This window comes from Euleptes europaea, chromosome 1 (genome assembly GCF_029931775.1).
Source record: "Euleptes europaea isolate rEulEur1 chromosome 1, rEulEur1.hap1, whole genome shotgun sequence".
Lineage (NCBI taxonomy): Eukaryota > Metazoa > Chordata > Lepidosauria > Squamata > Sphaerodactylidae > Euleptes > Euleptes europaea.
This window is the reverse complement of record NC_079312.1, coordinates 14,027,489-14,093,932: the sequence shown is the minus strand read 5'-3', so window position 1 is coordinate 14,093,932 and position 66,444 is coordinate 14,027,489. Positions and strand designations below refer to the sequence as shown.

Below are 66,444 nucleotides of genomic sequence, written 5' to 3'. Positions count from 1 at the left end.
CCATTTTCTCCAGGGAAACTGATAAGAACATAAGAATGTATGTAGCATGACTAGTATCCGTTCTAACTAATAGCCATGAATACCCCTTTCCTCCATGAATATGTCCACTCCCCTCTTAAAGCCCTCCAAGCTGGCAGCCATCACCACATCCTGGGGCAGGGAGTTCCACAGTTTAACTATGCGTTGTGTGAAAGAATACTTCCTTTTATCTGTTTTGAATCTCTCACCCTCCAGCTTTAGCAGGTGACCCCGTGTTCTAGTATTATGGGAGAGGGAGAAAAACGTCTCCCTGTCCACTGATCTCTGTCTCTCCTGGAGATCCATTGTAACAACAGGAGATCTCCAACCACCACCTGGAGGATGGCAACTCTAGGAAGACCCCGGGTTCTATTCCTGATGTCTTTAGCTAAAACAGAGCCACAACTAGCTAATTTTGTACCCGAGGCAAGAATACAAAACTTTGCCTCCCCTATACTTTCACGGTAGTTATTTTGGTAATCGCTTCCAAGGCAAGTGATTAATCAGAGGTGGCTTGCCATTGCCTTCCTCTGCAGAATCTTCTTTGGTGGTCTTCCTTCCAAGTACCGACCCTGCTTAGCTGTTTTTAAATAGACAATGTAGCTGTTTCTAAATAGGCAAGATGTGTTCCTGTCAGCTAGCCCATGATTAATATGGCTGCCACATTTTAAAATAATAGTATCTGGGTTGTCTTCAAGGACAGCCCCACAAACAGTGTGTTGCAGTAGTCCATCCATTCTGCACACGTATGTCAGGGGGCAAAGTAGAAAGGATATATGTGCAAGGGCCCTCTGCCATCCGCACTTTACCTCCCTTCAATTGGCCTGCTCCTGCTACTTTTCTCCCATTTCGCTGTGATACCTGGGGGAAAAATTGCCTGGAGTTATATGTGAAGGAGGGTAAGGTGTGTGTGTGTGCGTGGATTCAAAATCCCTTTTCCCTGGGCTCATTTTATTGTTCAGGTAAGATACCCCTCCCTTTCAATTCATATGGTAATAGGGGCAGGCACTCTTATGCCATAGTCCCATTTTGCTGGTAGATTTGTGAATAGACCTCAATAATGATTTTAAACTGCTTAATTTCAGCCATGTGGCCCCGACTCAGATGAGGGACACAGCACAACGGATTCTTTTGTAAACCTTCTCTCCCATGATGTTTTTCTAGCAAAAAATGATTCTTATTTGTTATGGATAAACATAATAGCAGCTATGGGGATATCATGGGTGGGGAAAATTTACCCCCTCTTTCCCTTTAACCTTTGTGGCCATGATCCAAATGGAGTGCCATTGTGGCTGCTTTTTACTAATAAAATACCCCCTCCCCCAATATCCATTCATAATTCTCCCAAGGTTGCATTGATTTTGACCACTAATTTGCAGATGTTATTGGGGGAAGACAAGCAGGTTACATCCTCCACAGCCAGGTTCTGTGCAGTAGCGCTTAAGATTTGCCAATTTAAGGGTATTCCTAAGGAGTGCAAGGATTAATCTTAAAAGGGCATACATTGTTTATGTATTTATGTATTTTGACTATTTAGGACTGAGTTTCCCAGAAAGAGGGAATTTGCTGTAACAGCATATAGTATGTATATGAGTATATTTGCCCGTTGATCTAACCGTATGTATTTTTCTGGCAAGGCCGTAATAAAATTGTTCATTTGTTTGGCCACTAATTTTCCTTTTCAAAATATTCCAGCATTTCTAATTTTCAAAGATGTGAAGGTAAGCATTGGGTAATGCTTGGTGTAAACCCCAGATTCTGTGTTCAAATCTTGTCTTGGCCAAACCTGCCATCCCTGGGCTCCAGCCTCAAATCTCCAGGAATTTCTCCACACAGTTGGCAACCCTATGACAGGGGAAGGAGAGGCTATTTGGTAGACTATTTACACAGGCCAAACAATGCACTTTCAATCCACTTTCAATGCACTTTGAAGGTGGATTTTATTGTATGAACTGGCAAAACCCACTTGCAAAGCATCGTTCAGTGAAAATGGATTGAAAGTGCATTATTTGGCCTGTGTAAATAAGCGTCAGTTCTTCTTCCTCTTCTTCCTCCTGTTCTAAACTTTTGTGTTTCACACTTGATTCTTTGTCTCTGTAGGTATTTTTTTTTTTGTTGGTAAAGTATTTTTTCCAGTTTTTTATATCATAATAGGAGTGTCAGCAACATACGTTTTGATATGTTATGGTTTTTGAGGGATCATACCCCTATCTTAGATTGTCTATATACCTTTAAAGTTAGTAAGCTGCTTTGAGTCCTTTGTTCCGGAAGATGTGGCATATAAACAGGCTAAAACAAACAAACAAACAAACAAATTTCAATTCTTCATCTCGAAACTTTATGCCATGAATCAGTGGATCAGTTCTGATATTGTTTGCTAGGATCCACTGATTCATGGCGTAAAGTTTCGAGCATATCAGAAACAAACAAATTTAAGGTGGCTTTCAGAATAAGAACAGCTAGATTCTGGTCCTGCAGCTCCTTAGAGATCAACAAGATTTTTGGTGTATAAACTTTTGAGAATCAAAGATCCTTTTATCAGCTTTGGCTCTCAAAAACATAAACCCAAAAATATCTTGTTGGTCTCTAAGGTGCTACTGGTCTCAGACCTAGGTGTTCTACTGTTACCCTCTGAAACTACCTTCAGCATGAGATGCTCTGCACATGCTCAGATGTACAGTGTTCATAAGCCCCACAGCTAGTTCACCCCAGAAAGAAAAGACACTTTGCACATTCTCAGAGACACTTGGCCTTCTTCTTTTTCGCAGAGAGCGTTTGCAAGCGGATGTTGAACCGAGAAGCCAGAAGGTTCACATGGAGTGCAGAAAAACTGAAGCTCGACCAATCAGCACCTTTCACAGCAACAAGAGTAGTGTTGAGGAGCCTGCAAAGGTTAAATCCACCAAGTGCCTCGGTGAGTCCTAGAGAGGCCAGGAAACATGAGAAAGGCTTGTAAAAATATGAGAGAAGTCATTTCCCCTCTTTTACAACTGGTGAGAAATCAGCCTTCTGCATTTCTTCCTTGTCCCCGGGTCTGGGAGAAATTGCATTGGAGAGGAACCAGCAGGGAGCGGGTGAGTGTGAAATAAAAGGAAAATAAAAGAGAACTAGGGGAATCTCTGGTCCCAAGTGAGACGCTGAGCCAGGATTTGCCAGGTAGGGCAATAGGGAAGGCGAAATCCGTCTTCCAAAAGATGCCCCCCCCCCCAATCTATGCTCTGTTCCAAACTAGCCACACACGGTTCATAATTCCTGCCCTAGTGCAAGTTGTTACCACTATTTTTGCTTTTGGGGGAGATGTTATTTTGGGGGGGGGGAGGGTGTTTTCCTTTTAAACACTTTATTAGTGTGCACATGTGGAGAGTTCCCATCTCTAGAAATGAAATCTCATTATATGGGTCAGGAGAAGGACCTACATTCTGTAATAAATTCCATTTAATTTCTGCACCTTTGTTTAAATGCCTATCCAGCTAGTAAATGTGTTATTTGCTTTGGTTACTATTTTATACGGGGGGAGGGCAAAAGAAAAAAAAGCTGAACTAATCTATTGTGAGGTTAAGGGTTCTTGTAAAAATCCTTAAGTTTTGAAAACTAAAGCATCGGTGTTGCATGCAGAAAGTGCCAAGTTCAGTCTCTGTTAGTTCTCTGTCAGTTCTCTGTTATCCCGGTGTGATGTAGCAGGACAAGTGTTGGACTAGGATCTGGGAGGCATGGGTTTGAATCCCCGCTCTGCCACAGAAGCTTGCTGGGTGACCTTGGGCCAGTCACACACTCGCAGGCCAATCTACCTAAAATGGAGACACGAGGGAAATGAGATAAATCCCTGTTAGGGAGTTAGGCTGGGTATAAATGAAGTAAATAAATCCCGAGTTTGGAAGATGAGATAGTAGGTGAGGTGCAAGACCTCCACCTGAAACTCTGGAGAGCTGCTTCCAGTTAGAGTAGACCGAGAGTCTGACTCAGTTGAAGGCAGCTTGTTATGCTATGGCCGTTTTGCAAATGCATGTTGCTCATGAGAAGGCAGCTCAAGAAAATCTTATCCAGAATAAAGGGCCAGTTCAGCATAGCCTTTGACATCATCTATATCACAGGTGTCAAACATAAGGCCCGTGGGCCGGATCCAACCCCCTGAGAGCTCTTATCCAGGCCACGAGCCCGCCAAGGCAACCACCCACCACCACAATCTGGGCTGGCAAGGCATGGCCCGGCCTGATCAAGTGACATTTATGTCATATCCGGTCCTTGTAACAATTGAGTTTGACATCCCTGATCTATATAGTATGGGGGTGGGGCACTTGTGGCTTAGGCAGTGATCTTTGGGGTGAGAACAGCAGGATCTCCACACATACCAGATTGTCTCTCTTTCCACAGGTGAAGCGATGGGAAGGTGACGATCCAATACTCTTTTCTCTGAAATATGTCCAACTGAATTCAATGGGACTGACTTCCTAGTAAAGTGTAGGTGCTAAGGATAGCAGCTTTGCATGTGGAGGCTCAGTGGCAGAGCATCTGCTTGGCATGCAGGAAATCCCAGGTTCAGTCCCTGGTATCTCTCATTAAAAGGACCAAGGAGTAGGTGATGTGGAAGACCACAGCCTGAGACCTGGAGAGCTGCTGCAAGTTTGAATAAACAGTTCTGATGTTGAGAGACCAGTTGTCTGATTCAGTGTAAGGTGGCTTCATGTGTTTCCTTGAGATTCTCCAAACAGCAACAAGCATAACATTTGGTATTGGTTGCTGAGTTGAAGCTTCCTTTAGAACAAGTGTGGTGTAGTGTTTAAGAGCTGTGGTTTGGAGCAGTGGAGTCTGATCTGGAGAACTGAGTTTGACCCCCCACTCCTCCACATGAGTGGCAGAGGCTAATCTGGTGAACTGGATTTGTTTCCCCACTCCTACGCACAAAGCCAGCTGGGTGACCTTGGGCTAGTCACAGTTCTCTCTGAACTCTCTCAGCCTCACCTACCTCACAGGGTTGTGGGGAAGGTGATTGTAAGCCGGTTTGATTCTCCCTTAAGTGGTAGAGAAAGTTGGCATATAAAAACCAACTCCTTTTAAGCACAGGTTGTTTCCATCACCGTCAAGCCTTGAGTAATTTGGGGCTTTGTTTTCATTATGCATGTATTTTCTGACCTTTAGAAGTCACTTCTCTCTCCCCTCGCATTTTCCCTGTGTTTTGTGGATGCTGTTTTACCCTGAGTTTAATGTCTGCCTTGATCCCAAATCGAAGGCTGGTCCTGTGCATACTTGTCAGTTTGGGGTTTTCTCCCCACTCCCATTCTTGTTTCTCCCTCCCACTTGTCTTTCCCCTCATCCAACCCCTCCCCTTAAAGCTGGAATACCATGAGGCTGCTTATTTGGTCAGTTTCACAGCAAGTGTGGTCAGTTTTTCAGACCTCAACCTGATTGAACAAATTTTTTTGTTTGCAACTAGCCAGAATGCTGAAATAATCACAAACTATGTGGCTGCTTATTTGGTCAGTTTCACAGCAAGCGAGTGGGGTCAGCATAATGAAACAGTGTTTTTTTGTTTGCAACTAGCGAGAACACTAGCGAGAAGTTCTGTCGTTCTGCATTTTCCATGGTGCATAAATTTAACCCCAAGTACTGTGGGAATTTCTTCGGGGGGGAAAGCCCCTGTGCATAGTGATTTGAGAATTCAAGTTCAAATACTGTGCATCAAGAGAGCAGCATATCCAATGGAAACTATCCATTCCTAAAAGTCCTTAGCCTCAACTTCGCTTATATCATCTAAGGTGGTTATTGTGGCATATTGGAAGAAAACAGACCTCCCCCCAATAAAAGATGGGTTGAATTGCATCTGGAATGTTGCAAAGAACTAATTTGTGATGTGCAGATAATTTTTTGGAACTTCGGCCAATTATTGTTATGTATGGGAATTGGGGAAGGGGGAACATACCCTTTTGCTTTGTATCAGTTGTTATAAGTACCCTTCTTTTTCTCATCTCATATGCATTAAGGCATTATGTAATATATGCAATGGGGAGTGAGGGAACCACAGCAGCACAGGAATAAAGCAAATTTCTGGTCCGTGAAAGTTGACAATGTTTTCTTGCGAGGGGAAATCCTAAAAAAAAAAATTGTGTGTCTGTTTAACTAACACAGCTTGCTTGAGAAGCTGGAGCAGGGCTGTCTCCCTGCCCTCACCTGATCCCTTCCCCCAGTCAATGAATATAGCATTACACAGAGGAGCCTTTGTCAGACTGTATAATGGTGGGGTGAAGTGATTGCCTTAGTCAGTGATCTTTGGTACAAGAATGGAGGTGGAATCATAGTTAGAAGGGGCCATACAAGCCATCTAGTCCAACCACCACAAGTCCACAAGAATATCTGTATGGAGGGGTGGGTTTGCCAACCTCCGGATGGACCTTGGAGAGCTCCCAGGATTATAGCGGATATCCCAATGACAGATCAGTTTCCCTGGAGAAAATAGCTGCTTTGGAGGGTGGACTCGACTGCATTGCACCCTGCAGAGGTTCCTCCCCTCCCTTAGCCCCATCATCCGTAGGCTCCACTCCCAAATCTCCCAGAATTTCCCAACCTAGGGCTGGCAACCCGAGGTGGAGATAACCTCAGGTGTATTTTCTCTTGATGCCAGCCAGTGGGGTTTAGTTCCTAATAAGTGAACACATAAAGCTGACGTGGACCATCAAGCTGCTGGTCCATCTAGTGTGGTCTTCTCTGACTGGAAGGGGCTCGCTAGAGACAGAGGAAAGTATTTCCAAAATCTACTGCCTGGAGATGCTGAGGATTGAAACTGGGACCTTCTGAGTGCAAAGCGGGGGCTGTACTGTTGGCAAGGTATGCTAAGTATGCAGTGAAGAGCAGTCTCACTGATTAGAGTTAAAGTTGCTTTTATTGAAGGAACTACATTTAGGATAGGAAAGCTGAGAGATAGAGCCTCTAGCTTGTTAACTAACCAAGGAGGGAGAGAGAGGGTAGAATAGCTTTCGAGAAGAAGGAGGAAATTTCCCTAAGAATATCAGTCTAAGGACAGACAAGAGGTGTGGAAAGAGAGGTAGAAAGGTGTCTAACCTTGCAGCCCTGTCTAGCTGACCGCTTGCCCGTCCCCTGCTGGGTCTTCTTCTCAGTTCCTTTGCACGCCAGACATTGCAACCCTTCCAACATGTACCTACTGAGCAACATAGCCCTTAAGAAGAGGTTTGGGATTTTGGCTTTGACTACAGAAGCTGGGCTTGCGTGTATTCTGAGATTTCAGGGTTACCACTTGTACCAAGCTGAGGCCTATTGAAGGATAGAATCCTTGTGTGTGTGTGTGTGTGTTAAGTGCCATCAAGTCGCTTCTGAGTCATGGTGACCCTATGAATCAGTGTCCTCCAAAACATCCTATCCTTAACAGCCTTGCTCAGGTCTTGCAAACCGAGGGCCATGGCTTCCTTTATAGAGTCAATCCAACTCTTATTGGCTCTTCCTCTTTTCCTGCAGCCTTCAACTTTTCCTAGCATTGTTGTCTTTTCCAGTGACTCTTGTCTTCTCATAATGTAACCAAAGTATGATAGCCTCAGTTTAGTTGTTTTAGCTTCTGGGGAGAGTTCAGGCTTTATTTGATCAAGAACCCACTGGTTTGTCTTTTTGGCGGTTCACAGTATTCATAAGACTATGCTCCAATGCCTCATTTCAAAGGAATCTACTTTATTCCTGTCAGCTTTCTTCATTGTCCAGCTTTCACTCCTATACATAGTAATGGAGAATACTATGGCATGAATTAACTTGATCTTGGTTGCTAGTGACACGTCCTTACACTTAAGACTCTTTTCTAGCTCCTTCATGGCTGCCCTTCACAGTCTCAATCTCCTCCTGATTTCTTGGTTGCAGTTTCTCTTTTGGTTGATGATGGAGCCAAGGAATGGGAAGTCTGAATCCTCTTATTAAAAGAAAGAAAGTGAGTTTCTAGCCTGTGAGGTGTGGAAAGGCCATACCTTGAAAGAGGGATCTGGTACAGTGGACTGAACCTGACTTCCAGTGGTCAGGGAGAATGGGTCCTCAGGGCCATGCGGAAATATTTGCTCATCCCCATATGTAAAAGAATCAGAGTAAACTTTGCAATGCAAACTCATTAATTTTATTTGCACAATTTCCAGAGGCCTAAGGGTTTGGGCTGCCTCCACATGACAAGGATTGTCCATTTTCCTGTCACTGTTGCAGCGAATGCAGAGTTTTGTGCATGTACTTGTGCAAGCAGCAGGTCATTACTGACCCATGGGGTGATGCCACATCACAATGTTTATTAGGCAGACTATGTTTACGAGCTGGTTTGCCGTTGCCTTTCCCAGTTGTCCACATGTTACCCCCCGCAAGCTGGGTACTCATTTTACCAACCTCGGAAGGATAGAAGGCTGGTCAACCTTGAGCCGGCTACCTGAAACCAACTTCCATTGGGATCGAACTCAGGTCGTGAGCAGAGCTTGAACTGCAGTACTGCAGCTTTACCACTCTGCACCACGGGGCCCTTGAAACTTTTGGGGGGGCTTTAAAAAAATCAGTAACTGCTGTAGTGCTACCGTGAAATATCTATTGCCACAATCTTCTAGCTTCCTTTTTTTGTTTGTTTGTTTTTAAGTAAGCAACAATGAAAAGGGCTAGAGACCTTTTTCTTTGGAAGGTGATATTTCAGAGGAACGAATTGATTGTGGGAGTATATCATTATAATGTTATTGGGCTGTAGCGCAATAACAATTACTGGTTGTTGGGGGGGGGTTTGCTTGAAAAGCCCCCTGGTGCTAGAGATAAATGGTGGCTGCGGGACGAGACTTTCTGAAATGTGCTCTTCCCCATCCAAATTTCTTGGACTGTGTTCTTTCCACAAATTTTGTAGCAGACCAGATCTGAGAAGGAACATATGGAGAACAGGGAAAAGCTGGACAACGGAGAGTTAGTGGATGACATGACATTGTCTGGTTGCTTCCTGCCTGCCTGCCCCCAAAACACTGCTGTTTAAGGCAGAGAAAAATCTCCATGCTGTGAAGCTGGCAACTTGCCAGGAGAAATCAGGGAGGGGGACAGGCTTGCTGGTGTCGTTCTGACTCGTGACATAACTTCTGGCACAAACTTATAGAGTTTTGGGCAAATCCTAGAATGTTACATTGACACAACGTCACTTCCAGTTTAGCGCTGGCATAACGCCAGTGAACTGCCCCCATTTCCCCCTGTAGCGATCAAGGTTTTTGCTCGCAACCTCAGAGAGCTGTGAACTGAAAATAACTCAAGGCTTTGCTCTTGGCTGCTATTCACAGTATCACAATTCTCCCCGTTTTATCAAATTAGAAAAGGCTTACATCAGGACATAGGTCCTTGGTTCTCTATTCAGGTAACCAGCAAATGAATTGACACCTGTGTAAATCTTTCTAACTTTTATTGTAAAGGGGAAAGATTCTTTTGATTAAACAAGACAGTATAAAATAGAATACTAATATTATTGAACTTGTACAGAATTTAATTAAGCAGGCAAGTATAATCAAATCTAACATTTTTTTAAATGCATATTAAAACTAGTTGTCTTTTAGAATATATCAGAATTCACTATGCCAATGAAGGTGTCTGAATCTGAATCAGAATTCAATCTCTTATTCATTGCTCTTAAGGAATATCAATTAAGCCAGAAGGATCCTAATACCTTACCAAGCAAGGGTCCTTCAATCTCTGAGCTTCAGTCCAAGGAAATCTGATTTGGTCCTTAGACTCATGCATAGTTATAGAGTAAACTTATCTATCTGATCAATCTCTGAAGTCACTTATCACAATCATGTGACTTATGCTAAGTACCTGGTTGGCTATCATAATAAGCAAGTCAGCATAAACACATCTGTTCACTTTATCACATGATCAATACGTATCTGAAATAGCTAGATAGAAGACAAGAAACTATCTCATCAAAATAACCTTTTCAAATTTTCCCTAAAACTTTCCCCGATTACATCAGCTAAAAACTAAAACTGCAAGCAAAGGATGACATGGTTAACAGGTGTCTCCTTGGACCGGGGATGAAATCATTGCTACTGTGACACCCCTCTGGCCTATGAAGTGGGAAACAGGGGAAGTCAGTGCCAAGTTTTTGCAGCCCAAACACTGGTTTTAGAATTGCCAGGCCATGACTGGCAACCTCAGGGAGCATTTAAGAGGCAGGGAGCTGGTACACCGGTGCTGATGCCATTTCTGGCAAAAACTGAAAATGACATTATGGGGTGCTCTAGGATTTGCAAAAATTCTATGGTAAAAACCATGGAGGTTTTTTTTTCTTCCAAATCCTAGAGCATCCCATGTCATCACTTCTGGCTGTGCCTTGAAGTGATGTTGGTGCCATACCAGTGTGTGACCCCCTCTCTCCCCCCAGTTTGGCCAGCTGGGACCTTCTGGCATTGAATTTCCTCTTAAGTCTGATGTTTCTGCCTTCTTTGATCTTCCACATTTGTGTGTGTCTTCATTAACTTGGACTTTCTCTTTTTGTAGAGAAACCTGCGTAGTCATTTGGAAACACCCGGATTGGCTGTAGCAGGCGGGTAACCTACAATAAGGGCTTGGCCCAAGGAAACAGCCCCAGAGGGTCCCCCAGAATTTCCCTTTCCTGGAGTTTTACGTCTTTGATGGAGAACTTGATTGTGGATTTGGAGGTGAACATGTCTGTGGAGGAACGGGCAGGAGCGCTCCCTCTGCTGGTGAAGGAGGAGGAGAATCTAGAGGCATTCAGGCTGTGTTCGGAGATGGAGGGAACCAAAGCCCCAAAGATCATACACGTAGGGAGCATTGGGGAGATGAAGACAATCCCCACACCATATATTAAAATGGAACCAGAAGAAGGGGAGCCACAGCTCTGGGAAGTCCAGTGGCAGGAATTCTTGGGATCGCTGCAGGTCCCTCACACAGGGTGGGGGACCCCACTGATGTCTGAAGAGCTCACCCCGTGGGACGATGCGAAAGCTTTCCTGGCCTCCTTTGAGCAAGTTGCGATGGCGTGCCGATGGCCTCAAGAAAAGTGGGTGACCTTTCTCCTGCCGGCCCTCAGCGGAGAAGCCGAGCAGGCCTTCAGCAACCTCAGCGTCCGAGACATAGAGGACTACGGGAAGGTGAAGGCAGCCATCTTGCAAGCAGCGGCCATCGCAAGGGAGAAGCGGCGTCAGCGCTTCAGACAGCTCTGCTACCAAGAATCAGAGGGGCCCAGAGCGGTTTATAGTAGACTTCAGCAACTTTGCCGTCAGTGGCTGAAAGCGGAGAGGCACTCAAAGGAGGAGATCTTGGAGCTGCTGATCCTTGAGCAGTTCCTGACTGTCCTGCCCCAGGAAATGCAGAGCTGGGTTAGGGGATGCGGCCCAGAGACCTGCATCCAGGCGGTGGCCCTGGCAGAAGAATTTCTGTTGAAGCAGAAAGAAGTTGTTAAGCTGAAAGAGGAGGTAAGAGGTTTTGATACTGATATTTCAAAGGGGTCCAAGTTTCCTTCAAAGAGACTGAAGCTGGAGTCAGACAATCTTTGATTCCCCAATTTTTACATCCTTGGAGTGATGAAAATCCAGGAGGTTATGTCTGGCATGCTGCGTTGCCACCACAGTATCTTCCATCAGGGTTTTTACAGCAAATCCGGGCAACAGTAGAGACAGAAAAGGAACAGTGGGGGACAAAAATGTCTGTGGGGAATCAGCTGATTGTAGGAATCCACCCCTCTAGGGAGGAAAACCAAAACTCGTTCCATCCCACTTAATTGGGATTTCCCACTACTGTTTTAGGTGCCGAATTCTTGGGAGGGGGTGGCTGTGAATCCTGCCGAGGGCGATGAGATTCCACCAACAGATACATGGATTGATGTGGATGCGACGCCGGACTGGGAAGGAGCTGAGAAGTCCACAGGTAAGGCTATGCTGTGGTATTTTTTAAAAAGAAAGAGATAGATAGACAAATAAATAAATAAATAAATAAGCAAGCCTCGTGTTGCCAGTTGGGTTAGAGGTGGGACATCAGTCTCCAAAGCTTGAAGATGATTGGCCAGGATCCACGACCATCAGTTTCTGTATTCTTGGAGTCTCTTGTATTCTCCTTATACTGTTGTATGGGGTGGGGTGCGTCCGTTTAGGCTCTTGAAAAGGTACAAGGGGGTTTAGATAAGAGCACCTCAGCCTGCCCCGCTGTGAGCCTGATCAGGTTCAGGCCCTTACATCATTTTTAAAATCACTTAAAAATGGTATTGTCTACAAGTTGGACCCGTGGACGGCCTGATATCTAGTTTGTCCCTTAGACTTCTACTTTACTTGGTGGGATTTATTGATTTGAAGAGGTATGGCATGCATATCCTAGGATGATCCAAGGTCATTGGTTGGGTAGGCTTCTTGAACATTTCCTCTCAAGAGGCAGATTGGTATATGAGTGCAACACAGTAGGGTTGCCATGTCGCTTAGATTGGTGGGCAGTTGCCCGCCAATCCAGTGCCCGGCTTGGAAGCAAGAATCGCGTGTGCGCGTGGCCGCACTGATGCAATCACATCACTTCTGGTTTACACTCAGAAGCGCCACATCGCAACAGGCCTTTTACCACTCAAACTCCCAGTTTTACCACTCAAACTCCCAGTTTTACCACTCAAACTCCCAGTTTTACCACTCAAACTCCCAGTTGAGTGGTAAAAGGCTCATTGCAATGCGGTGCTTCCAGGTGTAAATCAGAAGTGATGTGATCGCGTCGGTAGTGACAAGGCCCCAGGTCACTCGCTGAGCTTCATAATTAAGCATGCCTTGTATCTGTTCATGACCTGAACTTATTTCTGTGTACTTTCACCACAGAGATGACGTTTAGGTGATAGCCCATGTAATTACCAAGGTAATTTAGAAAAAAAGACAATCAAAAGAGGGAAATGATAGCGGTTTATAAAATTTCTTTTAGTGCAGGAAAAAGTGAACAGAGAGAGGGATTATTCACCCTCTCCTGTAATGCTAAACCTTGGGGGCACCAAATGAAATTTGTGAGCTGTAGATTCAGGAGAGAGAAAAGGAAGTACTTCTTCCCACAATGCATAATTAACTTGCGGAACTCCCTGCCACCGGTTGCCGTGACGGCCATTGGCATATATGGCTTTAAAAGGGGCTTAGTCAAACTCATAGTGTAGTAGTCCATTAAGGGCTGTGAGGCCTGAAAATTGAATGGAGCCTCCATGTTCTTAGGCAGTATATCTCTGAAGACAGGCTATGGAGGGGCACTTTGGTAAGTGAGCATTGCTAATGTCTATAAAATGGTTATACTGCACAGATGTTAAGGGAACATGAGTGAATTTCTAGGCAGTTTTATCTTAACTCCATCATTGGTTTGCTTTGGTGATCCAAGAATTCATGCTTTTGGGGTGGGAAAAGTACATGACAGCCATGACAGCTATGGAACCTCCAGCTTTAATAGCAGTCTACCTCTGAACCGCAGATTTCAGGGATGGAAGAAGACCGACAAAAAAGAGGCGGGAGGTGTTACCTCCATATCTTTCTTGTGCAGTCCCGCAGACACCTCCAGATGCAATCCAGTGCACTCTTACCTGGGAGTAAAACTCACTGAGTAGAGTGAATAAACATGCACGGGAGCTGGGACGTAGGAAGGCCACACAACTCAAAGCATAAAAACTGGGTTTGTTCGAGTACAAGCCGAGGGCAGCGAGTTTTCACAGCTTCTCCCGGCAATGCAGTCCTTCCCCCGTTGCTGTGGTTACCGCCATAAAATTTTATTCTCCCCATAAATACAGCCAGGCTGCAGGGCTTCAGCGTAACATCCACTGCAAATCCAAGTTGCCCTGCTCTTCAAGAGCAATGGCTGACTTTGGTCGAGGGTGTGTGTTTTTTTGGCCAAATTTCCCGGCGGAAGTAAATATTCATTGCGAGCATCCCCCCCCCCATTTTTCGAGGCTTCCAGTAAGCTGTGTGGAGTCTTGACTGAAGACTCTCGCAGTTGCTGTTAGTTAGCAGGCTCTGAACAACAATGAAAGCAGTGTGAAACGTGAATCAGCACTCTGGTGTATAATTAACAACAGAATTCTGCAATGAAGCACACAGCCCCTGCCTGTTTCTCACAGGTGGGGTGGGAATAGTTCAGGCTCCCACAAAGATGTGTTTTGGTTTGTTCGTTGTAGTTGTAGCCTGCTTTTCAGCCTAGCGTCGGCCAAAGCCAGTCTCGTCAATAAAGAGAGACGGGGTCCCTGCCTTCAGGCTTGTAAAATGAAAAGACGAAACGTGAGGGAAAGGGGAAGTGGAGGGAGAAGGCAGGGGAGGGAGATCTGTTTGAGACAATTTATGTCCAATTGGGCCAGGCTGATCTTCCCTCCTTGTTCATGTAGGTTGGGCAAAAAAGTGGCAGAACTGTGCTGGGACCTATTTTCTTGTGGTTGGTAACAGAGGCCTTCCCTTCCCTTTTGTGGTCTGATGGAAACTGGCAAGTGGGGAGAACTAGGCTCCGAATGCATACTTTTTTCTCTGGCCATTGTACACATTCATGCCCGCACCCACATTATGTCTCTTTATTTGTTCCCCCCTTCCTGGTCAAGGCACCTTTCCTGTACAGGTGAAGAAGATGGGCACCTCGCTAGGTGAGGGCTCGCTTCTAAAACGGTGTCCCCTCATTCCTGCGCTCTCTGGTTCACTTGGTGCAAGAGCCAGGTGTTCAAGAGGACTTCCTGTTCTCTGATTCCTGCGTTACGTGAAGACTGCTTACAAAATTCCTGTTGGTTCTGAGTGAACAAAGCAGTCATGAGATCTTGAGAGGAGAGAACCTGCAGAGAAAATGGAGGGTGTAGGGAGTAAAATTGTGATAGTGATGAAGAATCTGAGATAAACTGAATCCTGAAAGAGAAGAAGACTATGGGCATGAAAAAAAGGCACATATCTGTTAGTTTATAAAAATGCCAATTGCAGGCTGATGCAGCCTCAGTTTGCTTCTGGGCTCTGCAGAAAAGGGAGAGGGGTTTAGCTTTACAATCTGTGCTCAGTTTTTGGTTCAAAACTTGTTTCCTGGCTGTGCTGACAATATGTTAAAATACTATCAAAGTGGAGAGCCTGGTTCAGCACAACCTTTCAATTAGAGAAACTGAGTGAACACTGAAGGGTTTAAAATATTGTATTCCCCCCCTGCATGGCCCTAATGTAGATTGAGGTTGCATGAGTCTGTACATTACATGATACACAGATGGGTGATCTTATTTGCTCTGGAAGGCCCTGAGCCTGGTGAAGAAAGAGCCACAGCTCAATTTTAAGTGGCTACCTTCATATCCTACCTTGTTTCCGAGGAGTTCAGAGTATCCTGTCAGAGAGTGATTCCCATTTAATCCTCACAACAACAGTGTGAAGTAGGCTACATTGAGAGAGAATGGGGATTACCGCACTTCGTATTCCCAGCGATGTATTAAGAGTTTGAAAATGTTATAAAAAACATCATGGGTTACCGCACTTGTATTCCCAGCAATGTATTAGGAGTTTGAAAACGTTATAAAAAAAACTGTTCGCACTTTGTTTGGCCCCTTTAGCTGTGAAGACGTCTTCCAACCATTTATAAGCCGTGGTATCCAAAAACCCTTTTAAAGCGATATTTTTTATAACATTTTCAAACTCTTAATACATCGCTGGGAATACAAAGTGCGGTAACCCCCATCGCTTTAAAAGGGTTTTTGGATACTACAGCTTATAAATGGTTGGAAAACGTCTTCGCAGCTAAAGGGGCCAAACAAAGTGCGAACAGTATTTTTTATAATGTTTTCAAACTCTTAATACATCGCTGGGAATACAAGTGCTGTAACCCCCACTGACACACAAAATCAGCCAGCGAGCTTCATGGCCAGTCATGAGATTTGAATCCAGATCCCCCTGATTCAACTCCAACAATGTTAAGAGAATGACAGGCTGCACATGTTCAGAGGCGCACTCTACTTTTACACCTTCCTCCTAGGTTTCTTATTTGATTGTGTGTTGGGGAAATTGTCCAGAATAGGACATGTGACTCTTGTTTGTTCCTCCAGGTGCTGGGCAGGTGCTTGTGAGCGAAGTGGATAATATACATCAAACTCACTCGGAGCAGGTGGCTCCAGATGAAGCATTGCCAAAAACGGACAGCACCTACCAATATTGCAAGGAGGGAACTGAGCTTGGGAGTCAGGAGGGACCAGAGGGTGAGCAGAGACCTGAACCTGGGAAGAGCATGGATGCACCTATTCTTATTGGCGAAGGTGATTTTAATCAGGAAGACACCAAGGATAGCCTAAAACTCCACATTTGTCAGTGTGGGAAAAGTTTCAGAAGAAGCTCCGACCTTAGAGTTCACGAGAGAACTCACACTGACGAAAAGCCATATAAATGTTCAGTATGTGGAAAGGGTTTCCGCCAGAAGGGAAACCTTTCAACGCATGAAAAAATTCACACCGGAGAGAAACCACACAAATGTTCTATTTGCGAGAAAAGTTTTGCTAGTGGCTCCAACCTTATTGCGCATGAGCGAATTCATGCCGGAGACAAACCGTTTCGGTGTTCTGTATGCGGGAAGAGTTTCGCTAGTGGCTCCAACCTTATTGTACACGAGAGAATTCATACAGGAGAGAAACCTTACAAGTGTTCAAAATGTGGGAAACGTTTCCATCAGAAGGGAAACCTTCGAACACATGAAAAAATCCACACTGGCGAGAAACCACATCAGTGTTCTGTATGTCAGAAATGTTTTGCGAGTGTCTCTAATCTTATTGCACATGAGAGAATTCATGCTGGAGAGAGACCATATGAATGTTCAGTGTGTCTAAAAAGTTTTGGTTCTGGATCCAACCTTATTGCGCATCAGCGAATTCATGCTGGAGAGAAACCTTACAAGTGTACAAAGTGTGGAAAAAGTTTCCATCAGAAGGGAAATCTGAGAACACATGAAAAAATTCACACTGGAGAGAAACCCCATCAGTGCTCCATATGTGATAAAAGTTTTGCTAGCGGTTCCAACCTCATTGCGCATGAGAGAATTCATGCTGGAGATAAACCATATCAATGCTCAGTGTGTCAGAAGAGATTTAGTACCGGTTCCAACCTTATTTCGCATGAGAGAATTCACACTGGAGAGAAACCGTATAATTGTTCAACATGTGGGAAAAGTTTCCGTCAGAAAGGAACACTTACAGCACACGAAAAAATTCACATCGGAAGAGATTTCTACTAGTTGGTTGGAATATGGGGAAGTTTCTATAGTGCTAAAGAACTTGGGTGCTGTGAAATGATCCATACTGGAGAGAAATCTTATCTATGCTCAGAAAAGGGCATCAGAAAAGTTTCACTGATGGCTCCAAGCTTAGTGTGCATGTGAAAATCCACAATAGAGAGAACTCACGTTCATGCAATGGTTTGCTGAGAAAACTTCAGTGAGCGTTCAGCTTGTAGGGCATATGAAAGAAAAGAAATAATGTAACGTAGGAACATAACCATGAGGGAAAGGATCCATTCCTTCTGTCACCAGAACAGAATTCACACTGGAGGGAAGCCATGTGTGTTTAAAACTTTGGTTGGCGTTCAAGCCTTATGGCCTGGTAGAGACATCGAAAAGGACAGAAGCCATATCAGTGCTCAGACTGAAAATAGTTCGGGGGGCACAGTTCAACCTTTAGGGTATGCGGGAAAGCCCATTCAGGAGACACAAGATCTATTGAAAAATTCGGACAGTGAGGAAACCTAGAAATGGTTACCTGATGTTCTAAAACTCCAGAGAAATCTACACAGCCTGGAAGCCCCTAAATGCTTGTGAGGAGAAATGCTTTAGTCTGAGTACAGCATTTACTAAGATCTGAACATTCATGTGAGAATGAAACTTTAAAACATAAGACTGGAAGGCAAATGAAGTGGGCAGCATTATTGGTCATTAGGCAATGTATACGAAGGAGGGTTTGACCAAAACTATCTGCAAGCTAGGGCCAATTCCCATGTTACCTTCTTAATAAGGAAATGCTTATCATGAAGCCCAGTTCTGCCTGTACGGGCCATGTTAACCCTTACCTCACCCTGTTTGTTTTTTTGTTTGTTTTTGAAGGATTAGAAACTCTAAATATACAATAAGAACATAAGAAAGGCCCTGCTGGATCAGACCAAGGCCCATCAAGTCCAGCAGTCTGTTCACACAGTAGCCAACCAGGTGCCCCTAGGAAGCCACTAACAAGACGAGTGCAGCAGCACCATCCTGCCTGTGCTCCACCGCACCCAAAATAATAGGCATGCTCCTCTGATACTAGAGAGAATAGGTATGCAGCATGACTAATATCCATTCTAACTAACAGCCATGAATACCCCTCTCCTCCATGAATATGTCCACTCCCCTCTTAAAGCCCTCCAAGCTGGCAGCCATCACCACATCCTGGGGCAGGGAGTTATATACAATATTCATGTTTGATAATCAAAATATGTCGAAAAAATGTTAAATTTGGCCTCATCTCAAACAGTTAAATTTCAATGCAGCGAATCAACGGAAGATAAAAAGAATTGACTTTGGTTCTCCCCTCCTTTCTAATTATATACCCTATCAGCAGTTATCAAATTAACATTCCAGGGGCCCCTGAAGTTCCTCAGGCGTAGCTTTCATTGAAGTTGTAAACACGTATCTGGTTTGGGCTGTTTCAGGCTGAAGGTGAGGGCTGACATGAGTAAAGGCTTCTCTATCTGTATAATCCTTTCCTCATTGAAAATTAGGATGGCAGGACGATCCTTTCCCCTCAAGTACTGATTTTCTGTGTGTGGGGTACATTCCTGTTTTGTGAGTCCCTCATCTGTACTGTGAAATGGTACAGCTCCAGCACAGGTGATAAGGAGGGCAGTGACAATTAGACATTATATGGGGGAACTTTCTTCTTCCACTTCCCATATTCCTATGCAATATGCAGCCACAAAGAGAGAGAGAGAGAGAGAGAGAGAGAGTTGAATGAATTGTAAATGATGTCTTCAATTCATGCGGTTTATCGGTGAAGCAGGATGTGTAGCCAGCACTTCCGTGTCCTAGAACATGCCCCGTGCCTTCCAACAGTCCCCATTTTCCCAGGATGGTTCTGATATTATTACCTCTGCTGCAGCTAAACCATCAACCTCCCAAATGTCCCCATTTGCTCTGGATGGCCCCAGTTTTATTACACTCTTCGCAGCTACATTGTCATCTGCCAGGGGTCTCAGTTTACCAGCAAATGTAAGGGGGCTGCAGATATCACCCCCTCATCTTGCACGGTGCATCCATTTTGCTTGTTCCGATTCAGCCCCGCTAAGAAGGAGACGACAGCCTATGGGACTATGCAGCTTGTGCGCATGCTTGACAGTCTCTCCTAGTGTTATTGCAAGCAAGGGCAGTGAGTTCTGGCGCCGTTTCCTGCCAAGCTGCAAGGGCCCACCTGAGAGCTCGGGGCTGCGTTGTCCATCAAAGAATCCCAGCAGGAGCCTGTTTGACTCAACTGTCTCCTCTGCAATTTATTATCATAGTTTTTTTTATAAATGATGATGTATAAATTGAAGGGAGGCTTTGCAGGTGGGCTTGAATAAAAAAAAACATTTCACAATCATCCCCTTTTTCAAGCTGGACCCATCTTTAAAGAAAGCACAGAGAAGAAAGGGAATTAAAACAAGTCATCTCACTGCAGCTTATTGTAGCTCCCACCTAGGGTTGCCAGATATGGGCCAGGCAATCCCAGGAGCCTTGGGATTGTAGGGAAGAGGAGTGATGTGATGATGTCACTTCCAAGTGAAGACCCAGGAGCGATGTCACAATGTTGAACGACGCTCTTGGAATTCCCCCAATCTCTATGGTAAATATGAGGGGATTCCCAGAGCATCATTCAATGTGGTGATGCCGCTTTTGGGTCTTCTGGGTACCCAAGGTTGGGTAGAAAAGGTAAAATTATATAATAGAAAAATATTTTTTATTTTAAGGTGCTTATATCTCGGTTAAAAACATAAAAATGGCAAAACAAGGCACAATGGCAACTCATAAGGTTGATAAACTTAAACCACACAGACCATACGCATTTCGGCCTGGCTTCCCTATACCTACCACCCACCCCCATGTATATGTCTTAAACCCTCAAGTGACCCCTGTTCCTTAAGTCAACATTTTCTGGGCTCCATAAAAAAAAAGAGCTGTCCATAGTGAGTTGTTCAAAGAAAAAATTGGCCGAGGGAATGACAGCTCTTTTAAAGAAATAGGTATGAGATGGCTGGGAAATGGGAATCCAGGTAGCGAAGGTGGCTTCTCGCAAGAAGAAATGATGTTTTTTAAAACAAAAAACCCCTTCCCCCAAAAAGGTTTGTGTAGCAGTGACTGGTGGGGGTGAGCTGCAACAGAGTACCCAACCTCAGCATAAAATCTGACAGTGATCACGATTAAGAAGTCTTCCTCTATGGGTCTATATATATTTTTTAAAAGAACGTGAAGAGATGTTTTGATTTTATGTCGTTAAATTGGATTCATCTGATTTTTGTTGGACGTCTGAAGAAGTTTCAGTTTATAACCTGGTTGTAAATGAAACTTGGAAGTGTGTTGATGCCTCCGCCTATAATATCTTGGATCCATGATTTTCGGCCTGACCCTAGCCAGATTTACTCCGATGTAAATAACATTGACTTGGTTGGGATTTACTTTGGAGTGCGGCCCGCCTAGGTTTTCCTCCAAAGAGGCTACAATCCTGATGTGAGAATAAGCCCCGCTGAACTCATTTCAAGGTAAGCAGGCGCTGGACAGGCCTGCAAACCGAGGCGCACTTACTTCTGAGTAAACTTGCTTAGGGCCATGCTGTGTTTTTCTGTGTGTTTTGGGAGAAACCGACTTATCACCTCTCCGCTTCTGTGTCCCGCGTCTCTAAATTGGATAAATGTTTTCTGGAATGTTATCCGCATACTTAATTCCCTAACATTACTCTTCCTTTCTGTCTGTCTCTCTCCGTTTTTCTTCTTTCTATATATGTGCATATATGTATGTATATATATATATATGTATATGTAACTTAAACTGAAGTCTGTGGTTTTGTCTTTCTCTTATCTCTTCTGCATGCACTTTATTACTTTCTGCTTGTGCCGCTTTTGTACTTTGAACGGCCCTGTGGACCCTGGACCCTCCGTAGTCCTCGAGTCACACCCCTGGCTTTCTCCCCAGCATCCACATTTTGCCTGCCTCTGGACCCACCAGGGTTGCCAGGTCCCTCTTCGCCACCTGCGGGAGGTTTTTGGGGCGGAGCCTGAGGAGGACGGGGTTTTAGGAGGGGAGGGACTTCAGTGCCATAGAGTCCAATTGCCAAAGCAGCCATTTTCTCCAGGGGAACTGATCTCTGTCGGCTGCAGATCAGTTGTGATAGCAGGAGATCTCCAGCTAGTACCTGGAGGTTGGCAACCCTGCGGCCCAATCACAGCATCTGATACTCCACATCCTTTTTCTGTGCATGAGGCTATGTCAGGGTTGCCTCCCACTGGTGGCAAAGGGGGACCTGGCAACCCTATTGGGCCGGCATCATGAGGTCTCTAGAATGGTCTGGTATAAATACAAGGCGCTTGGCCCTTCAAACTTTCCCTCATTAGCAGGGCAGAGCTGGCTGCCTGGTGTTGGTCTGTCTCTAGGGACCTTAAGTCGGAGAACCCACACGATCTGGCTTCTGGCGTGACATGAGGCTCAAAACGTCCTCTTTCTTTCTGATAACGAAAGGCGAAGGCCTGCTGTTAGGGCAATGAACGGGGGCTACCCGCAGACAAGATAAGGGGTTCTGCATACTTCAGGGACTGCCCAGATGTGCAGAAAATTACTAATATGGGAATTTATTTTTAAAAGATGCACACCTTCCCCCATAACCCAGTGAGCACCAAGCATGCTTATTTAACTCTGAGACGTACTGAGTGTCAACACAATGATCAGCTGTGGGGAGGAAAATTGAGTGACAGAAAACTGTCCAGTTTGAGTCCCACAGCAGCTGATATTCTTCTGAAGGAAGGAAATAAGGATTGAGGGATGTTGCCTTGTGAGGTATAAATCAGCCCTAATTCTCACACACATCTGTCTAACATGCTATACATTTTAAACACATGAAGCTGCCTTCTACTGAATCAGACCCTTGGTCCATCAAAGTCAGTACTGTCTACTCATGCAGGCAGCGGCTCTCCAGGGTCTCAGGCTAAAGTCTTTCACATCACCTACTTGCCTAGTCCCTTTAACTGGAGATGCTGGGGATTGAACCTGGGGCCTTCTGGAGCCAGATTTGAGTCCAGTAGCACCTTAGAGACCAACACGATTTTCAGCGTATGAGCTTTCCAGAGTCTGACGAAGGGAGCTTTGTCTCTAAAAAAGCTTATACTCCGGAAATCTTATCTGTCTCCAATGTGCAACTGGACCCGAATCTGGCTGTTCTGCCAGACACCAGCATGTCGACCCTACAGCTACACTTTTAAGGGCTCTGACTAGTCTGAAGCTGAGTCCCTAGGGGAGTTAATTAGGAGATTCAAGGGAAAATATTTCCTCCCATGCTAATTAATTAATTGTGCTCTCAGGTACACACATGCAAAAACCTCCCCTGCAAATAAGGCAGGGTTTATGTGACTTTAGAGTGTACTATGCTTCCGCAATCCTAATTTTTTTAAATCAAGCACCGGGTAGGAGAGAGGTTCAAAACAAAACGAGGACCCTCTTATGTTGCACCAGTCAAATTCAGGTCTCGTTTAGCAGGTTTAATATTGTTATGTAGCCTAGCTGCCTACCCCAAAAGATTTTTGCCGATCCCAGATGACCACAGCCTAGTGTGTAGAGTACAGATGCCAAAGTTCAAGGCCACTCTAGGGTTGCCAATTCTGGGTTGGGATACTCCTGGATATTCGAGGGCGAAGCCTAGGGAAAGCAAGATCTGGGGAGGGGAGGGACCTGAGGGTTATAATGCCATATTATTCACACGCCAGAGCAGCCATTTTCTCCAGGGAAACTGATCTGGAGCTCTGAGACATATCCAGGACTCATCCTGGTAATAGCTGGAGATCTGCTATTAGCAAACCACATCATCTCTTTGCCTTGGAAACCCCCTTGGTCCTGGGGTTGCCATGAGTCAGTTGTGACGTGATAGCACACAATTATTATTAGAATGGTACCTAGGGTTGCCACCCCCCCAGGTGCTAGCTGGAGATCTCCTGCTATTACCACTCATCTCCAGCCGATAGAGATCAGTTCACTTGGAGAAAAATGGCCACTTTGGCAAATGGACTCTATGGCATTGAAGTCACTCCCCAAACCCAGCCCTCCTCAGGCTCCGCACCAAAAACCTCCCTCGGGTGGTAAAGAGGGACCCGGCAACCCTATTGACAGCGCTAACTATTGGGGAATCGGGGCCCCAGTTCCTGTAAAGGGAACCCCAATATTAAATTTTCTGCTACCAAATCAGAGGGATTGGATCGTTCCTCTTGAACTATGAGAATTGAGATCACACACATGCACAAAAGAGGCAAGACGCATTTGTCTTGAAGTAAAACAATCTTTACTCTAACTCAGGGTAGGGAAAAAGTCACTGGGATACAAAACAAATAATATCTGTCTACATTCTATGTTTCCTATACTTGCCAAAACCTTTGGCAAGGCACTAAGCTTACTTACGAGTAGGCACCCTTAGCAAAAGGAGAGCCTCTCTCCATCCTGCCTGTTCAGCAGTCAAGCAAAAAGAAAAAGAATGGTGGTCAACTGCTTTCAGTTCTAACAAAGAAATCGAAAGCAGTTGAACATGCAAAATAGTTGTATACGTGACCCTCAAGCACGATTGCAATGGTCACTACAAACTGGCCATTTGGTCAGTTACAATATTAACCCCTTAACTGTCTGACATGTAACAAAGCTCGCTCTCTAATACCCAACAATCCCCTTTTCGAGGTTTAGTTACATTCAGACATATAAACACAATGCATCACGCAAGTATTCAAACTGTTGTCTGGGCAGTGGCTTCGTCAGGATATCGGCCACCATCTCTTTACTTTCACAGTACTTCACTACTACGAGACCTCTTTCTTGTTTGTCCTTTACTGAGTCCATTTTGAGTCGAAGAAGTTTCTTCCCTTTCTTAGAGTTCTCGCCATTCAGTAGTGCTATACACGATTGATTGTCCTCAAACATTGTAGCAGGTGTCAGTTCATCTAATCCAAAGTCGCGTAGCAGTTCAATTATCTCTTCCAGCTCTGTACATGCGCACTTGGCTGCTATGCATTCTGCTTCAGTTGAGGATGTTGACACAACTTGCTGTTTCTGGCTGGTCCAGGAGATTAGGTTTTCTCCAAAGTAGAACAGATATCCACTTGTAGATTTGCTGACTGTTCTAGTACCACCTAGACTAGCATCCATGTATCCTATCAGTTTCAGCTCAGTATTTGGAGTTATCTTCAACTTCAAATCAATAGTTTTCTTTAAGTATTGTGTGAGGTGTTTGATTGCATTCCAATCATGTTCTGCAGGTGTGCTGGTCCTTCTACTTAGGATTCCAACTGCTGCACTTATATCCGGTCTACTAACGTTGCTCAAGTATAGAAGTTTTCCAATAGCTTCTCTGTATTTGTGATTGTTAGGCAATAGTTCACCTTCGTCTAGATCCATATATGAAGGGTCAAGTGGAGTGTCCTTGGTCTTGCACTCCTTCATATTCATGAATTGCAGAAATTCCAGTATCTTGTTCCTTTGATTGATTGAAAATCCATTGTCTTGGTTTCTTTCAATCTCCATTCCAAGATAGTTCTTTACTTCTCCAAGTAGTTTCACTTCTACTGATTCATTCAGTTTGTTTGCAATTTCTTTTGCAGCTTCTTCAGTGTCAGAACAAATCAGAAGATCGTCTACAAAAGCCAAAACAAAGTTCCATCCATCATCCTTCTTCCTTCTGAATAAGCATTTCTCTATATTTCCTTGTTCAAAACCTTGAGCTTTCAATAATGAGGTTAGTTTGTGGTTCCATGCTCTTGCTGACTGTTTGAGCCCATATAAAGTCTTTTCAAGTTTACAAACTTGATTTTTAGTATCACAGTCCTTTAATCCTGGTGGAAGTTCCATGTATATTTCTTCTGATAATTCGCCATTCAGGAAAGCTGTTTTGACGTCGAGTTGCAGTACCACTTTATTCCTGGAGGCGGCTATACTCAGCAAAGTCCTTATAGCCGTGTGACTAATCACAGGTGCGTAGGTTTCTGTGTAGTCAGTTCCATACTTCTGGGTAAATCCTTTTGCAACTAGTCTTGCTTTGTATTTGTCAACAGTTCCATCCGAATTTTTCTTGACCTTGAACACCCATCTACATCCCACAGTCTTCTTGTTTGGTGGGAGTTTGGTTAGTTTCCAGGTATTATTCTTCTGCAGTGAGTCTAATTCTTCTTGAATTGCCTTCAGCCATCTTGACCGCTCCCCATCGGGCAACTTTTGCAGTTCGTCCCAACTTGAGGGTTCCACGTGGCTGTCAATTCTAGTGAAAAGACTCAGTTTCTCTGCTGGTATTCCTTTTGTAGTCCTTGTAGATCTCCTTAAGGTCTGAGAGGGTTCCGCTGTTCCATCAGCACCGGGATCAACCCCTTTTGAATCTGCAGTCTCTTGCTGTTCCGCAGGAGCAGGTGGATTGCAATCCCATGCTGTAAATGGAATCTCTATGGTTTCCTCTTCACAAACCTCTGGATCATCAAAGTTATTAATTTGTTGATTATTAATAACATTTCTTTCATCTATATATACTGCATTCAATATTTGTAAATTGTAAGTCTTAATGTCCATTATCCTGTACCCTTTTGAGAAAGGATGGTATCCCACAAGAATTCCAAGTTCTGTAGTAGGATCCATTTTTCCCCTTTTCTCCTTTGGGATGTATGCAAACACACGAGATCCAAATGCTTTCAAGTGTTTCAGACTAGGCTTCCTGCCATTCCATCTTTCATATGGAGTCATGTTGATAGCACTTGAAATTGTCCTGTTGTAAAGGTAAGCTGCTGTATTTACACATTCTCCCCAGCAGGGGTAAGGCAAGCCTGCCTGTAGCATTAAGCATCTTGCACTTTCCATCAGAGTTCTGTTAAACCTTTCTGACAACCCATTGTTCCTAGGGGTATATGCAACTGAGGTTGCATGCTCTATTCCTTCAGATTCAAGAATTTCTTTCATTTCTTTATTAATGTACTCACTTCCATTGTCAGTGTACAATAACTGTATTCCTCTGTCATGTTTATTCTTCATCAGGGCAACATAAGCTTTAAATTTTTCAGCTACTTCAGTCTTTGATTTCAACAAATACACATATGCAAATCTTGAAGCGCTGTCTATGAAATGCAGAACATATTTTGCCCCTCGTGCTGAAGCCTTGAGTGGGCCAATCAAGTCTGAGTGCACTTCTTCCAAAATCTCTGCCTTAACACTGCTTGGCCTCTGCACGTGCTTAGGCGCTGTTCCCTTTCCTCTGAGACACACTTCACAACGTTCTTTGTCCTTAAAGCATTCCTTAACTGGCATTCCACAATCAATCAGCAGTTGCTTCACTGACTTAAAGTTTTTATGAGCTAGTTTCACGTGCCATTGGTACAAACAGTCCTTGTGGTTACAGTCTGCAGCCTTCTGCTCTGTCAATCCTTTATTAAAAGCAACTAGGCACTTTGATTCTTCCTCAACATTATCCTCATTTCCATCAAAATCACTTTCATCAGAATCAACATTGCTCTCAAAATCACTACAAGCATATTCCTCCAATTGACTTGCAACATTCTCCAGGCAATAGTGTGAGCCTACTGATAGCACTGGGTATTCTCTCCCTTCAGAATCAAATAAGCGACATTTGTCCTTTTTTATAGACACTTCAAAGTCTGCATCCACTAGTTTATTCACGGACAATAAATTTTCATCTGAATTAGGCATTAGGAATACGTCTTGTAAGGTTAAATGCATTACATTTCCACAATAGCTTTGAATTGCAATAGAAACTTCACCTTTCTGAGTGCATAGAAATCTTCCTCCACAAGCCATAACTAATGTTTCATCACAAGGCTCTAGAAAGTCAAAAGCTGATCTCAAGCCAGACACATGTACATCTGCACCGCTGTCCAGAACAAATGTATTTACACGCTTTAAATAATCTTTGGCTGAAGCTTTATTCGAGACTAGATAAGCCTTTGGCTGGTGATTGTGCCATCTGGGCTTCCCTTGGCTTGGACTCCCTCTTGTGGATGATTGGGGCTGTTGCCTCCCATTTCCATCCCTCTCCCTTTGTGAGGATTTGGCGGGCTTTTCTTCCCGGCGAGAGGGGGGGGGGAATTTCTCCCTTTGTTTCACGTTTCTCACATTGAAACGACCGGTGACCATGCTTTCCACATGAGAAGCATCTGATTGTGGATTTGTCATTTACACGCAGTACAGACACTCCACGAGATAATTCCCTCTCTTGGCTCCTGTCTGCGTCAAACTGTTTAAGTGCAGTCACCAGCTTAGTAAGGGTTAAGTCCTCTCTACCCAAAAGATTCCTTTTTTCAGCGTTATATTTAGAATGCAAACTTCCCAGAAATAGTACGAGAAACTCCTCTTCACCGATTTCCCCTCCTACAGCCTTCAATTCTGATTCCATATCTTGCATTTTCTTAAGGTGTTGCAAGAGGGTCATATCTCCAGACATTCTATTTGCATACAGTCTAGTTTTTAAAATCATTTTCTGGGTTTTGGACACAGTTCCAAATTTCTCATTGAGTGCATTAAGCATTTTCCTGGCGGTATCATTATTCAAAATTATCGCTGTCTCTTCCGGATTAATTGCGTTGGCAATCAAATTCATTGCCTGGGCATCTGCAATTTTAAATTTCTTAAGGGCTTCTCTATCTGTGTCAGCTGGCGGGTCTTCATTCAAAACGTGATTCACCCCAATTGCTGTTAAAGCATTTTCCACCATTCTCTTCCATACGGGGAATGAGGCTTGGGTGATATGTGGGACAGAAACAGACTGGGCCCCTTTTGAATTCATACTTTCCTTATTGTTGCTCATTCCAGCGGCTCAGGGCTGCTTTCCTCCTCACAGGATTCAAGCGCGGGGTTGTGTTTCCTGCCGTCCTTTGCAGACCAGGCTGCTGGCTCCGTCACAGGAAAATTCCCTCTGGGCGTTTGTAAATCCTTTCGTCTCCAGTGAAGATCCCAAAAGCAAAAAAAGTGCGGTGTGATCCTATCTCAATAGCCAAAATAAAAAACAAGCGTACTCAGCTACCACTTATTGGGGAATCGGGGCCCCAGTTCCTGTAAAGGGAACCCCAATATTAAATTTTCTGCTACCAAATCAGAGGGATTGGATCGTTCCTCTTGAACTATGAGAATTGAGATCACACACACGCACAAAAGAGGCAAGACGCATTTGTCTTGAAGTAAAACAATCTTTACTCTAACTCAGGGTAGGGAAAAAGTCACTGGGATACAAAACAAATAATATCTGTCTACATTCTATGTTTCCTATACTTGCCAAAACCTTTGGCAAGGCACTAAGCTTACTTACGAGTAGGCACCCTTAGCAAAAGGAGAGCCTCTCTCCATCCTGCCTGTTCAGCAGTCAAGCAAAAAGAAAAAGAATGGTGGTCAACTGCTTTCAGTTCTAACAAAGAAATCGAAAGCAGTTGAACATGCAAAATAGTTGTATACGTGACCCTCAAGCAGGATTGCAATGGTCACTACAAACTGGCCATTTGGTCAGTTACAATATTAACCCCTTAACTGTCTGACATGTAACAAAGCTCGCTCTCTAATACCCAACACTAACTCCCTCAGATGTCACCAAAAAACCCCAAAAATTTTTATTTGTTTGTGATGGAGCACATACACAGCTTGATTGCTTGCCTCTTGGGGCGAAAACGCATGGCCGCTTTATCCTTTTTTAATCCCTGTTTTAGCCAGGATCGAATGCGCATTAGGTGAAACGCATGCGTTCGATCCAGGCTGAATCCTGGCTGAAACAGGGATTAAAGGAGGATAAAGCGACCATGCGTTTTCACCCTTGGTGTCAAGGGGGGTATGGTCAAAACATTTCCTGGAATTTTAAACCCTGGTTTAGAACCCTTTTTTGGGGAAGGACAGAAACAAAAACTCTAGTTTGCCCAGGCACACCACTTTTGGGTGTTGTGGCCCACGGGAATTGGATTGGCCGGCTTCCCAAACCAGAGAGCTTTTTAAAAGCTCTCTGTGTGTGAGGGTAGGAGGTAGGGAGCTCACAAGCATAGCAAACAAGCTGTGTTGCTGTCCCATCACAACTTCCCCCCCACTCACAGACAGGTTTGTGGTGAGGTGCGAATGTGCGCTCTGCCATTTTTCATGAGCCCTGTCTCCAGAATAAGTCCTCATAGATACACAGTGGCTGTTACCGCACTAGGTATTCCCAGCGATGTATTAAGAGTTTGAAACTGTTATAAAAAATACTGTTCGCACTTTCTGTGTATTCCCAGCGATGTATTAAGAGTTTGAAACTGTTATAAAAAATACTGTTCGCACTTTCTGTGTATTCCCAGCGATGTATTAAGAGTTTGAAACTGTTATAAAAAATACTGTTCGCACTTTCTATGTATTCCCAGCGATGTATTAAGAGTCTGAAACTGTTATAAAAAATACTCTTCGCACTTTGTTTGGCCCCTTTAGCTGTGAAGACGTCTTCTAACCATTTTTTAGCCGTGGCATCCAAAAACCCTTTTAAAGCGATGTTTTTTATAACATTTCCAAACTCTTGATACATCGCTGGGAATACCTAGTGCAGTAACAGCCAGCGTCAGGTTTCCAGGACTTTGGCTTCAGGGGCAGCCCCCTATAGACCCACAAGGCACTCTGACTTTCTTTTTATAATACGTGCAGAAAAGGAAAAACTAGGTGCGTGGTAGAAATTCTGAGAAAGATTTTGGGGGGACATTTGTCTACGCTGTGTGTGGGATCACACTGTGCAAACGCAGAACTTCATGCCAGGCACAGAACTTAGCACTGTGAGAGTTTCAGTGTACCTTTTAACAAGAAAACTCTGGTCCTTAAGGGTGTAAATGAAAGCATGAGAGTAACGCTGGCTAAAAAAACCAAACCTCCGAACAATTTCCAGTTCAACTCTTCCTGCTGCTGCACTTTAGACCAAGCTTCACTTTAGGCCTATTATCCTCAGTTCATTCAAGTCCTTCCCCCCCTTCTCCTGATTTCTCCCCACAGTGAAAGACATTTTTAAATTAAGCTGTAATAGAGAATGAAAAATATGTCCTTTATTAATTATTAAAAGATTGCCTTTCCTTCTGAGATTGGTCACTTTTCTTTTTCAAACTGTAAGTCACCTTGCACTTCTTATACTAGTTCAAACAAAACAAACAGCGTGGTTTGGGTCATACACAGATTTATTTAAGAGATTAATTGATCAGATAAAACAAAATGACTAATTGTTGCGATGGTGAGCACAGCTGCGAAGTCCACCCTTCAAAGTCCATTGGCTTCCCTGAATCTCTTAGGATTCTACTTTTCAAACTTCTTGATGGCTCTAGAATTAACCATTTTAATAATTTCAATGATCTCCATTCATGATCTAATTTGTGGCAATTCCAAAAAGCTGTTGCTGGTCCCCACCGTACCCCACCCCAATCCCTGCTCCCTTGTATGTGCTTGAGTCAGCTTCCCAGTATGCAAGCATCGGGTTAGTTAAAAAAACACATGTGCATTTTCATTACCCCCGCCTCCTTTCGACATAAAAACGGTGCCTGCAGAATGAGGCACTCTGCATATGTTCTTGAAACAGAAGCTGGTTGCTTTCACAAAGAAAAGGCACTCTGCCCTATTTTTTTTTTAAAAAACAGTTCTCCCCAGACATTGCACATATTTGGAAAAGTTCAGACAGAAATGCCTGCCTGCTCTGCCAAGATCCTGTATGTTCTGTATGTTGAGCACAAAGGACAGCAAGTTTTCCAGTCTTGACAAATGAAATTCAGCTAGTAAAGGCAATTGCAAGGTGCCTGTAACAGTTAAACCCACTGAGTTCACGTCTGAGTCCTAGAGAGACCAAGGGGGGAAAAAATGTGAGAAAGGCTATAAGAGCCAGAGAACCCCCTTCCCTTCCTTTCCACGGGTCGGAAAAAGGCTCTTTTGATTTGCATTGCAAAGCCCTGCAGGGAGAGGTGAGTGAAAAAGGGGGGGGGAGCGATTGCAAAAGAGGCAATAATAATAATAATAATAATAATAATAATGATCCCGGGTTGCAAAAAGAACTCTGAACCAGGAAAGGCCAGATGTGGGTCGGAGGGGAGGGCAAAACGTCCAGATTTTTGCCCCTTTCATGCACAGATCCCGCTTTCCCATTCAAAGCGACCAACAGGCTGCATTCGCCAGGGCCAGGGTTGCCAGCCTCCAGTTGGGCCCGGGAAATCTCCCGGAATGACCACTGATCTCCAGGCAGCAGTGATCGGTTCCTCTGGAGAAAAGGTCTGCGGTGGAGGCTGGACTCTTTGCAGGGTTGCCAGCTCCGGGTGGGAAACGCGTGGAGATTTTTGGGGCGGAGCCTGAGGAGGGCGGGGTTTGGGGAGGGGAGGGGAGGGGCTTCAATGCCATAGAGTCCAATGGCCCAAGCGGCCATTTTTCTCCAGGGGAGCTGATCTCTATCGGCTGGAGATCAGTTGTAATAGCTGGGAGATCTCCAGCTAGTACCTGGAGGTTGGCAACCGTAACTCTAAGGCATTATACCTTGGTGAGGTCCCTCCCTTCCCCAAACCCCACCCTCCCCAGGATTCACCCTGGCCGTAGCTCAGTGGTAGAGCATCTGCTTGGTATGCAGAAGGTCCCAGGTTCAATCCCCAGCATCTCCAGTTAAAGGGACTAGGCAAGCAGATGATGTGAAAGACCCTGGAGAGCTGCTGCTGGTCTGAGTAGACCACTGGTTCCCAACCAGGGGTCCGTGGACCCCTAAATTAAGGTCCGTGAAACAAAGTTATAAACCCATAATAAATTAATATTTTCAATTATAAGTTCTCTATTATAAAAATATATATTCAAAAATTATTCTGAGTTTAATGTTTAACTAACAGTTATGATTAAAGTTTATTTTCAAATTCTCTGAATTTTTATTTTGAACCTTGGGGTCCCTGCGCTGAACAAAAAAGTCCTAGTGGTCCCTGGTCAAAAAAAGGTTGGGAACCACTGGAGTAGACAATACTGACTTTGATGGACCCAGGGTCTGATTCAGTAGAAGGCAGCTTCATGTGTGTGTTCACCCCCAAATCTCCAGGAATTTCCCATTACAGAGCTGGCAACCATAAGAGCTTGTCTCTGTTTCCTTGTTCCAGTCCAGGAAAAAAAAAAAGTGTTTCTGCTTGGGAGGAGGCGAGAGATGTTTGGAAAGGTATCTTTGTTTTAATGTTCAAATGTGCAGAGCTCCCTCCCTTGACCAGGTCGCTAGAAGTGAAATCCCCTGGGTGGGCAGGTGGGTGTACATCTGGATTGAGGGCTTAGTGGCAGAGCACCTGCTTTGGACACAGGAGGTCCCAGGCTCAACCCCCAGCGCCTCCTGCCAAAAGGATCAGGTCATAGGGGTTGGGAAAGACCTTTCTCTGCCCCAGACCTTGGAGAGCTGCTGCCGGTCCGAGTGGACCGGACAGGCCTTGAGAGACCGAGGGTCTGACTCAGTACACAGCAGTGCTGTGTGTGCACCCATGCGCAATGCACATACAACAGATATTGCTTTACTGTACTCTGCTGTCTTCCCTCAACTCTTTTATCAGGGGTTGTCTTAACCAATGGGCAATGGGGGCAGCTACGTGGTGTCGTGGTTAAGAGCGGTGGTTTGGAGCAATGGAGTCTGATGAGGAGAACCGGCTTTGATTCCCCCACTCCCCCACGTGAGCGGCGGACACTAATCTGGTGAACTGGATTTGTTTCCCTACTCCTACACATGAAGCCAGCTGGGTGACCTTGGGCTAGTCACAGCTCTCTCAGCCCCACCTACCTCACAGGGTGTCTGTTGTGGGGAAGGGAAGGTGATTGTAAGCCGGTTTGATTCTTCCTTAAGTGGTAGAGAAAGTCAGCATATAAAAACCAACTCTTCTTCTTCTCCCATGCTGGGGGGTCCTGACCTCCCATGGCTCTGCTTACAAAGGGAGGGGGGGCAGTCAGCTCAGCAGCAGCTACATAGACCCACCCCGCCCGAGGCCTAGGCAGCCAGCTTCCAGTTGTGACAGTGGCTCCCGCCTGCTTCACATGGGGTGAGGGCGGCTCAGCTGGTGGTGGAGGGGTCAGGCAGCAAGGGGAGGCAATGATTCTAGGCCCCCATCCTGGATTTTGGCCAGGGGCGTCAGAATCACTAAGATCACCCCTATCTGTCTCCAATTGATGCCTGGCTAAGTAGGAAGAAGCTAACAGTGGCTTCAGCCCATCACAATAAACATCCATCAGTCCACCATCTTGTTCCTCACAAAGGTTGACCACTTACTGAGGCTGAGCCAGTGTGGTGTAGTGGTTAAGAGCGGTGGACCGTAATCTGGAGAACCAGGTTTGATTCCCCACTTCCCCACACGAGCAATGGAATCTGGTGAACCTGTTGGTTTCCCCACTCCTAAACATGAAGCCAGCTAGGTGACCTTGGACTAGTCACAGTTCTCTTCGAACTTTCTCATCCCCACCTGCCTCACAGGGTGTCTGTTGTGGGGAGAAGAAGGGGAAGGAGATTGTAATCCTCTTTGATTCTCCTTAAAAGGTAGAGAAAGTCAGCATATAAAAACCAACTTTTCTCCCCCCACCCCCATGGTCAGGCAATTTTATTTCCTCATAAGAAGAAGAAGAGTTGGTTTATATATTCTGACTTTCTCTACCACTTAAGGCAGAATCAAACTGGCTTACAATCACCTTCCCTTCTCTCTACAACAGACACCATGTGAGGTAGGTGGGGCTGAGAGAGCTCTTAAGAGAGCTCTGATTAGCCCAAAATCACCCACATGTGTAGAAGTGGGGAAACCAACCCGGTTCACCAGATTAGCATCTGCCACTCATGTGGAGGAGTGGGGAATCAAACCCATTCTCCAATGCTCCAAACCGCCGCCTTTAATCACTTGGGAACTTGGCTTGGGATTGAATTTCCTCTGGCTGCTTTGGGATCATGTGAATATGTTTTTTTAAATGTGAGAAATCCTGTCTCCTTAACCAGACCCTTCTCTTTCTGTAGAGAATCCGCATAGCTGTTTGGAAAGAGACACATCCAGCGGAGGGGAATAGGGAGCCTACAATACAGACTGGAGTGTACCAGTTCAGAGGCAAAAAGTCCCCCCACACCCCAACTTTGTAACTGGCTGATGGAGAACGAGTGTGTGGAGGTGGAGGTGAACATGTCTGTAGAGGACGGGGCCACCATAGTCCCACAGCAGGTGAAGGAGGAAGAGAACACAGACCCTTTCAAGTTGTGTCCACAGGTGGAGGGAACAAAAACCCCACAGATTCTACATGTAGGGAGTATCGGGGAGTTAGAGACTGCAGCATCTCCGCACCTTATAAAAAGGGAACCAGAGGAGGGGACGCAGCAGCGTTGGGAGGCCCAGTGGCAGGAGTTCCTGGGAACACTACAGGCCCCTCACTCGGAAGGGGGTAACACACAGATGTGTGAGGAGCCAACACTGTGGGAAGATGCGAAAGCTTTTCTGGCCTCCTTTGAGCAAGTTGCGTTAACATGCCGCTGGCCTCGAGACAAGTGGGTGACCCTCCTTCTGCCAGCCCTCGGCAGAGAGGCCAGAGAGGCCTTCAGCAGCCTCACGGCCCGAGACAGAGGGGATTATGGGAAGGTGAAGGTGGCCATCTTGCAAAGAGAGGCCGTCGTGAGAGAGAGGCAGCGTCAGCACTTCAGGCAGTTCTGCTACCAAGAAGCAGAGGGGCCGAGAGCGGTTTATGGGCAACTCCAGGAACTTTGCTGTCAGTGGCTGAAAGCAGAAAGGCACTCGAAGGAGGAGATCTTGGAGCTGCTGATCCTGGAGCAGTTCCTGACCGTCCTGCCCCAAGACATGCAGAGCTGGGTCCGAAAACGTGATCCAGAGACCTGCATCCAGGCAGTGGCCCTGGCGGAAGATTTCCTCATGGAGAAGAATGAGGCCATGAGACCAAAAGATCAGGTGAGATAGTTCTCATGAACACATGAAGCTGCCTTATACTGAATCAGACCCTTGGTCCATCAAAGTCAGTACTGTCTACTCAGACCGGTAGCAGTTCCCCCTGGGTCTCAGACAGAGGTCTATTCACATCATGGGGCCATCTGTCAGCAATGCTGATTCTATGACCTTAGGCAGTTCATGAGTGGGAGGGCACCTTGGCCATCTTCTGGGCATGAAGGGGTCACTGGGTGTGTGTGGGAGGGGGAGGTAGTTGTGAGTTTCCTGCATTGTGCAGGGGTTGGACTAGATGACCCTGAAGGTCCCTTCCAACTCTATGATTCTGTGATCACCTACTTGCCTAGTCCCTTTAACGAGATGCCGGGTATTGACAATATTCAATGACAATGTTTCTAAACAGGCCTGTTGTTTAGTACTTCAGACAACCATCGATTCCTTAATACACATTCATTAATTGGTGAGGATCCAGTGGGGTTTGTAACATCTGAGGAGATTCAGTTGCCACCACAGAGTTAAACATTTAGATCAGTGGTTCCCAAACTTTTCGGGCCAACGCCCCCTTGGTTCCACAAACTCAACCCCAGCGCCCCCTACCCTAGCCAACAACACAGTTGAAGGGGGGCACCTCTAGTGCCCCCCTGCTGCCCCCTTGCCTCTTAGTGCCCGTACTGCTTACTTTGGGAACCACTGATCTAGATCTATAATTTGTCCAGTACTGTGTAATGGTGCAACCAATGAAGGATCTGCTTGTAGGAATCTGCCTTCAGATCCAACAGTCAAGATTTGCTTATGGATATGTTGTCACACATAATGAGGTTTTCATGGCTATTTCAGATGCCAGAACCGTTGCCTGAAGCGGCCGTCATTCCTTCCGAGGGGAACAAGAATCCACCACCAGATACTTGGAACCTTGTGGATGTCAAGCAGGAGTGGGAAGGAGAAGAGTGGTCGCTGGGTAAGAATACCTTGAACTCGTGATACCGCCTTGTACTGAATCAGACCGTTGGTCTACCAAGGACAGTTCTTTCTGCTGAGACTGGCGGCAGCTCTCCAGTGTCTCAGGTCTTTCACATCACCTACTACTTGACCCTTTTAAGCGGAGATGCTGGGGATTGAACCTGGAACCTTCTGCATGCCAAGCACATGCTTTACCACTGAGCCATGACCCCTCCCTAAATGAACCTGGCTGAAGTGATTTCAGAACCACTGGCAATAATCTTTGAGAATTCATGGAGAACAGGAGAAGTTGCAGCAGACTGGAGGAGGGCAAATGTGGTCCCCATCTTTAAAAAGGGGGGGAAAGAAATCCCAAACAATTATCGCCCAGTCAGCCTGACATCAATACCAGGTAAAATAGTAGAGCAGATAATTAAACAGACGGTCTATAAGCACTTAGAAAGAAATGCCGTGCTCACTGACAGTCAACATGGGTTTCTCAAAAACAGGTCATGCTCAACTAATCTCCTATCTTTTTTTGAAAGAGTGACAAGTATGGTAGATGAAGGGAATGCTGTAGATGTAGTGTACCTTGATTTCAGTAAAGCCTTTGATAAAGTCCCCCATGATCTTGAAACAAAGCTAGTAAAATGTGGGCTGGACACTGCTACTGTTAGGTGGATTGGAAATTGGTTGACCAACCGAACCCAAAGGGTGCTCATTAATGGCACAACTTCATCCTGGAGAGGAGTGAACAGTGGGATGCCACAGGGGTCTGTCCTGGGACCGGTACTATTTAATATTTTTATAAATGACTTGGATGATGTGATAGAGAGCATGCTAATCAAATTTGCAGATGACACCAAGTTAGGAGGGGTAGTTAATACCCCGGAGGATAGGGTCAGAGTTCAGAATGACCTTGATAGACTGGAGAGCTGGGCCATTAGTAATAAAATGGATTTCGATAGGGAGAAGTGTAAGGTACTTCACCTAGGCAGAAACAACATAAGGCACAGGTACAGGATGGGAGAGAGTTGGCTTGACAATAGTACATGTGAAAGAAATCTGGGAGTCTTAGTGGACTTAGTGGACCACGTGAACATGAGTCAACAGTGGGATATGGCGGCTAAGAAGGCCAATGCAATTCTGGGCTGCATCAATAGGAGTATTGTGTCTAGATCAAGGGAAGTAATACTACCACTGTATTCTGCATTGATCAGACCTCACTTGGAATATTGTGTCCAGTTTTGGGCTCCACAATTTCAGAAGGATGTTGACAAGTTGGAGCATGTCCAGAGGAGGGCGACCAGAATGGTCAGAGGTCTGGAATCCAGGCCCTATGAAGAGAGACTTAGGAAGTTGGGTTTGTTTAGTTTGGAGAAGAGAAGGTTGAGGGAAGACATGATAGCCATGTTTAAATATTTGAAGGGATGTCATGTTGATGAGGGAACTAGCTTGTTCTCTGTTGCTCCAGAGACTAGGACATGGAGTAATGGATTGAAACTAATAGAAAAGCGATTCCACTTAAACATTAGGAAGAACTTTCTGACGGTGAGGGCTGTTCGATGGTGGAATGCACTGCCTCGGAAGGTGGTGGAGTCCCCATCTTTGGAGGTCTTTAAGCAGAGGCTGGATGGCCATCTGTCGGGAGTGCTTTGATTGTGGGATCCTGCATGGTGGGGGGAGGGTTGGAGTCACTGGGGTTGTGGGGGGGGGAGGTAGTTGTTAATTTCCTGCATTGGGCAGGGGGTTGGACTAGATGACCCTGGTGGTCCCTTCCAACTCTATGATTCTATGAACCTGCCTTTTACTGAGTTAGACTCTTGGTCTACCTCATCCTTTCAATTGGAGATGATGATTCCTAGAGCTACCCTTGTCACTTCCTGTATCAACGTCTGGTAAGTGCATGAGGCTGTGCTCTTAAAAAAAAATTATCCTGTGACACTGTGTCCCCCCCACTGGTTGCCTGGCAACCCTAGTTGTAGTCCTGAGCTAAATCAGGCCCCTGCAGACTTAAAAACTACATTGCCCACATCTGCTCTGTGGCTGCAGGGAAGGTGAGTCAAGTCGGTGGAACCTGGAGCTCTTGAAAAAAAACATAGTGCGTAGTTTGGCCGTAAGATGTACCATTTCAGACTGCTTGAGAAGGCCCACGTGGCTGGATAACCCCCCATACAAAGAATTCCCTCCCCACGGGCTTGCCACCTTCTCCCTGACAAGATAGTTTCCTCTGTGCAGAGTTACCACCTCATTGCGAACTGGACCTTAGACTCCCTACCTCTATAGCAAACATGTATGAGGTGGGTATGGTTACTCAGTGCTGAGAGTGGGAAAAACAGATTATAAGTACATAAGAAAGGCCATGCTGGATCAGACCAAGGCCCATCAAGTCCAGCAGTCTGTTCACACAGTGGCCAACCAAGTGCCTGTAGGAAGCCCACAAACAAGAAGACTGCAGCAGCATTATCCTGCCTGTGTTTTCACAGTGCCTAATATAATAGGCATGCTCCTCTGATCCTGGAGAGGATAGGTACACATCATAACCAGTATCCATTTTGACTAGTAGCCATGAATAGCCCTCTCCTCCATGAACATGTTCAGAGGCATTCTCTCCTTTCACATCTTTCTCCCAATCCTGTAGAGCTCCACATTCTTAACTCAAGGAAAGACACATTATCTGTGTTTCTTTTCTGCAGGCGTTGGGCCCATGCGTGTCATCCAAGTGGACAATCTTCATCAGGGTGAACCCCAGCAAGGAACGCCAGAGGGAATCTCACTGGGAAGTGGCCACACATTTCAGTATTGCAGAGAAGAGACAAGGGTTGGGAGTAAGACAAGAACAGATAGGAAGCAGAGAACCAAACCGGGAAAGAAAATGGATGGACCTGTTACTAAGGGTGATCAGAAAGAAACGGAACTTGTCGAAAACACCCATCGCTGTGTCTGCGGGGAGAGCTTCAGAAGCATTGTAGATCTTCAAGCACATGAGAGAACACACTCTGGAGAGAAAGCAGAGAAGTATTCAGAACGTAGGAAAAGAGTTAGTGGTGCTGGTGAACTGAGGGGCCCTGAACGAAGTAGCACTGGAGAAAAACCGTTCCAGTGTTCGATGTGTCAGAAAAGTTTTGCCAGTAGCTCCAACCTGACTGCACATGAGAGAATTCACACCGGAGAGAAACCTTTCAAGTGTTTAAAATGCGGGAAAATTTTCCGTCAAAAGGGAACCCTGTCGACACATGAAAAAATTCACATCGGAGAGAAGCCATATAAGTGTTTGCAGTGTGGGAAAAGTTTCTACCAGAAGGGAAACCTTACAACGCATGAAAAGATCCACTTTGAAGATAAGCCATTTCAGTGCTCAATGTGTGAGAAGAGTTTTACAAGCGGCTCTAACCTGATTGCGCATGAAAGAATTCACACGGGAGAGAAACCCTATACATGTTCGAAATGTGGGAAAACTTTCCGTCAGAAGGGGACCCTTTCCACTCATGAAAAAATTCACATCGGATACAAACCATACAAGTGTTCCCAGTGTGGGAAAGGTTTCCGTAGCTCTACTGAACTCACTGTTCATGAAAGGATCCATACTGGAGAGAAACCATATAAATGCTCGGTGTGTCAAAAAAGCTTCAGTGACGGCTCCAATCTCATTACGCACCAACGGATTCACACAGGGAAGAAACCATATAAGTGTGCACTGTGTGGGAAATGTTTCTGCCAGAGGTCAGGCCTCATGACGCATGAGCGCGTTCACACGGGACAAAAAAGGCGCTCAGCCAGTCGGAAGGGTTCTTCTGTTGGCTCCAGTGTCGTCTCGCCTCAGAATACAAACCCCAGAGGGGAATCAAGTACAAGCTCTGATTGTGGGGAAACTTCGGTCAGCACTCAAAATGCAGGGCACATGACAATTGAGGTATCATATAACCTAGAAGAGCAGCCATATGCAGATGTAGGACAGGGCTCGTTTGAGGTTGTTGCGGTCTGTCAGCTGAGGGAATCTAAGATGGAGGAAAGCCAACCCCACTGTTGAGTTCCCCCAGGCCAGGGTGTTGGATCTGTTTCCTGAAATTCTCTTTTATCTGGTTTCCCACTTGCTGAGTTGAAGGATGAGACAGAAATAGGGCTACCGGGCCTTCCGCTATGGTCGAGGGCCTCCCACTGGCAGTCCGTGGGCCCACAGCTGTTCCACGCATCAGTGGGAAGGGAAAAAAGGGCAACATCGACTGCATCGCTGTCATTTCCAGGAGAAACCTGGAAGCGACATAGGGTGGCTCTGCGATTCCTAGAGATACTGTATGTCACTTCCAGGTTTTTCTCCCAGAAGTGACGTAGCGATGCAGCCAATGTTGTCATTCCCACCCCGTTCCTGCTCCCAATCCTAGACAGGCCTGGCAACCCTAGACAGAAACTGAGATATTAAAATCAAATGGGTTTTTTGAGAAAAGAGGAAAACAAAGAGTACACACGAATAACAAATTCACATTTTCCAAAGAAGGAATTAAGAACCAGATGAGATAGTGTAATCTGAACTGAAATTTAACAGTTAACTATAAAGCAGGCACATAGTGAAAAATAAGGCAGGAGCTTAAGTGCTGTGGGATGGGTGGACTTCCAGGTCTCCATCCTCTTAATCCCTGAGACTCATTGGCCGATACCTGTCATGGTTGGAGGTCCAGTGATGTGACTGTCAAGGGAGGGGGCCTGGTGATGTCACATAGAACAGTGGCAAAGTCACACTTTGGAGCTGGCATCTTCCTACTGATAGGTGGGTATGTTGTGTGTGTGTTAAGTGCCGTCAAGTCGCTTCCTACTCATGGCAACCCTATGAATGAAAGTCCTCCAAAATGTCCTATCTTTGACAGGTGGGTATACCTGTAGGGATAGAGGCCTCTGCTTCAGGGGGACTGAATTAACATTGGTGTATTGGCCAGGAAATCGTGACTGTTAGAGGGACATATGACTGGGTAGGGAAACACAGGTCTTTTATGCATGGTTGTTTCACTCACTGTCACCCCTCTGATGACTTTGGGTTTTTGTGTTGATTATGCCGTCAGAGGTTGCCTCCCTCTCTCGCTGTGTTTCCCCACGTTTTCAAATTTGAGATAAAACAGGTCTCTGAATACGCGGACAAAATGCAGGGGGAGAGCGAGGCGACCTGAAGTCATCGGAGGGTTTTCGGTGAGTGGTCCCTTCCAACTCTGTGATTCTGTGAAACAGCCATGCATAAAAGACCACAACTGAATCTGGAATAAGTAATGCGACGATTAGTGCAACACATGGCCCGCGATCTTAACTGGGCAAGGTCGTGGCAAACTGTTAAATTCTACCTGGATTTTTAGATTGTTCCTCTGCTGTTGTTTGGGCAATTTCTAGGCTGTGAAAATCTTTGATTTTTAAATATCTGTAGAGTATTTGTTCGAGCACAGTGATCACACGCTGGTAACGTGCAGGTTAGACTTCTGCAGCGGGTAATATGTGGAGATGTCGGTGAAGAGCGTCTGGAAACAGCATCAGGCTCAGAATACATCCGTCAGGGAATTGACCGGGACTGACAAAACCAATCACCTCTCACCACTGCTTGTAAGATATGCACTGGAAACAAAAGCACTGTGCAGGGTTGTTGTTTTTTAACTTGCAAAGGCCCAAGCTTGAACTGTAGTATCTGAAGAGATTGCTCCTACACACGAATATGCCTCTTTGTCAGGAGCTTCCTGGAGGTCCTGCTCTGCACATTCCTACCTTGGAGGGTGAGGTGGGTAGCTACTAGAGAAAGGTCTTTTCTGTGGTGGCACCCAGACTGCACCATCCGCATTAACCAGGCCCTTACCTTTTAGGGGCCGGTTGAAAAACCTTTGTAGTTGTGCAAGCCTTTTGACAGCACTTGCTGGTGTTTTTCTCATAATTGTGTTTTTTTCCAGATCAGATCAAGTTTATTGTATAAGGCCACAGGCCGTTACAATCTAAAACAGTATAACAACTAGTTAAAATATGCAAAACCGAAATCATTAAAAGAATATGGGAGTTAAGAAATCAAAATACGCCCATTCGGCTCTATCCAGCTTTACCACCTTTTGTGATCTGCTTCGCCCTGATTTTCTTGGCCGCCAGGCCCTGTTTGTGTTTTTATTCACTCTTACCTCTGCTACTGTTTCACGTTGCTTGACATTTTATTCTGGTGCTTTTGTATTTGGTGTGTATGTTTGTGTAGCTTGAAGTAGCTGTTCTAATCCATTTTGGGGACTAGCTTTGGTGGAAACGCAGGATACAAATTTTAGATGGAAAAAAAAGATGGAGAAGGAAGTTTTTCTGTGGGAGATTTTATATTATTACTCATTAGACAATTTAACCCTAGGAGTGTCAGAACTCTGAACAAATCGGGACCATTTTAAAACTACTTAATGGATTAATGGCCTATAATCTGTCTATGTTGGCCTCCATAAGAAGGAAACAGGCTCCCTCTCAGCGGCTGCCAACACATATTGTAACAGCTGGAGAGTGTTTACAACATTGTGTGTGTGTTAAGTGTCGTCAAGTCGCTTCCGACTCATGGCGACCCTATGAATGAAAGTCCTCCAAAATGTCCTATCTTTGACAGCCTTGCTCGGATCTTGCAAATTGAAGGCTGGGGCTTCCTTTATTGAGTCAATCCATCTCTTGTTTACAACATTAGCTTACCCTAAATTTTTGGCAAGGATGGCAAATATACAAGAGGGTTGCCAACTCCAGCTTGAAAAATTCTTGGGCATGGCTGTGTCTGAGAAAGGCAGAATTTAGGGAGAGGAGGGAGCTCAGTGGAGATGTGATATCACTTTAGGATTTCCATTTCTTGTAGACGCTGTGATATACCGTAGTCTACCTTACAAGCCTGCCATTTTCCCCAGGGGAATTAATTTCTGTGTCTGGAAATTGGCTGTAATTCTGGGAGAATTTCGGGCTGTACTGGATGTTGGCAACCCTAGTACTCTTGAAAAAACTTCACCATTTGTTTATTTTTATAGGGGAGGGGTAACAAAGGGAAATGGGGGGAAAAACGTTCAAGGGCTTGAGCAATTATTTTCCCATTGGTCATCCCTCCTTCCTACTGACTCCGTTGTTCTCCACATTCCATGCCTCCTGCAGTCTTTATCCTTTTTCTTTTGGTTAATTGACAAAGTCATATTTGTCAAAATATCTGTGTCTCTTTGGAGCCCCAACCAACTATGTCAAATTTTTCAGCTTGTCTGTGGATGGCCGTGTTTTGCTATTTCCAACAACGGTGCACGGTACCTATTTTACTATTAGATATAATAGTGAAATGATTTGTTTGATCGTCTGCTTCATTTTAAAACAGTGTGTTCTTTTAAATATATGTAATAAATTTAAGACAGTCTCAAACACCTAACTTTAATTGCTGTGAATGGGCTGAAGTTAAGAGATTTGGCACCTAACATTCAATGGTTTTCAAAACATATTCAAAAGAGCTGCCACCTCCACCTTGGTAAATTTCCTGGAGAGTGGGGGAGGGGGGGTACCTGGGGAGGACAGAGTTTGGGGAGGGAAGAGAGACCAGCTGAGATTTGTTATCACTCTAGGAATTCAGTTTCTCCCAGACTCTATGGTGTACCATAGAGCAGGGGTCCTGAACATGGTGCCTGTGTGTGCCATGGCACCCACCAACATCTTTCCGAGTACCCACCTAGTGTTTTTAGAAAGCAGCTGTGGCCAGGTGCAGTTGGCAGATGGAGATCTGATGGGCTGTGTAGATTAAAATAACATTTTTTGGTAGCAGCTGCCCCCACAGTGTTGGTTTTATATGCTCTCACACTCCTTTTCCCCAGTGTATTTTTAAAAATCACTCCCCTTGGCCCCTGCACTTTGGCTAGGGTTGCCAATTCCAGGTTGGGAGATTTTGGGGGTGGAGCCTGAGGAGGGCGGGGTTTGGAGAGGGGAGGGACTTCTGTTGTGCCTAGAAAAACGCTATCCAGATAGGTCAGATCAAAGGATAACGCACTGGAGATCAGGAGTTAGTTTTACAGCTATGCCGTTTAATGGTACCAATTTAAACAATACAAGCTGGGATCAAATCTCTCCAGCCAAGACCCCAGAGAGTCACACTGCAGAAAGAATCACATTGCTGTTGAGAATTGCTCAAGCTTTATAGCCTTCTCACAATGGATTTCAATACGATACAATCCTAATTTTCTCATGCTGTCATCCTTAACAGACAATTCTGCATTAAGCCAGTTCTTTAGCTGAACGTGAAGTTCTCGTTACCAAGATAACACACTAGCAAGGCAGGGATGTTGCAAACTCAGGAATGTTTGTGTGCTTATGCAAACTGAGTGAATTTGAAAGCAAGAGAAGACAGAGGGGGGAGGAATTCTTGACACGCATTTATCTACATGGGGTGTTATGTCAAAAAGGGAGATTCCTGCACCTGTTCATGTACACAGGGCCAGTTAATAGTGCCACAGGTAAAATACCTTTATTGTGGGCACTTCACTTCAATGCCATAGAATCCAACTGCCAAAGTGGCCATTTTCTCCAGGTGAACTGATCTCTTTCAGCTGGAGATCAGTTGTAATAGCGGGAGATCTCCAGCTAGTCCCTGGAGGTTGAGCTGAGAGAAAGTATAGTAAGGGCTCTATAAATGACATACAAACTCTTATTCTATAAGCCAGTGAATTTAGTGACAAAAGTGAAAAAATTACATACAATCTAATAAAGGAAACTTATGAAAATAACTATGAGTACATGTGAGGCAATACAATACAATACAAAAATATATTTTTTTGGCTTATCTCATTCAATGACTTATTAGTCTCTTAGAATTTTGTACTGTTCATATGCTTATTGTTCCCTCAGGAACCGGGAGAAAGATGATGGACGATAGGTGGAGAGGAACGCCGTCCGGATGCTTTGCGTTTTCACTACCCCGTGGGCAGCTTCATCAGCTCTCCTTTCAATTGGAGTCAAAGCTCCTTCAATAAGTTACCATATTCATATAATCTCTCTGAGGTTAGAAGTTTCACGCGCCCACTGCTAAGCAGCTAAGAGCAGAGCAGCCCAGTGGGCGCGTGAAACTTCTAACCTCAGAGAGATTATATGAATATGGTAACTTATTGAAGGAGCTTTGACTCCAATTGAAAGGAGAGCTGATGAAGCTGCCCACGGGGTAGTGAAAACGCAAAGCATCCGGACGGCGTTCCTCTCCACCTATCGTCCATCATCTTTCTCCCGGTTCCTGAGGGAACAATAAGCATATGAACAGTACAAAATTCTAAGAGACTAATAAGTCATTGAATGAGATAAGCCAAAAAAATATATTTTTGTATTGTATTGTATTGCCTCACATGTACTCATAGTTATTTTCATAAGTTTCCTTTATTAGATTGTATGTAATTTTTTCACTTTTGTCACTAAATTCACTGGCTTATAGAATAAGAGTTTGTATGTCATTTATAGAGCCCTTACTATACTTTCTCTCAGCTTGACTTTTATAGTAAACGTGCCTTTTTTGCTCCAGCCTAGTCCCTGGAGGTTGGCAACCCTGACTTGGGCTCCCCCTCCCCTCTCTCTGTGTTTGCTTCCTGCGCCATTTCCGAAGGTGCCCATAGGCTCAAAAAGGTTAGGGACCCCTGCCATAGAGTCTGCCATCTAAAGGTACCATTTCTTCCAGGAGATTAATCTATGTATTCTGAAATATGTGTTCTTCCAGTACAATCTAAGTTTCCAGCAAGTGCAAAAAATTGTAGCGTTCCTTCCTTAACTCTTTCCCCCATTAAGTCGTTAATTCAGATTTCCAGTCTTCCAGCAGCAGGGTAACTCAGACATGATTTCATCCTTCTAGCATCCTGTTTTCAGAAATAAGAGCATAACACTGGCAAATATTTACATGTTTTGCTACAAATAACGTATCCTTCAGGGTGAGACATTTGCTACATACTCAGAGGCCATTATTTTTAAAAAGCAGAAGCAAGTTCACCAAGAAAATGTACTTGGTGCATCCTCAAAAAGGCTTTGCCTTAAAAAAAAAAAGGTTCATCCTCACAAATCACTCTGCCCATATTCAGAGGATTCTGTTTGAGATGAGAAGTTTTTTTCTTATTATTACAGCAACTTCATGCGGAACAAAAAGAGAGGTTTGCATGGAGTGTGAAAATTGCGCTGCCAGCCAACCCCCTTCACCTCAGTGGTTAAATCTACAGAGTTCGGGTCAGAGACCTAGAAAGGCCTGGAAATGTGAGGAAGGATCTATTATGGAAACATCAAAGAAGCCATCCTCCTTCCTTAGAACTAGTGGGAAAGCAGCTTTTTTGGAATCCTTTCCTTGCCTCTAGATTAGGGGGTGTTTTGCTATCCCCTGCATGGGTAGGTGAATGAAAACGGGGATATTTTGCAGAGGGAGAAACTAATCTGGAAAAGAGATTGTGATCGGTTCACCTGGAGGAAATGGCGGCTTTGGCCATTGGACGCCATGGCATTGAAGTCCCTCCCCAAACCCCGCCCTCCTCAGGCTCTGCCCCAAAAACATCCCGCTGGGGGTGAAGAGGGACCTGGCAACCCTAGAGGGAGACCAGGAACTCCCCCCCAGGGAAGGCTGAAACTCCTCCTTCCCTGTACTCGGCACTTCTGAGCTGAATTAGGCCCTGAAGCACTTGGGCATGTTCGTTCCCCAGAGTAAACCGGGTTGATAAATTGGGTAGGGGAACCCTGACCCCACTCATGACAGATGGCGTGTCTAGTTTGGGCCTGAGAGGCAGTGTTGTGTGCCAGCGCAGGAGGCTGTTATAGCAGCATGCCCAAAATTATATAGTGGGAGAACTCATAAAGATCAACCAGGACAAAACTGTGGGAAACTGTGTGTGTGTGATACAGTGAAACAGTGAGCTATTTCTCATACAATTACAAACTGGGAGTGCGCCCCTATAAAAAGAACATAGACAAAAATGCATTGTTAAATTATGGTTCATTTCACCCTTCACATTTGAAGAATAGTTTACCATGCAGTCTGTTCATTAGACTTAAGAGGAACTCCACTCAGGAAAAAGATTTTCACACAGCTGCAGAGAATTTATCCAAATCATTTTGTTCCCTATGGGGCAAAAAGCCCCGCTTGAAGAGGGAAAAGCCACGAAACGTCTTTTTTCCCTTCAACGGCGTAGGCGAAACGGCTTAGGAAGAGGCGCCACTGCGCCTCTTCCACGCCGTCCCCCTACGCCGTCAGCTCAGGAATGGGCTGTAAGGGTTCTAAGAAACCTCATTTACCTGAAAGCTTCTACGTCTGCTGTCTTCTTAGCCATAATTAATTGGGAGTAAGCGCCCAAATGACATGTGACAGGGATACACAATTAGATCCCTCAATATTTATTTGATTGAAAATCTACCCCCCCCCCCACACACACACACCACAGATTAAAGGAGCTCAGGGAAGGGGTTGATTGGAGAAAAGTGGCACAGGGAAATGAGTGGGTGTGTAAAGTGCCATCAAGTCATAGTTGATTTATGGCAATCCCAGAAGGTTTTCAAGGCAAGAGACTAACAGAGGTGGTTTGCCAGTGCCTTCCTCTGCACAGCAACCCTGGCCTTCCTTGGTGGTCTCCCATCCAAATACTAACCAGGGCTGACCCTGCTTAGCTTCTGAGATCTGACGAGATCAGGCTAACCTGGGCCATCCAGGTCAGGGCATGGGAAACTGTACTCTGTAGGAATACCGGTACCTCTTTTCCCCCTTTGGTCCTGTCTGGCAATATTACTCATGGAGGTATTTTTATTGCTGATTCAGGTGCCGGCATGTTTGCAGGAGGAAGCCGACCGTGTTCCACCACAAGACGCGTGGAACCTTCATATGGTGGCCAAGAAACGCAAAAGAGAAAAACGGTCACTGGGTAAAGATAAGCTGCTATAGAAAGCAGCATTACTTTTTTTAGAATTAAATTCTAAAATATGTATAGGGTTGCCAGGTCCCTTTTTGCCACTGGCGGGAGGTTTTTGGGGGAGGGCGGGGTTTGGGGAGGGGAGGGACTTCAAGCCAGAGGGTCCAGTTGCCAAAGCGGCCATTTTCTCCAGGTGAACTGATCTCTATCGCCTGGAGATCAGTTGTAATAGCAGGAGGTCTCCAGCTAGTAGCTGGAGGTTACAAACAAGAGAAAGACAGCACTGATGGCTATATAAAGTAACCACTGTACATACTTAATAATTCTATAATGAATATGTTCATAACAAAATCCAATTTTGTCAATTTGTTATGTTCATAACAAATCGACACAATTGGATTTTGTTATGAACGCATTCATAATAGAATTATTAAGTACGTACAGTGTCTTTCTCTTGTTAGTACCTGGAGGTTAGCAACCCTAAAAATATAGCAACAACTTGGCATCATCACAAGCAAATAACAGACTACAGAAACAATCTTGACATTCCCATATATTGGAATTTTGAGATACTGGGCACGAGCATAAAACGGCTGCATTGGAAGATGGGACAACTTTGAGAGGTTCCAAGCCAAGCACTCTCCTATGACGGAAGCAGCAGTTTCCAAATGGGTGCTACCTAGGGTTGCCAGGCACATGCCTGGAACCCCTGGGATACTTTGGGGGCAGGATGCTGGGAAAAGGATGTCATGAACACATCAATTTCACTTCTGGCTAAAACCTGGAAGAGACATCACTAACACTCTAGGATTTTGACAATCTCTATGATAAAAAAAAACAGACTGGCAAAATCCTAGAACGTCAGTAACGTGACTTCCAGGTTTATTACGTCCTCCCCCCCTTTTCTCCCATTCATTTGATCGTTGGCGAGAAACAGGGGTGCTTTAGCGGGGGTTTGCACTCAGGTAGTGCTTCCTGGAACTTTTGAAGCACCTCGTGCTCCAGTGAGGTAGTGGAAAGCCAGGACTGGCTCTCTGCTTTGGGGTAAAAATGAGTGGGTACCAGGAAACACATCAGTGGGCATCGTGGCACTCATGAGTGTCACAGGATTGTCTCCAGGTGGGGCCTGGAGATCCCCTGGAATTACAATTGATCTCCAGACAACAGAGATCTGCTCCCCTGGGGAAATGGCTGCTTTTGGAAAGTGGACTGTATGGCATTATAGAGTCCTCCTCTCCTCAAATCTGCCCCCTCCAAGCTCCACCCCTCAAATTCCCAGGAATTTCCAAACCCAGAGCTGGTAACCCTAGTCACATAGGTAATCACTGAGCTAAATTACTGGTCCCCGAGGAGTGAATTAGGACTCAAACCAACTGTAGAGGCTGGAGTGGCAATGGAAGCCAAAACAAAAGAGGGGTTTGTTCTGTTCTGAATTTCTCTGCTGGGCTCTGCCACCATCTAGTCTCACACCTATAAAAACCTTCTTCTGCAGCCACCATCTGAGTAGTAGCCATCAGAAAGTAGCCGTGTTGGTCTGCAGTAGAACAGCTAGATTCGAGTCCAGTAGCATCTAAGAGACCAACTAGATTTTCAGGGTATAAATTGTTGAGAGAAAAAGCTCCCCTGTTTAGTATGCAGGTGGAGAGTGAACAACCCCCACAAGGCACCGCATTGTAATTAAAAAGTAAATTATTGATGGCAATCAGGATTTACAAAGGGCTATAAGATAAAAAGCAAAACAAATGACTGAACGTGGAAAACAAAATTAAAAGGAGCAAAAAAACAAAAAAAAACCCTCTGCTGATGCTGTGGCTTATGTCCCCACAGTTAAGTTTAGACTGCAATTGCTCTTGATATTAAATCTGTACAAACCAATTCCTGAAAGAAATAGGATCATGTATTCATTTATTTTAGCTCACAATGGGTAGCCGTGTTAGTCTGTCAATAGCAGTAGAAAAGAGCAAGAGTCCAGGAGCACCTTAAAGACTTAACAAAATTTCTGGCAGGGTATTGAGCTTTCGTGAGCCACAGCTCACTTCTTCAGAAAGCTCCTACCCTGCCAGAAATTGTGTTAGTCTTTAAGGTGCTATTGGACTCTTGCTCATTTATTTTAGTACGTTTTATCCCGCCGTTCCTCTCAGAAGTTCAGAGGGCATATATTGGTCTCCCCTCCTCCAGTTTACCCTCACAACAACCGTGTGAGGCAGGTTAGGCTGAGAGAGAGTGCCCAGCCCAGGGTCACAAAGCAAGCTTCATGGCACAGTGGGGATTTGAACCCAGTCCAACAACATTGTGCTTGGGGTTGGACTAGATGACCCTGGTGGTTCCTTCCAACTCTATTATTCTATGCTTCTAGTCTAACCACAGGGAAAATACGGGAAAACAATTGGTCGGGAGGGACGATATCATCTGGATTGTGATAACAAGTCTTACAACTGCGGAGAAAACAAAATCCTTCCATAGATTGCCCCTAGGAGATATTGCAGACTTAACGGGGTTAGATGAGGGGGGGAAACTGATTTCTGGATGCACCAGAGGCTACTGGGAGAGAGAAGGAGGAAACGGCCGCTCTTCATTTAAAAACATATATCCAAGCAGTTAATCTTAGAGCTCTCTCCTCAGCGCATATGGGTCCCTTGCGAAACAAGAGGGCTGAATACAAATGCAGCAGTCCTTTTATTAACAAGGCTGGAGATGAATTGTAGGCTGTGCACGCAAGGTAAACAGATAAGGCCCCCGACTCCGACACAGGGCCCTGCTTCCCAGCTTGATTTATAATTTCCACTGTATGAGGAAGGGCCAAGGTGTGCACCACAGCTGCATTCGCCTCCACCGAGCACAAGGCGCCGCTCCGTTCAGTGTAGCTCTGGATAGAATTACCCCATAACGAGAAATTATTTTAACTGTCAACTAATTACCTAGAACTGTCTTTGTCGGGAAGTCTTTTGTGCTTGTATATGTATGTGGGGAGGGGAGATCTTTGCCTGAGAATCCAAGGCAGACAGAAAGTGACCAGAGGTGGGTGGTGGTGGTGGGTTAATAACTTCCACTGCAGCATTTTAAGTACCATTTAACAGTCCCTGAAGCTCAGCTAGGGAGATTGATCGCTCGGTGTTCAGTTTTTATTACAGGAAATGGGGGGGGGGAGTTGTAAAGTTGATGGCAGTTGCTGCATGGGTGGAGGGAGCCAAATAACGCTTTCAGAAGGAGTAGGGTATTTCCCCCCCATCAAAATTATGCTCCAGTGCTGCTTTCCCACCCATGGGGGGTGGGAATTCTGGGGAGTGGGATAACAGCTGGGGAAGAAGTTTAAATTTCCAGAATGGATCACGAGGAAAGGAGGAATCAATCCTCTCTCAACAGTGCCACAGTGATCAATTTCACAGCCCCCGCCCCAATCTGCATTTCCCTTTAAATGCAGGGGGGGATGTTGGGAGATTGATTATGGATTGATGCTTACTATGCTTTGCATGAGTTAAATTTCCTACTGCTTTGTCCGGAGCCACCATGCGGCTGACTCCATCTTGAAACACCTGAAACAAAGGATTGTCTGGAACCGAATTAGTATAGGTCCTACCAGACCGTCATACCTTTAACCCATTAGAGAAGGATGCTTGTGTTTTTTCCCCTGGTATTCAAAGCAACATCATCACTAGAAAGTGGCCACACCTTCCCTCTTTGTGAGGAGAGAACAACATTCTGGAGTCAGTAGGGACCAGAGAGAAAGGAGAGAAATGAACCACGAAAAGGCATAGGTGAAACCATGGCAAATGGTATTTTTGATTAGGGAGAAACAAAGGTTGATGAAAACACCCCCAATTTGCCTCTGGGAGAACCTTCAGAACAATCTCAGACTTAAAAATTCATGAGAAAAATCTCACTGATGAAAAGCCATATACATGTTCAGAATGTGGGAAAAGTTTGTCTCAAAGGAAAACCTTTCTTCTCATGACAAAATTCACCCTGAAAAGAAACCACATCAGTGCTCAGACTGTGGGGAAAGTTCCTGTAGATCAGCCGCGCTTAGGGCCCATTAGAAAATTCACCCTTCTGGGAAACTATGTAAGCATTCAGAAAGTGTAGGAAACTTCCATACATCTAGTGATCTTCACGTTCATAAAAGGCTCCCTGCTGGAGAGAAATTAGTTGAACACTGTTTCAGAAACGTTTCATAGTGGCTCCAATTCTTCCATTCAGGACAAAATTCACTCCAGGGAGAAACCTTACAAATGTTTAAAGAGCTGTGTTTCAACGCATGAAAACACACATTGGACAGAAGCCCTGTCAACAGTTTGCATGTGGAAGAAGAAGAAGAGTTGGGTTTTATATGCCAAACTGGCTTACAATCTCCTTCTCTTCTTCTCCCCACAACAGACACCTTGGCCATTTATGCAGGGGTATTTAGTTTGCAGTCCCTGCTGGACTGCTTAGAGGCTTCCTTTGCATTATTCATGATTTTACCGACCTTCAGACGTGACTTCACTCTGGCCTCGTTCTTCCCACGGAGTTCTAGGATCCTGTTTTAGAACAAATTTAAATTCTGCTTTGAGGCAAGAGCAATGCAAATTTCCCACCTTTCCATGCACAGTTCTTAACTTCAGGTTTGTCTCCCCATACGCATTTTGACTTCTCCCTTCCATGTGTCTGTCCCTCCCATCCAACCCCTTCCCTCAAAGCAAAGCACAAAAGAGGGAGTTAAACCTTCATGAAATGTGCAGGAAGTCACTGAAGAAGGCTGCAAAGGGTGGAAGGCAGCTCCCAGCAGGGAGCTGTTGAAGAAAGGTGGGGAGGAATACCCAGCAAAAGCACACAGCCCCTATAAGAGCTGACCTGCCCCCTCTAAGTAAAGTGCTACAAGGATGCATTTTCAGGGAGAGGGACTCAGAAACTGTGATTCACTGGGGATGCCTAATTAATCAAGGTACTCCGGGAATTGGGGAGGGGAATCCCGCATGCATACAATGGTTGAGAATTCAGAGCAAAAAACTGTGCAGCAAACCAAATGCAGATTTCCCCTGCATAAATGACCCTTGTGAGGTAGGTGGGGCTGAGAGCTAGAGAGAGCCCAAGGTCACCCAGGAGACCTCATGTGTAGGAGTGGAGAAACCAACCTGATTCACCAGATTAGAGTCCTCCGCTCATGTGGAGGAGTGGGGAACCAAACCTGGTTCTTCAGATTAGAGTCCACCGCTCTTAACCACTACACCACTAACACACTTAAGGTCCACACAGAAATCCATACCTGAGTGAAACCATGTAAGTGTTCGGAGTGTGGGAAAGGCCTGCATTTCTACCAAAGATCCATGAAAGAATCCCTGCTGGATTCTACAGCCTGAGATACTTCTTAAAATTCTGCTCTTGGGAATGGGAAACCACCAGGAACAGATTGGTTTGGGATTGGAGGTCTGCTATGGAAGCGAAGAAATCAGTGAAAATCGCCTCCCCTTTGCACGGGTAGAAATGTTAGGCAAGATCCCAATTCACAGACTGGACATCATACCATTGGGTCACACTAAAGGTAGGACATTTTGGAGGACTTTCATTCATAGGGTCGCCATGAGTCGGAAGCGACTTGACGGCACTTTACCCACACACAGATTTCAGGAGAGCCAGCGTGGTGTAGTGGTTAGGAGCGGCAGTCACTAATTTGAAGAACCAGATTCGATTCCTCACTTATCCACATGAAACTGCTGGGTGATCTTGGGCCAGTCAGAACAACAGTTCTCTTGGAACTCTCTGTCCATGCAGAGGCAGGCAATGGCAAACCACCTCCAAACCTCTCTTGCCTTGAAAATTGGCCAGGAATCCTGGAGGATTTTTTTGGGCCATCTTCTGGGCATGGAGTAGGGGCACTGGGGGTGTGCAGGAGAGGTAGTTGTGAATTTCCTGCATTGGGCAGTGGGTTGGACTAGATGGTCCCTTCCAACTCTATGATTCTATTCACTTGAGTAAAATACTGTAAGTGAACATTAAGCAGATGATGAGAGGGAGGGCATCTTGGCCATCTTCTGGGCATGATGTAGGGGTAGGGTTGCCAGGTCCCTCTTTACCACCAGCAGGAGGTTCTGGGGCGGAGCCTGAGGAGGGCAGGGTTTAGGGGGGAGGGACTTCAATGCCATAGAGTCCAATTGCCAAAACGGCCATTTTCTCCAGGTGAACTGATCTCTATCGGCTGGAGATCAGTTTTAATAGGAGATCTCCAGCTAGTACCTGGAGGTTGGCAGCATTAAGTAGGGGTCACTGGGGGTGTATTGTGAATTTCCTGCATTGTGCAGGGGGTTGGACTAGATGACCCTGGAGGTACCTTCCAACTCTGATTCTATCCAGACTGATAGAGTTTGGGGGTAGGGTTGCCAGGTTACTCTTCGCCACCGGCGGGAGGTTTTTTGGGCGGAGCCTGAGGAGGGCGGGGTTTGGGGGAGGGGCTTCAATGCCATAGAGTCCAATGGCCCAAGCGGCCATTTCCTCCTGGTGAACTGATCTCTATCGGCTGGAGATCAGTTGTAATAGCAGGAGATCTCCAGCTTCTGCCTGGAGGTTGGCAACCCTAGGGTGGGGCTTTAAAAACTTGCTAATTGTTTTTTGTGACACCTTACTGGTCCTGATTAAAAGTGCCCTGTGGATGAGCGTGGTAGTTCTCGACAGCAAATACGGGCAGTGACTTCAGGCGCGCAATCTGCGCATGCGCCTCTCTCTCTCTCTCTCTCTCTCTCTCTCTCTCGACAGCAAATACGGGCAGTGACTTCAGACGCGCAATCTGAGCATGCGCCATTCTGTCCTGCAGGCACAGCAGTTTCCTATAAACTATATTGCCCTTTCCCCCTGCGTGGCAACCATTCCTCCCTCGCTGTAAAATAACGCAACTGCCCAGTCTCTGATCACCGTTGCAAAGAACAGGGGCGCAGCGTAATGACGTTATGGTGGGAACTGCGGGCAAAGGAGGGCGCGGGGACCCGTCGCTTGTTTGCACCGCGCATGCTCCGGCGCGCGCGAGCATGCGCAATGGCAATTCCCAGGAGGTTCCCTCGCGTCCCGTTCCCCCCCCTTGCAGGCCTGCAAGGGTTAAACCCACCAAGTTCACCTCTCGGTCCTAGAAAGACTAGGGGGAAAAGGTGGGAAAGGATGCCTTGTAAAATGATTAGAGGAACCACTTCCCTTCCTGACAACTGGTGGGAAAGCCGCTTTTGAATCCCCCCCCTCTCCCTTGGCCCCGGGTCGGAGGGAAACCGCATCGCATTGCGAAAGCCCTGCAGGGAGAGGTGAGTGGGGAAGGGGATGCTTTGGCCGGGGGTGGGTGGGGGGTGAGTGGGAAGGGACGAACCTGGGGGTACGGTGGGAGAAGGAAATTGCGAGGGAGGCGGAACAGCCCGGGCTGCAAAAAAGTCAGGTTGCCTTCCAAAAGACCACTCTCCCCCCCCACCCCCCCTCCCCGGGTAACCTTGGATCCCTGCTCTCCCCTCTGCCCTAGCACTCCGGGCGTGCTTTCTCTGCAACCCCCCGCTCCGGAGACAAAGGGCCCGGACTCCCCGTCGTTGCTTCTGGCTGGCTTTGCGGGGCCGGCGTGCGTTTCGGAGGCGCCGAGGTTGGGGGCTGGATCTTGGGCCGGGGCAGCCCGCCTGGGCAGAACCTTTGCTCTGGGTTCCCCCCCCCCCAAAATAAGTTTCTCCAGGTGTTTGCAAAGGGTTAAAGCAGTTCTATTCCTATGTATGGGTGTGAAAGCTGGACAGGGAAGAAAGCTGATAGGAAGAAAATAGGTTCCTTTGAAATGTGGGGTTGGAGGAGAGGGTTACGGATTCCGTGGACTGCCCAAAAAACAAATCAGTGGGTTATAGATCAAATCAAGCCTGAACTGACCCTAGAAGCTAAAATGACTAAACTGCGGCTATCGTATTTTGGTCACGTCATGAGACGACAAGAGTCACTGGGAAAGACAGTCATGCTAGGAAAAGTTGGGTCTTCCTCTTTTCCTGCTGCCCTCAACAAGACATGGATGGACTCAATAAAGGAAGCCACAGCCCTCAGTTTGCAGGATCTGAGCAAGGCTGTCAAAGACAGGACATTTTGGAGGACTTTCATTCATAGGGTCGCCGTGAGTCGGAAGCGACTTGACAGCATTTCACACACACACACACAAGGTGGTCCAAGCTGGACAATGGGGCTAGCTAATCCCCATTGTGTCACCCAGCAGGAAAAGAGGAAGACCCAACAAGAGATGGATTGACTCAATAAAGGAAGCCACAGCCTTCAATTTGCAAGATCTGAGCAAGGCTGTCAAAGATGGGACATTTTGGAGGACTTTCATTCATAGGGTCGCTGGGGGAATGTGGGGGGGGGGATGCAATATTTTGCAAGCTGAAGTTGGATGGGAGGGGGCCTTCGGAGCCATCCTATAAATCACCCCCTTCTCCGAGCCCTGCGACGCCTCCAAGCCGGTGCCTGGTTTCTACTGCTTTGCTCCTCTTCCCTTCGCTTTTGCTGCTACCTTTCTCACCCCCCCCTTCGGCTGCCAACTCTTCCCCCCCCCACTATTTAACTACTTTCCCAGCATCCTCTGGGGCCCGAACTGGGGGTGGAGCCAGCTTAGGGCCGTTGGCTCGGCGTCGAGGCTCGTCCCCACTGAAGGGCATCGCGCACGCCCCCCTCCCCGTGCGCAAAGGCCGCCTCTTGGGGGCTGCGCCTCTGTGCATTGACCCCCCCTTCCCCGATCCCGCCTCCTGCCCTTCCCCGCAACCCTTTCCAGCATGGAGGCCTCCGCCTGCCATCCCTCCCTCTGCAATTTCACCCCCCCAACCATCGCTGTGTGTGTGTTGTGTTAAGTGCTGTCAAGTCGCTTCCGACTAATGGCGACCCTATGAATCAGTCTCCCCCCAAAACGTCCGATCTTTGACAGCCTCGCTTAGATCTTGCAAACTGAGGGCCGGGGGTTCCTTTATTGCAGGGGTGGGGAACCTTTTTTCCGCCAAGGGCCATGTGGATATTTATAACATCATTCGCGGACCATACAAAATTACCAACTTAAAAATTAGCCGACCAAGCCCCAAGCAGGCAGCTGCCCCAGATGACCCTCCCCCTTGCGCAGGCAAGCAGGCAGGCATCCAACTAGTGGCACATTCGCCCACCTGGTGGCACAGGATGATCTGTCCAGCCACACACTGGAGTTGCTCCTGCTACCTTCGACACACTGGCTAAGAACTCCCCTACCCCGCATTCTGGCCCTGCCCCCTTTAACCCCTCCATTGTCACCACTTCTGCCCCCAGCCCTCTTGTAGTACAGAGGGAATACGTTTCTCCATGGTCCAGGTGGGAAAGGGATAACACAGTTTCTTGGGCAGCCCTAGCAACTCCATAGCTAATGACTCTTCTGCAAGGGGGGGGGGAAGGTTCCTTTTCTCAGCAAAACAAACTCACATCTGCCTTGAATAGAAGCTATTCCTGTCTGTGGGACGGGGCGGATCGCCAGTCTTAGATCCTTCTGAGCTAGAGATCTGCCAGAACTCACAAAGGGCCAGACCAAATGACTTTGCGGGCCTTAAACGGCCCCCGGGCCTGACGTTCCCCACCTCTGCTTTATTGAGTCCATCCATCTCTTGTTGGGTCTTCCTCTTTTCCTGCTGCCTTCAACTTTTCCTAGCATGACTGCCTTTTCCAGTAGTAGAAAAGGGCAAGAGTCCGGTAGCACCTTAAAGACTAACAAAAATATTTTCTGCAGACAGACTAACACGGCTACCCACTGTGAATTGTCTTTTCCAGTGACTCTTGTCTTCTCATAATGTGGGCAAAGTACGACGGCCTCAGTTTACTCATTTTAGCTTCTAGGGTCAGTTCAGGCTTGATTTGATCTATAACCCACTGATTTGTTGTTTTTGGCAGTCCACAGTATCTGTAACACTCTCTTCCAACGCCACATTTCAAAGGAATCTACTTTCTTCCTATCAGCTTTCTTCATTGTGTGGGTGTGAAAGCTGTATGGGTGTGAAAACTAGTACTAGGGAACACGATGGCACCAATTAGAATCATGGAGTTGGAAGGTACCACCAGGGTCATCTAGTCCAACCCCCTGCACAATGCAGGATATTCACCATTACCTCCCACCCACACACACCCAGTAACCCCTACTCCATGCCCAGAAGATGGCCACGATGCCAAGATTAACTTGACGGTGGCCAGTGACACATCCTTATACTTCAGAATCTTTTCTAGCTCCTCCATGGCTGCCCTTCCCAGTCTCAATCGCCTTCTGATTTCTTGGCTGCAGTCTCCTTTTTGGTTGATGATGGAGCCAAGCAATAGAAAGTCTTCAACAATTTCAGTTTCCTCATTGTCAACCTTAAAGATGAGTAATTCACCTGTAGTCATTACTTTTGTCGTATTGATGTTCAGCTGTAGTCCTGCTTTGGCACTTTCTCCTTTAACTTTCAGCAGTAGTCAAGTCTTCGCTTGAAGACTACCTCCCAAACGCTCCCCCTTCCCTTGGCCTCTGGATTTGGTGCAGCCAAAGGCTGCCCCTTTCTTTTTGGAGGTCTCTCCTCAGCACCCCCCAACACCTAGCCTTTGGAGGTGGTGGGCTTGGTCTCCTCCTTTCCAAATTCGGCCAGGTCCTTCACCCCCTCCAGCTTCTCGACCTTCGAAGTTCATCTCCCCCCTCCAACCCCCATATGGGTTGCCGCCCCCATAGCACCTTTTCCCCTCCCCAAACTTTTAGAAGGTTAAAGTGCAAGCACTGGGTCATTCCTGACCTATGGGGTGATGTCACATCCCAGCGTTTACTAGGCAAACTATCACCATTTATGCTTGGGAGATTTTGCCTTGGATTTGCCACCCTCTAGATGCGCATTTTCCCCATCCAAAGTCTCAAAACTCAAAAATAAGCCGCCATGCAGAGTATTCCCATGAGGGAAATGTGCATCTAGAGAGCTGCAAACCCAAGGCAAAACCTCCCATGCATGAATAGCCTATGCTTGCAGGGTGGCTTGCCACTGTGCCTTCCCCAGTCATCTACCCTTTCCCCCCAGCAAGCTGGGTACTCATTTTATCGATCTTGGAAAAATGGAAGGCCGAGTCAACCTTTAGCCGGCTGAAACAGACTTCCGTCCCAAACTTTAATTACTCATTTTAAGAGTTGTCTCTGGGAGCTGTGCCTTGGGTGATTTCGACCTCATCCCGAACTTTCCTTACCTAACCACCTCCTTCAAAGCTCCAGACTGTTAATCCCCCCCACAGACACCCCAGTTTTTCTCCTCTTAATTTCACAGTGAATGGATCTCTGTGACTTCCGTGCTCCAACTTAATCCATGCAACTTAGAATATTGCTCTATTGTGATAATAATTCATGCCCTGGATTCTCTAACATTGTGCTCCGCCTAGGGTTGGAGGGCTTTAAGAGGGGAGTGGACATATTCATGGAGGAGAAGGGTATTCATGGCTGTTAGTTAGAATGGATATTAGTCATGCTGCATACCTATTCCCTCTAGTATCAGAGGAGCATGCCTATTATTTTGGGTGCTGTGGAACTCAGGCAGGATGGTGCTGCTGCACTCGTCTTGTTAGTGGCTTCCTAGAGGCATAAATAGAAGAATAGAAGAAGAGTTGGTTTTTATGTTGACTTTCTCTACCACTTAAGGAAGAATCAAACCAGCTTACAATCACCTTCCCTTCCCCTCCCCACAACAGACACCCTATGAGGCAGTGGGGCTGAGAGAGCTCTAAGAGAGCTGTGACTAGCCCAAGGTCACCCAGCTGGCTTCATGGGGAGGAGTGGGGAAACAAATCCAGTTCACCAGATTAGCATCTGCCGTTCAAGTGGAGGAGTGGGGAATCAAACCCAGTTCTTCAGCATTCATAGTCTTCAGTGGTTTCTAAAATATAAATTTTCCCTGTAAAATTTGCAAAATACAGTGTTGTCAATATAAAACATAATGCCAGGTTCACAAAAATAATTTAAAACCAAATTCCTTCAATAATTCTCTTCAGGCCTTTTCTTAGAAAATTGTTTCTCCTTCAAAATACACTTCCAAATCCCTTAAAATACCACATTTTAACAGTGGGTGAAGTTTGTAGCTGAAAAGCTAATTACAACTTCCATGTGAAACAAAGCAGTTGAAACAAATTGCCCCATAGATGCTTAGATGGCACTCACATACACTACTTGCCTGCAGTTGAAACAGGCCTTCATTAAATATATATATAAAGTGGATTGTCCCTGGAGTGTGTCCACATGGATTTGTCCCTTGTACATAATGTGGGTAATTCTCTCATTTTTTCTTTCTGGTGTTCCTCTGTGGTACTTGGGGTTGGTGGCTTTTAAATTGTGGTGTTGGACAGTTGACTGGGCCTCCCATGCATAGTCCAATTCCTTTATAATGATGGCTGCCCCATCTTTATTGGCCTTTTGTGTAACAGATATTAGGATTGTTTCTGAGGCAGTCCGTTGTGTTTCTTTCGGCACCATTGTGATTGTGCTGAAGCTATGTTGTCTGCTCGGCACTGCAATGAGAGGATTCTGTATATTGAAAAAAGAGGTATGTTGAGGGAACGGCAACTCTCCATTGTTGTGGTGGTGGGGTAGAAGTATCCTTCCAGATGAAGTCAACAGAAATAAGCCTTCAGGTCACCACAAAACGGTATAATCTATGTGGATTTTGTGGGGCAGAAGGATAGTCTCTGTCCCCATGGGGGGGGGGAATTCTCCTTAGCTCAATGTGAGAGATCAACTATATTGTTGGGTGAGTTTAATGTCTTGTTGGGGACCAGTGGAGAATGCATCAGGCTAGCAAGGTTATTGATTTTCTGAAGAGAAGTACATTGTACATGGTAGGTGGCTTGCCTTCTTTTGGGAAAGCCCTTTCAGTAGAAAATGATGTGAAGGATTAGTTCTTTGGGGGCAAATTCGGTTTTCAGATGCCTTTCTTGATCCTCTCTTAGTTGCTATGTGAGATGTTAATAAGATAGCATCAGTTGTTTCCAGAAGCGTGCAGCATAATTGCCCACCGTCATTTGTGTGGGGACAATAGTGGACTCTTTTCTCTCAGTCCCTTTGGCATAATGTCTAGCTGATTGTATTTTAATGCTTTTTTGTGGACTGGATATCATCTCTTATGGGTTCTTATGGGTTCTGGAAGATCCTGTCACCTCGTTTTCCCCATTCCTCAACTGAACGTGTGGCAGCCCCACCTCACAAGGAAGTCTGGGTTGGAGCCAGTGAGTGGATTTCCACAGGTGTAGATCAACAAGTGGGGCTCAGATGCAGTCCAGTTCTGAGTGTCCTAGAACTTACCATTATATTCCCCTCATGGAAAAGGCTTTAAAATATGGTTGCTTGGACATGATCTTCTCTACTGTCCAGAAAGTCCGGTTGGGTCCAATAGTACTTGAGATTGTCTATCTTCAGGGTATTTCTTTACTGTGAGGCAATACAAATATTGGTTTCTGTGCTGAGGTAGAATCTCCTCTCCACACTTTCTCTCACATTTGCATGGCTTCACATATGAGACATCCTGCTCCACTAACTATAGAATATCTTCTCCTTTTGTAGAAAACCTGCCTTGACATTTGGAAACAAGACACATTGGCTAACCCACAGAAGGAGAGCCTACAGGAGAGGTGGGTCTAAAGAGAACAACCCCAGAAACGAAACGTCTCCTTAGCTCCTAACATTTTAATTGCGTGATGGATAACTTGAGCGTGGAGGTGGAGGTGAACATGTCCGTGGAGGAGGGGGCAGCGATAGTCCCACGGATGGTGAAAGAGGAAGAGAATCCAGATACGTTCAAGCTGTGGGCTGAAATGGAGGGCTCAAAAACCACTGAGATTCTACATGGAGGGAACATCGAGGAGTTAGAGACCACAACTGCTTTGCACAATATAAAGAAGGAACCGGAGGACGGGATACAGCAGCATTGGGAGGCCCAGTGGCAGGAGTTCCTGGGGACCTTGCAGGCACCTCAGTCAGGATGGGCAAACCCTCAGGTGTCTGAGGAAGCCGAACCGTGGGAAGACGCTAAGGTTTTTCTGACCTCCTTCGAGCAAGTTGCCTCCGTCTGCCGATGGCCTCGCGACCAGTGGGTGGCCCTCCTCCTGCCAGCCCTCAGCGGAGAGGCCGAGCAAGCTTTCAGCAGCCTCAGTGCCCGCGAGAGGGGAGACTACGGGAAGGTCAAGGCGGCCATTTTGCAAAGAGAGGCGATTGCGAGGGAGAGGAAGCGTCAGCAGTTCAGGCAAGTCTGCTACCAGGAAGTGGAGGGGCCGAGAGCGGTTTATGGGAGACTCCGGCAACTGTGCCGTCAGTGGCTGAAAGCGGAAAGACACACGAAAGATGAGATCCTGGAGCTGCTGATCCTGGAACAGTTCCTGATGGTCCTCCCACAGGAAATGCAGAGCTGGGTCAGGGAACGTGGTCCGGAGACCTGCATCCAGGCAGTAATGCTGGCAGAGGATTTCCTGTTGAGGCAGAAAGGGATCGGGAGACCAAAAGAACAGGTGAGATAATTTGATGTTGTTGTTTTCCAGAGGAGTTCAGATTTCTTTTTTCAGGCAATGGTTGATTCTACCACTCTTTTTCATTCTTGGACTGGCAGGCTTACCGGTAGGTTGTCTAAAAGGGGTTCCACCATTACCACAGTGTGAAACAATGGGTTGTGGGGATCTGCTCTCAAGGTGGGGAAAATCAGATTTGTACCGCCCATCTTGAACAGGATTTTCATTGGTGTTTCAGGTGCCTGAATCTTTGCAGAAGGCAACTGTGAATTCTGCTGAGGCAAACAATGTCCCACCGCCAGATCTCTGGAACCTTGACATTAAACCCAAACAGGAATGGGATGGAGATGAGAAATTACTAGGTAAGAAGATCTTGCATTTGTTTGTTTGTTTTTTGTTGTTTTTTGGGGAAGGAAGAACAGAAGGCCTATCTGTTAGAGACAGGGGTTAAAGATAATTCCTGGGTCTCAAAAAATCAAAGATGATTGGGCCTAATAGAGTAAGGAGTGCCCTAGGAACATCTGAGAGCTCTGTGGCGCCGAGTGGTAAGCTGCAGTACTGCAGTCAAAAGCTCTGCTCAAGAGCTGAGTTCAATCCCGATGAAAGTTGGTTTCAGGTAGCCGGCTCAAGGTTGACTCAGCCTTCCATCCTTCCAAGGTCGGTAAAATGAGCACCCAGCTTGCTGGGGGTAAAGTGTAGATGACTGGGGAAGGTACTGGCAAACCACCCCATAAACAAAGTCTGCCTAGTAAACGTCGGGATGTGATGTCACCCCATGGGTCAGGAATGACCTGGTGCTTGCACAGAGGACTACCGTTACCTTTAAGAACATCTGGCTGTCCTCAGCCAGGGCCAGGGCTTTCTCAGCCTTGGTGGAAATCTCTGTCTAATGAGACCTGCGCCCTGTGGGATTTAGCTCAGTTCTGCAGGGTGTTTTAGACGGAGATGTTCCGCCAGGCTTATGGCTAAGGGCAGCAACAGCTACCATCTGAATCTGGCCTCCCCTCCCTCTTCCTGTTCCCATGTCCTACCCTGTTCCGCCTCCTGAAGTAGGACATCAGAGATGGTTGATTGACAGCCACCGAAGGAACTTCACTCCTGTAGGAATTTGTATGGCGCCATTTAGATAGATATATTATTATATTCAGCGTTGTTTTATACTAATGTTTTAAAAATATTATGTATACTATTATTATTTATATGTTTGTTTGTGTATACTTGATGTGAGCCGCCCTGAGCCCGGCACTGCCGGAGGAGGGTGGGATATAAATAAAATTTATTATTATTATTATTCGGCTTGTGGAAAAAGAGGTATTAGGCCTCAAGCATGGCTCAACTGCCTTGCTTTGAGGCCTAGTACTTTTTCCACAAGCTGAGCACTCTTGACTCTATTAGGCAAAGCATTTGTTACAAGCATCCATTATTTGTTGTGATTTTTACTATAAAAGAAAAAGCTGAAGTTCTAGAACATTCCGCAGATCTACGGGGCTGTTTTCTGTGGGGAGGAAGAGGGCAGCATCTCTGTCTGAAGATGCTGTATTATCCTGCTAAGGGGGGAGAATTATGATACTGTATGACCCGTTCAAATGTGTGGTAAAATGGTGAGGATGTGACCACTTGAGATCTGAATGTGCTAGCAGTCTGGTGGCTGCAGAATATCACACACTGCAGAGAAAAAATGTACCAGAGGTAAAGCCATCTCATGGTTTCAAAATGTCCAAAATGAATGTATTTTAAGGTTTTTCTCTTCTGAAATATTTACATCTATTTTAAATATAGGAATCTAGTACCAAAGAATGGTAGAAACTATTAATTTAAATTTATTTTCAATTGCAAAACAAAGTTAACAATAGCTGTGTGTGTGTGTGTGTGTGTGTGTGTGTGTTAAGTGCTGTCAGGTCGCTTTCGACTCATGGCGACCCTATGAATGAAAGTCCTCCAAAATGTCCTATCTTTGACAGCCTTGCTCAGATCTTGCAAATTGAGGGCTGTGGCTTCCTTTATTGAGTCAATCCATCTCTTGTTGGGTCTTCTTCTTTTCCTGCTGCCCTCAACTTTTCCTAGCAGGACTGTCTTTTCTTGCAACAATGTCTTTTCTAGTAACAATGGCTACTGAAGAAGTATTTGAGGTTCCTACTGACATTCCTTTTGTGGGGAGCTTGTTTTCATATGTGCTCTGAGGAGTAATGTCAAATGTGCATCTCTTGGATTACTTTAAATTCTGACCTCATTTTTTAAAAGTAAATTTTCTTTTTTGTATGTGTATTGAAACTGGTATAGCTGCTAATAATTTCTCCCTGGTGTGCTACCTTTCTGCTTGATTTGGTTTCTTTGATTTGGAGGAGCTATTCCTCCATTGATCCTTACACCTCCAATCACAGGGTGAGAAGCTGATTTCCTGCCTTCTAATCCAGCATGCAGGGGGTGAATGTGGTTTACTCGGTGTTATGCAAAGGCAGTCTACACATGCTCAGACGCTCTCTTCTTTTGTATTAATTTCTGGGGTTGTAATGTTTGGAAAGCAGTGGAGGACTGTGATTCTTGTTTATTCCTTCAGGTGACGGGCACGTACGGGTGATCCAGGTTGATGCTCTCCCTCAGAGTGATTCTGAGCCAGTGGCACCAAGCGACTCGTTGTTGAAGAGAGGCAATCCATTCCAATATTGTGGGGAGGGAACGAGTCGGGAGGGACCAGAGAGCAAGGAGAGGCCAGAACCAGGCAAGAGTGTGGACGAAGCCATTGCAAAGGGTATGTTGGAGCAAGACGAATTCAAGATCTGCCAAATCATGCACCTCTGTGACTGTGGCAAAAGCTTCAGAAGGATCTCAGACCTTAGAATTCATGAGAGAACACACACCGATGAGAAGCCATTCAAGTGTTCAGAGTGTGGGAAAAGCTTCCGTCAGAAGGGCAATCTTTCGACACATGAACGAATTCACACTGGGGAGAAACCCCATCAATGCTCCATATGCCAGAAGAGTTTTGCTAGCGGCTCCAACCTTATCGCACACGTGAAAACCCACACTGATGAGAAGCCGTACGAATGTGCGGAATGTGGGAAGCGGTTCCGTCAGAAGAGAAACCTGACCACACACGAAAAGATTCACACTGGTGAGAGACCATACCAGTGCTCGATGTGTCAAAAAAGTTTTGCAAGTGTTTCCAGCCTTATTTCACATGAGAGAATTCACGCCGGAGAGAAACCTTTCAAGTGTGCAAAGTGTGGGAAAAGCTTCCGGCAGAAGGGAAACCTGAGAACACATGAACGAATTCACACTGGAGAAAAACCACACCAGTGCTCTGTGTGTGAGAAAAGTTTTGCTAGTGGCTCCAACCTCATTGCACATGAGAGAATTCATGCTGGAGATAAACCCTACCAGTGCTCTGTGTGTCAGAAAAGATTTGGTTCGGGCTCCAACCTTATTGCTCATCAGAGAATTCACACTGCAGGGAAAACTTACAAATGTTAAGAAACGTAGGGAAAGCTTCTACTGGAAAGGAACCCCTTACAGTGCATGAAAAGAAATTCACATTGGAAGAGAAACCTTTATAGGTGTTTGAAATGTGGAGAGAATTTCAGTAGTGCAAAGGAACTCGATGAAATGAACCATACTGGAGAGAAACCATACCCATGCTCAATGTATCAAAAAAGTGGTGACTCCAACCTTATGGTGCATGAGAAAACCCACAATCCAGAGAACTCTTTATGCGCGCACTGATTGTGGGGCAAAGCTTGAGTGATCATCCAACATGTAAGGCACATGAGAGAAGAAAAAATATATAACATAGGAAAGCAACCGTATGTCTGTGGGAAAGGAACACAGTTGGGGAGCCTTCCCTCTGACACAGGAAGTGAATCCCTACTGGAGGATGCCGAGAGTAAATTAAATTAATTCCCCCACGCACACCACCACCATTAGAAATGTAGCGTCATCCCAAGTAAATAACTTGCAAAAAGTCAAAATTGATGTTTTTCCAGGCAAAAAGTGCATGTAGATTTGTGAAAATTCAGAAGTTTAAAGACTTTGTCTCACTCCTTCCTCCAAGGCATGAAATGGGGGAAAAAACATGAAAAAGTAACTTACAAATATTTACTCTG

The 66,444-nt window shown here is 45.7% G+C and overlaps 3 protein-coding genes across 3 annotated transcripts; all 3 read left to right on the top strand.

Annotated features, from left to right (window-relative positions):
- Nucleotides 1-10,637: 10,637 nt before the first annotated feature.
- Nucleotides 10,638-17,190, top strand: LOC130493586 (zinc finger protein 345-like). The gene is made up of 3 exons (XM_056867387.1): nucleotides 10,638-11,441; nucleotides 11,772-11,892; nucleotides 16,016-17,190. Exons 1-3 carry the CDS (start codon nucleotides 10,638-10,640, stop codon nucleotides 17,188-17,190), a joined length of 2,100 nt encoding a protein of 699 aa, XP_056723365.1.
- Nucleotides 17,191-34,273: 17,083 nt separating this feature from the next.
- LOC130493576 (zinc finger protein 397-like) lies at nucleotides 34,274-40,050 on the top strand. The gene is made up of 4 exons (XM_056867375.1): nucleotides 34,274-35,087; nucleotides 35,919-36,039; nucleotides 38,717-39,292; nucleotides 39,362-40,050. Exons 1-4 carry the CDS (start codon nucleotides 34,281-34,283, stop codon nucleotides 40,048-40,050), a joined length of 2,193 nt encoding a protein of 730 aa, XP_056723353.1. The 5' UTR covers nucleotides 34,274-34,280.
- A 21,451-nt stretch (nucleotides 40,051-61,501) lies between these two features.
- On the top strand, nucleotides 61,502-65,990 carry LOC130493567 (zinc finger protein 397-like). Its single transcript, XM_056867364.1, has 3 exons — nucleotides 61,502-62,347; nucleotides 62,583-62,706; nucleotides 64,902-65,990. The coding sequence occupies exons 1-3, from the start codon at nucleotides 61,541-61,543 to the stop codon at nucleotides 65,813-65,815; spliced, it is 1,845 nt and encodes a 614-aa protein (XP_056723342.1). The 5' UTR covers nucleotides 61,502-61,540; the 3' UTR covers nucleotides 65,816-65,990.
- Nucleotides 65,991-66,444: the final 454 nt, after the last annotated feature.

Coding starts and splice junctions, on each gene's coding strand:
- LOC130493586 (XM_056867387.1), top strand. CDS start 10,638: ATGGAGAACTTGATTGTGGATTTGGAGGTGAACATGTCTGTGGAGGAA. Junction 11,442..11,771: donor TTGTTAAGCTGAAAGAGGAG/GTAAGAGGTTTT, acceptor CTACTGTTTTAG/GTGCCGAATTCTTGGGAGGG. Junction 11,893..16,015: donor AGGAGCTGAGAAGTCCACAG/GTAAGGCTATGC, acceptor TTGTTCCTCCAG/GTGCTGGGCAGGTGCTTGTG.
- LOC130493576 (XM_056867375.1), top strand. CDS start 34,281: ATGGAGAACGAGTGTGTGGAGGTGGAGGTGAACATGTCTGTAGAGGAC. Junction 35,088..35,918: donor CCATGAGACCAAAAGATCAG/GTGAGATAGTTC, acceptor TGGCTATTTCAG/ATGCCAGAACCGTTGCCTGA. Junction 36,040..38,716: donor AGGAGAAGAGTGGTCGCTGG/GTAAGAATACCT, acceptor TCTTTTCTGCAG/GCGTTGGGCCCATGCGTGTC.
- LOC130493567 (XM_056867364.1), top strand. CDS start 61,541: ATGGATAACTTGAGCGTGGAGGTGGAGGTGAACATGTCCGTGGAGGAG. Junction 62,348..62,582: donor TCGGGAGACCAAAAGAACAG/GTGAGATAATTT, acceptor TTGGTGTTTCAG/GTGCCTGAATCTTTGCAGAA. Junction 62,707..64,901: donor TGGAGATGAGAAATTACTAG/GTAAGAAGATCT, acceptor TTATTCCTTCAG/GTGACGGGCACGTACGGGTG.